The 57466-nt window shown below is 43.4% G+C and overlaps 2 protein-coding genes across 3 annotated transcripts; both read right to left on the bottom strand.

Moving 5' to 3' along the window:
- Positions 1-3636: 3636 nt before the first annotated feature.
- LOC132896283 (uncharacterized) lies at positions 3637-8572 on the bottom strand. Of its 2 annotated transcripts, XM_060937021.1 has the most exons (7): positions 8442-8572; positions 8029-8331; positions 7555-7875; positions 7335-7394; positions 4738-4846; positions 4534-4571; positions 3637-4013 (listed from the first exon to the last, which is right to left on the bottom strand). In XM_060937021.1, the coding sequence occupies exons 1-6, from the start codon at positions 8479-8481 to the stop codon at positions 4538-4540; spliced, it is 867 nt and encodes a 288-aa protein (XP_060793004.1). In that variant the 5' UTR covers positions 8482-8572; the 3' UTR covers positions 3637-4013; positions 4534-4537. The 2 variants fall into 2 exon arrangements, with proteins under 2 accessions (XP_060793004.1, XP_060793005.1); XM_060937022.1 differs by lacking the exon at positions 7555-7875.
- Positions 8573-23885: 15313 nt separating this feature from the next.
- On the bottom strand, positions 23886-30102 carry LOC132895962 (polymeric immunoglobulin receptor-like). Its single transcript, XM_060936695.1, has 7 exons — positions 30063-30102; positions 29648-29950; positions 27271-27600; positions 27018-27098; positions 26543-26669; positions 25827-25858; positions 23886-23983 (listed from the first exon to the last, which is right to left on the bottom strand). The coding sequence occupies exons 1-6, from the start codon at positions 30100-30102 to the stop codon at positions 25831-25833; spliced, it is 909 nt and encodes a 302-aa protein (XP_060792678.1). The 3' UTR covers positions 23886-23983; positions 25827-25830.
- Between the last annotated feature and the right edge of the window lie 27364 nt (positions 30103-57466).

Here is a 57466-nt window from a genome sequence, read left to right as displayed (position 1 = left end):
GCACTGGAACTACTGTAGATGTCCTTGGGGTTTGCTGAAACATGAGGGGTCGGGAATAGTTTACCATTGAGCCCACAGTTCAGCTCGGAGTCCTTTGAGAGTAAATGCTTTGGCTTTCGCAACATTCTGTTCCCAAAAGCTGATGTTGTGAAAAAGTCTTTACACAAAGAAGTTTTTCTTCCTTTTGTAGTCTTTTTTTTAACTGTTCTTCCTTGTCGGGACTCTTTGGGGAAAAAGAAGGTATATTCCAACATGTATAATGTTAGGCCACAAACCTGCACCATCCAGTAGTTTCGAGGAATTTTGTATGGATCATGACCACTAATAGACTCTAATTTCCACATATATCTATTCTTTGCTTCTTTCTGATGAAGATTATCCAAGTAATCCGGTAGTAGAGCCTTTTTAGCTGTAGTTTTCTTTGGGCAATAGATGCCAGACATCTTCGCTTGGCTTCAGTATGTGAATAGTATGTAAACAAAGTTCGCTTGTACCCCAGGCATAGGGTAGCGACGGTTGCTAAGGTAAATGTGATGTCAGTGCAAGGGTGCCCACCTGCACACTGAAGCATCATGGTACCAGTGCAGCAGCAAAGTGATTGAGGACATTTGTTGTGATTGGGGATTTCCCAGTGGCATTTCCGGTCTGCCTGAGTGCATCATGGCAGCAAACCAGCCCAAAACACTGATCTCATCTCATCTCATTATCTCTAGCCGCTTTATCCTTCTACAGGGTCGCAGGCAAGCTGGAGCCTATCGCAGCTGACTACGGGCGAAAGGCGGGGTACACCCTGGACAAGTCGCCAGGTCATCACAGGGCTGACACATAGACACAGACAACCATTCACACTCACATTCACACCTACGGTCAATTTAGAGTCACCAGTTAACCTAACTTGCATGTCTTTGGACTGTGGGGGAAACCGGAGCACCCGGAGGAAACCCACGCGGACACGGGGAGAACATGCAAACTCCGCACAGAAAGGCCCTCGCCGGCCACGGGGCTCGAACCCAGGACGTTCTTGCTGTGAGGCGACAGTGCTAACCACTACACCACTGTGCCGCCACCCAAAACACTGATTTTCCTTCAAAATATGCCCCAAACATCGCAAGGTAGAAATCTGACATGATTTTTCAGCGAGTGATGGAGCAAATAAATAGCGTGTCGGCAAATTTAAAGTGTGTCGGCATGAAATTAAAGCGTGTCAGCCCCGACACGCAAAAGCGCTCTGGGGAAAACATTGCAACACCCAGCAGCTGGGTAAGATTAGAAGTCTCATTATATTATTTTTCGAGTCACATTATAACTGTCTTTATTTTTTTATTATTATTATTTCAGCTGTCAGTAAAACAGACATGGGAATTCCACTGTTCCATCCATCTTGCAGTAATGTCAGACTCCTGAATATAGCACTCAGATAATTATTCTATGTTAGACAGTAAAACAGGCAGGAAACTGAACTTCTGGGTTTAGGAGGACAGAGTTATTTTATATTGATATAGGAAAGTTTTATTTTATTATTATTATAAGCTTTATTTAACCAGGTTTGTCTCATTGAGATCGAAGATCTCTTTTACAAGAGAGACCTGGCCAAGAATGGCAGCACAAAAAAAAAAAAGTTTCAACACATTGTCACATTAGACATAGACATAAAAAAAAATACAAATAAACAGTTGAATTTACAAAAACAGGTCAAGCTCAAATAAGACATTTCCATTCAAATAAAACATTTGCACTCATGAAGTCTTGATACAATGGGATTTATCATGGACTTAAATACATTCAGAGATACCAGATTTTGGAGTTTGAGCTCTGACTGCAAATTATTCCATGTAGTTGGAGCAGAAAACCTAAAAGCTTTCTTTTCCATTTCTGTTCTAACCCTAGGAACAGTAAAATGTAAAAAGTCCAGAGAACGAAGACTGTAGGCTCTATTATTCAGGATTAAAAGAGATGATAAATAAGATGGAATCATCTCAAGGATAGCCTTGTAGATAAAGACATACCAATGGCTGAGCCAGCACGCATATAAAGATGGCCAATTTACTTTAGTGTATAAGACACAGTGATGAGTTAGAGCTCCACAGTTTATGATAAACCTCAGAGCGCCATGATACACACTATCCAGCACGTGGAGGCATTGAGCGGAGCTGCGGAGGCATTCATATATAACACATCACCATAATCAATTTGGAAAAAAGGTCAGCTCCACCAATTTCCATTTCACCCCAGAGGAAAAACAAGACTTATTTCGAAAATAAAATCCAAGTAAAACCTTCAGCTTCTTAGCAGTATACAGAATATGTGCCTTAAAAGACAAGTGGTCATCAATCAAGAACCTCAGATATTAAGTAGATACAAGTTCAATTTGTTGACCATTACTGGTGACAATGACAAACTGATTTGACCTTGCTGATTTTGAATTAGTGAAAAACATAAGTTTTGTTTTATCAGCATTTAGAACAAGTTGCAATTGGCAGAGTTGTTCTTGTGCTCTATTAAACGCATTCTGCATATATGCAAACACTTCTAAGGCCGTGGGTGCAAAGCAATATCTGACTGTGTTGTCAGCATCAAAATGAAAGGCTGCATTTGGAATATTCACTCCAATATTGTTTATATACAAGGTAAATAACAAAGGGTCTAATACTGAGCCTTGTGGCACCCCCTTGTGGACAAACTGAACCTCAGAAGAAACACCTTCTAACTGGACAGCCTGGGTTCTGTCTTTAAGATAGTTTGCAAACCATCCAACTGCATGTACAGAAAACCCAACTGCTGTAAGACGTTCAGTCAAAATGTTATGGTCCACGGTATCAAAAGCCTTAGAAAAGTCTATAAAAAGAGAAAGACAGCACTGTTTATTATCTAAGGCTTCTGTAATATCATTTATAACCATTAAGGTTGCAGTAATGGTGCTATGTTTTTTGCGAAACCCTGACTGGGAAATCGATAAAATAGAATTAATTGCCAGGTATTCTTTTACTTGTTGACTGACAAGGAATTCAAGTACCTTAGCCAGAACAGACAGTTTAGAAATAGGCCTGTAATTGTTTAAGATAGTTCTCCTCCTTTCAAGAGGGGGATAACAAACGCAGATTTCCAGACTTTGGGAATTGCACTGGTCAACAAACTAAGATTAAAAATGTAACACAGTGGAACAGCTACAATTTCAGATGCCAATTTTAAAAAGAAAGGCTCCAAATTATCTGGTCCTGGTGATTTTTTAGGATCAAGGTCTTTTAGCGCTTTAGTGACCTCTGCTATAGAAAAAGGGGTGAAATTAAAAGCCTGAGCATTGCCAGCGGCCCTATCAACCTTTGAAGGGTCATTAGAGGACTTGTCACTAGGGGAGGGTTGTTTGAAAGGGTTTTTAGAGTTAAACAAAAACCCAGAAGAAATAAAATGTTTGTTAAAACAATTTAATATGCCTGTTTTGTCAGTTACCCTGCTACCATCAATCAGCATACTGGAAGGGAGACTAACTGAGTTAGAGGTGGAAGACAAAGATTTAATTGCTTTCCAAAATTTCTTTGGATTTTTCAAACTTTTAGTAGTCATAGACAAGTAAAACTCAGCCTTCGTATTTCGGAGAAGAGAAGTAAATTTATTTCTTAATTGTCTAAAATAAAGACAGTCAGTTTCCAAACCTGATTTACAAGAGATTTTCATTCACATACAGTATACATCTATTATCATCATTTATTCATTGTTTAGAATATAGCGCTCCTTAAAAAATTTAATAAAACAAAAAGATAATCTTGGCTGGTGGAAGTTGGAGGCAGAATCATATTGAAACTCAAAAAGCATTTCTAATAAGGAACCACATTAAAGCACAGTAGGATCATTCCATGAAGAGTAAATTGTTAAGCACTACGGCTACTACCACTACTACTATTAATAATAATAATAATAATAATAATAATAATAATAATAATAATAATAATAATAATCTGCAGCTGTTACCAGATGGGCATGGATTTATGATCACTATGGTTTTGTCGATCACACTCCTGTAAAGAAAGTGAACACAGGCACACCACAGAACTGGGAGTTACAGTAGGCCATTATGAGGCAACTCATACCACTAAAGACAACAGAGTTCAGCAGTTTAAACAGGAAGTCAAAGGATCAGAGCAGAGTGAACTTCCTCACCATGGATGAGAACTAATAAAGCATTTAGGATTCAGACAAAGGAAAGAAGAATGTGATTGGCTGCTGACATGGTGAAGTTTGACCTGGTGAAGTTTGTAAGGAGATTTTTATTCACAATTTCTGGGGTTTTATTAATGTTGATAATAATATTGGAAAATAATGACTTTAAGAGTGGTAGCAGTTACTCCATGTCAGGCAGCATTTCACCATGCCTTCACTGATTATTTTCCTATTATGGTACATCTCCTAGTGTTTTACTCCGATATTATAGAATTATATCAAATTCTAAAAACCAGCGATGTACTAAAGAAATAGTGCATACACAGTTACTTGGGCAAAATCCAAAATTCACATATTCACACAAACACAATTACTCACGTGTTTATTCTGTTTCCTCTTGAAGGAAAGTGCTGAAACTGTAATCATACACAAAAGAGACACAAAAATGAAAATGTTTGGATTTCCAGACATTACTTTTTTATGTTAGAGAAAACTGTTTGAGAGCACTAATAGAGTACTTCTTAGACAAAAATAGAGCACGTGTGCACACACACATGCAGAGAGAGAGAAAGAGAGAAGAACCTTGTACTGGCTTGTGTTCTCTTGCATCTCAGTTTGTAGATGATCAGTGCAAATCCTCCAATCAGCAGCAGAACCACACAGACACACACACTGGCGATGGCGGTGGAACCTGAATATAGAAACAGAGACAATACAAAACATGAATGGACCAAATGCAACATTTTCATATAGTTGCGGTCAGAAGTTTATATACTGTACACTCGCTATGGGCATGAATGTGAAGACAATATTGGGCTTTCAGTGATTGCTTTGAACTATTCTTTTTCCTGGGAAAGAATGATTGTCTCATCTCATCTCATTATCTGTAGCCGCTTTATCCTGTTCTACAGGGTCGCAGGCAAGCTGGAGCCTATCCCAGCTGACTACGGGCGAAAGGCGGGGTACACCCTGGACAAGTCGCCAGGTCATCACAGGGCTGACACATAGACACAGACAACCATTCACACTCACATTCACACCTACGCTCAATTTAGAGTCACCAGTTAACCTAACCTGCATGTCTTTGGACTGGACTGTGGGGGAAACCGGAGCACCCAGAGGAAACCCACGCAGACACGGGGAGAACATGCAAACTCCGCACAGAAAGGCCCTCGCCGGCCCCGGGGCTCGAACCCGGACCTTCTTGCTGTGAGGCGACAGCGCTAACCACTACACCACCGTGCCGCCCCCATCAGAAATCTTTACTAGAAAAAAAGAACCCAAGGTTTTAGTGCCCTCATGAAGAGAGCTTTCTCCACAAAGAAATAATCCACCAGAGACGCATCTTTTCTGAGTCATGAAGACTTGCATCTAGCCTAACCTAGACTTTATCAAAAGCAGTTATATATCCTGTTTGTCTGTGATGCATACACATACCAATTATTAATTCAGTGGTGCTGAAAGTTCCAAAATGTATTTTAATTTGCCAAGGCCTCTGTACTTCCTGATAGTGATCATGATTGATGACAGCTGGTAGCTCCTCTGTGCCAACATTAAAAGGGTTTGTTTGACAAGTACAAATTATTGGGAGATGTAGCCATTTTGCCAAAATCTGGAAGAAGCCCCAAACTGTCACCCTCAACTGAGAGGACATTGGTTCAAGATGGCCAGGAACTACCCAGGAACCACCAAGACACAGGCCTGCCATGAACTGGAAGCTGCTGGAACACCAGTGTCACTGTCTACAGTCAAGTAAGTCTTACATCACTATGAACTGAGTGGCTGCCATCCAAGAAAGAAGCCCCTGCTCCAAAACCAACAACATCAAGCTAACAAAAGTTTGCAGCTGACCACAAGGACAAAGAAAAGCCTTCTGGAGGAAAGTTTTATGATCAGATAAGACACAGATTGAGTTATTTGGCCACAAAGATCAGAGTTATGTTTGGAGGAATAAAGGTGAGGCATTCAGCCCCAAGAACACTGTCCCAACTGTTAAGCATGGTTAAACAAAATGGATGGAATAATGATGAAGGAGGACTACCTCAAAATTCTTCAGCAGAACCCCACACCATCAGCTACACAGCTGAAACTTGGACACAATTGAGTGTTCCAACAGGGCAATGACCCCAAACACATCAAAAGCTGGTTGTTGACTGGATAAAGTAGGCTAATATTAAGCATTTGGAAAGTCACAAAATCCTGAACTCAACCCTGTCGAAAATATGTGGACTGTGCGGAAAAAAATTCAAGATGTAAGAGAGCGTTATTGTCAGTACATCCATATGCAAGTATACAGTGCATTGAAAAGTCGGGTCCATGTCAGGAAACCAACAAATTTAATCGAACTCTACTAATTCTGCCAAGAAGAGCTGTCAAATATCCAACCAGAATTCTGCCAGAACCTTGTTGATGGCTACCAAAAGTGTCTGGTCAGGATGAAACTTGCTAAGGGACATTTAACCTCACATTAGTTTGCTGTATGCGTAATTTTGACCCTGTGTTGATTTCAGAAAACTCTCAAAAAATCAAAACTTTTGCACTGTGGGTGGTAGAAATGGGCAACTGGACTTGCTTGAAGATTCTTGAAAACATTTCACCTCTCGTCCGAAAGGCTTCCTCAGTTGAACTGAGGAAGCCTTTCGGACGAGAGGTGAAACGTTTTCAAGAATCTTCAAGCAAGTCCAGTTGCCCATTTCTACCACCCACAGTTTACTATGACCTGGATGATTGAGAATCTTCACAGACAAAACTTTTGCACCTTTTTTTTCCAATTAAAATGTATGTTGTATAATCATTCAAAGAAATCACTGAAAGACTAGTATTGATATGGCATTCATGTTCAAGTGTACTGTATGTAAACTTCTAACCTCAACTGTACATGACCATAAACATATATTTTGTAGTATGAATGTCTGTGCAGTTGAGTTACTGGTCAGTTCCTGCTATTTTTGAATGTCTTTGTGCTGGTGTTACGATGTCATGTTGTTGAAGAAGGACAGTAGATTCTGCAGCATCCTGGTTCCAAACTGAGCTAAACTGAGATCAAAGCAGGAACCTTCCAGCTCCACTTTTGCTCCAGTTATTGGTGTCGAGCCCTAACACACTGATGCCCTGCCAGTACACATTTGACATGAATACCGTGTGAAAGACTGAGTTATGTATAATGGGGGAGTTCTTACTGGAACATCCTGCACCAGATGAGATTTCACTTGGTGGTGCTGATGTTGTCATGTAGGTTCCTGTTGGGAAAACAACAACAATCCCTGACACATTACCTGTTTATAATATATGATTTTAAAAAAAAAAGTCATGATTGGGGCAAAGTTAATGCTGTCTGCGTTAGTGAAAATTCTTGAAGTAAACATTGAGTTTCAAAATGACAAAACTAAAGATTTTCACCTGTTACATGCAGCTGAATCTCTGCAAAGTAGCAGTAATACCCTAATTTGTTCCACACTCCAAATAAATAAAATATTCCATCAGTTTCTCTCACATTGCTGATGTTCACACTGATAACTTTAGCACTTCTGTCATCAAAAATGGAGAATCTGCTGTTCTCAGATGTTGTTTGAGTATCAACAATGCGTGCGACATGAGCCTCATCATCCATTGCGATGACATACTTGTTGTTTTTTTCATACTCCCCTGGATAGTTACAGGTGATAGTTAAATTCTGATCAAGGTTAGCATTCATTATTTTTGACGCCCCACAAGATGCATCTGTCAATTATACAAACAAGAAAGCAAATAAATTACAATTTGTAAGCTCAACAACTATGCAATATCTTATTACTGCCTTAATAATGCCTTTGAGCAACAAACAGACATCGTAGATTAGGTTTAACTTGTGAATGCTGTTAAATAATTCCGCACCATTACGAACTGTCAGGCTCACAGTGTAGTTCCTCTGATCCTCCACTCCAAATCTGTATGTTCCAGCATCCTGTGGCTTCAGCTTTCTGATCAACACTAAGAAAACTCCTCCTGCATTTCTATACAGCAAGAATCTTTTGTACTGAACATGTATACTTGAGCTGTGGAAACGTATTATATCATTGCAATCGCTTTGTCCCATCTTACAAATATATTTAGTATGGCTTGGATTCCATTGTATATCAGAGGTTATAATGACACTTCCTCCTGAGAATCCAGTCACATCAAAGCAGTCTACTGGACCTGTCAATCAAAAGAAAATCTTACTCATCTGTAACTTTTTTGAGCTTTTAATATTCTCATAATTCAGGATAAATAACTTTACATGCAGTTATTTAAGAAGAATATCTGACCTGAGATCAGGTAGAGAGTGACGATGAGGAGGATCTTCATCCTGGAATGAAATTCAGCTTCGCTTCACTTCTATTCCTTTACTTCTGCTGAAATTTGCTCTGTCTATGCCAGTTAGGAACGTTCTCCTGATTCTCACTTCTACTTTGTGCTCTGATGGTCTTGTTTTTTGCTTTTCTAGGTCTGTTTTATTAAATCATTTCCTCATTGGTCATGATGCATCAGCAATACAGATCTTCATGAAACCCAATTCTTTCTGACATACTGTTCATTTCATTAAAATCATGTGATTTCCAATGGTGGTGGTATTTCTCTTTCTCTTTTCTATTAACATTTCTTCCTGTGTAATAAGATATGGATAAGTGTCTGAATCCAGCTCTTGAGCTGCTGTAACACCTGAATTTCCCCTCATGGGGATCAATAAGGAATATCTTATCTATCTTATCTTGTTTAACAATTGATGTCCCCTTTTTTTGCAGTAAATTAATACTGTAGTACCTATTTCTACTTGAATCTATTTGATAACTACATAACACTATGTTTCAAACCATTAGAGAGTTTGTTTGTTTCTGTTAGAGAAAATTCATTCACTCAGTCATTCATTCTCAGTAAACAATTTATTCTGGTCAGGTTTGTGGTGGATCCTGAGCTTATCTTCTGAACACTGGGTGTGAGGCCAGAATACACTCTGGATTGGATAATAGTCCATCTCAGAACACCATGCACACTCTTCCACAGACTCATTCACGCCTAGAAGCAATTTAGGATAGCCAATCCATGTATCGGCATGATTTTGGGAAGAAAAATCCAGAGGAAATCCACATGAACACAGATGGAACTTGCATAGAAACTCCACACAAACAGTAACACATGCTCATGATTGAATCAGGAACTGTGGAGCTGTGAGACGCCAACACTACCCACCGCAAAACATCGTTCTTTCCATAACAGTTTTTAAAACACTATTTTAATATGATTTGACTGAAAGAAAAAAAAATCTCAACAGAATTTTTCAATCATAGCTCTTAAAAATAAAAAAAAATATATCAAAGCTTGGTACACTGTCAGAAATAGAGTTACAGTAGGAGTCCATTTCTGTCCCCCAAGGTACAGTTTATAGTGATGTACCACCGAGGGCTCATCATTGGACCTTTGAAGGCAAAAAAATAGGTCCATATATGTTCCCAAGCAAAAAATAAAGGGTACAAATGAATACCATAGAGGGTACTGCCCCAGTGACAAGCCATTGTACCCCTAAAGGTACAATAATTTACTTTAATTTCTGAGAATGTATATTTGACTCGTTCCTGTGGTTTTGATTTATATACTGGCATCTTATAAATAAATAATAAATAAACCTAATTTAATATTTTTGAAGATCTTTTCAGTAGTTCCTGGGATACTGTCAGTAATGGCGGAGAAAACATGAGTTCTGGACAGCATTCAAACATGGCCACTCCAGACTACAAACTCCAAGTCACAGTGCCCTCTGTCACCTGATTATTAATCACACCACCTGCATCTTGTTTAGCAGTCAGCCCCTTGTCTATATAGGTAAGCTCAGCTCTCACGCCACATACTGTAAGTGCAAAGTATTGTTTCGTGTTCTCTGCTAGCATACCAAGCCGTTTGATTTCCACCTGTCTCTCAGTGTATGACCTGTATTCCCATTTCATCTTGACCTCGCCTTATTGCTTATTCTGCATTGCTCTGTTCGCTGGTCGTTCGACCCTTGCTTGTTTCCTGACCTCGCTTCCTGCATGTTGATTTGGATTACAAAAGCATATTCAGAAAGCATATTCAGCTCTTTAGTGAACCAGTGAGTTTCAGTTCTCATCTCATCTCATTCTCATTATATCTAGCTGCTTTATCCTTCTACAGGGTCGCAGACAATCTGGAGCCTATCTCAGCTGACTACGGGCGAAAAGCAGGGTACACCCTAGACAAGTTGCCAGGTCATCACAGGGCTGACACATAGGCACAGACAACCATTCGCACTCACATTCACACCTACAGTCAATTTTAGAGTCACCAGTTAACCTAAACCTGGGCGGCACGGTGGTGTAGTGGTTAACGCTGTCGCCTCACAGCAAGAAGGTCCGGGTTCAAGCCCCGTGGCCAATGAGGGCCCTTCTGTGTGGAGTTTGCATGTTCTCCCCATGTCCGCGTGGGTTTCCTCTGGGTGCTCCGGTTTGCCCCACAGTCCAAAGACATGCAGGTTAGGTTAACTGGTGGGGTTTCAGTTCTGTAAAATAATAAATGCTGATTATTATTCTCTCGCCCATAGTCAGCTGGGATAGGCTCCAGCTTGCCTGTGACCCTGTACAGGATAAGCGGCTACAGATAATGGGGGGGTTAAAGTGTATTATCCCTTTAATAATCAGAGACTTGCAGCTGTAATTGCAGCAAAGGGTGGCTCTACAAAGTATTGATTTTGGGGGGGTGAAAACCTATGCACACTCCAGATTTCTGTTTTTTTTTTCATCTTAATTATTGTTTGACTCACAATAAAACAACCATTTTCACCTTTAAAGTGGCAGGCATGTTGTGTAAATCAAATGGTGCTAACTCCCCCCAAAAAACAAAAATCAATTTTAATTCCAGCTTGTAATGTGACAAAACAGGACAAACACAAAGGGGGATGAATACTTTTGCAAGACACTGTACACTGAAAGAGACAAAGAAGGCCATCAAGTCTCTTAAAATCAGGCAGCTGGCCTAGTTTGTGGCATTATGCCTGAAGCCCTAAAAGATGGCAGTGAAGCCATGGCTTCTATTGTCCATAGATTTTGTTGTGAGGTATATATCGAGAAGATACCCCCAGTGCAGTGGATCACTAACCTCATTGTCCCCTCACCAAAGTAGGGTGACCTTTCCCTGATGAACAACTTTTAGGGAAAAAACCTAATGTTCATCTGTGCAAGAGTCTACAATAAGATCTTGCTAGATAGAATTCAGTTCACTGTAGACCCAATTCTGAGGCATAATCAAGCCAACTTCAGACATGGGTGCAGCTGCACCCAACAGATCTATATTCTGAGGCATATTATTGAAGGCTTCCAGGCAAATCAGTTACCCTTAGTGACTAACTTCATAGATTTCTGGAAGGCCTTTGATTCCATCAATCGAGACTCCATGTTTGCCATACTTTGTCATTATGGCATTCCCTCTGAAATTGTCAGTACAATAAGAGTCCTGTATGATAAATCTAACCGCGAGCTGGCCTAGTGGTTAGTGTGTCCACCTTTCGATCGGGAGATCGCGAGTTCTACTCGCGGTCGGGTCATACCAAAGACCATCACAAAAATGGTACCTACTTCTGTCTGGCAAAGCACACTGCAATACAGATGCGAGTGGGGAGTCAAACTCATGGTTACCAGAGGACCAGTCCCCCACTGTAACCCTAGCTGTATAGATGAGAAGCCAAGGGCTATGGAAATGGACATTGGCACTGCCCTATGCGCCTTAAGGGTCTGGTTAGTACTGGGACAAGAGACTGCCTAGGAAGACCAGGTTCTGGTGTGGGAAGGACTTATGATGATAATTCTAAGAGTGCTGTGCTAATTAACGGTCAGATGTCTGATGGCTTCGAAGTAACCAAAGGAGTCCTTCACAGTGATGTTCTCTCACCATTTCTTTTCATTATTGATTTGGACTATGTTATGTGCCAGGCCACAAGTAATAATGCTAATGGCAGTTTATTGACCCATCCTAGAAGGCCAACTAGACACCCAGCAAAGTATCTAAATGACCTTGACATTGCTGACAACATCTGCCTCCTAGAATCCTCCCTCAAAAGAGCTCAGGTGCAACTGTCCCTCACTGTGGAAGCAGCAACCAGTATAGGACTCCTTATTAACACCAGCAAAACAGAGTACATGGCCCAAAATTGTCCTGTGTACAAAAATCTTACTATATGGTCAGAAACACTAAAACAGGTCAATGACTTCTGTGATCTAGGCTCCATAGTTACTAGTAGTTTCAATGACTTCAAGTGTAGGAAAGCCCTTGCATAGTCTGCATTCTGGAGCCTCAATAAGAGCTGGTACTCACAGTCAATACCTTTGGACTTGAAGCTCTGCCTCTTTAGAAAAATATGTCTATCTGTTCTATTGTATGGCTGTGAAACAAGGATAATCTTCAAGGACATGGATGCTAAGCTAAATGCTTTCACCACCTCATGTTACAGGATCATGTTGAACATCAAATGCTTTGATAAAGTCTCAAATAACAGAATTTATGATCTCACTAACACAAGCTCTTTGCTTTTGATGGTCATCCTGCACCAGCTCATGTTCCATGGCCATATTTTACACATGGAGAAAGACAAACCCATCAACATCTACACATTGTATGAGCACATTGAAAATATGTGACCTAATATTGACCTAGGTCAAAGGTCAATAGGTCAAAACTATAAGATTCAAGATTCAAGATTTTTATTTGTCATATACACAATAACAGACACGGCGGTTTATTATTGGGTAATGAAATTCTTATTTTGCAACTGCCCAACCAAACTACGCTTACCAAAATAAAAAGAAATATATATATATATATATATATATATATATATATATATATATATATATATATATATAAAATATAAAGTGCATATGGAATGCAAAATATAAAGGTAGAGTGAAAAATGAAGATAACTGTAGAGCTCTCTGAGGTGTGGGTGGAGCACAGAGGACGGCAGGACAAAGCTTCAGGTACAAATCGGCTTTTATTGCCAGACTTTTCAGTGTAACAATACCGTTTTTCTATTTAATACACATACACACACATGCTGTGTTCTTGTCCCGGGAAGAGCTCTCCTCTGCTCTCCCTCTGCCTCCTTAAATAGGGCGCGGTTACTGGGAAGACACACAAACACAGGTTAATTACCATCAGGTGTAGTGATTCTGCCACTCACCTTCCCTGGCTCCGCCCTCCTGTCACAGACCGGCGCTTGACCACGCTCCCGCTGCCACATACCCCCACCGCCCGACTCAGGCCGGGCGCCCGTCTGGCCCGCAGCTGACTCCCCCCCCCCCCTTGACGGGAGAGGAAGTCCGCCACGACCATCTGCGCCCCCGGCCTGTGGACCACCTTGAAATTGAAGGGTTGGAGTGCCAGATGCCAACGGGTGATCCGCGCGTTGGCATCCTTCATGCGGTGGAGCCACTGGAGGGGCGCATGGTCCGAACAGAGGGTGAAAGGGTGCCCCAGCAGGTAGTAATGGAGGGCGAGGACCGCCCATTTGATCGCCAGGCATTCCTTCTCAATAGTGCTGTAGCGCCCCTTACGCACCGACAGCTTCCTTCTTATGTACAGGATGGGGTGGTCTTCCCCCTCCACCTCCTGGGACAATACTGCCCCCAGCCCTCTGTCCGACGCGTCGGTCTGCAACACAAAAGGGAGAGAAAAGTCAGGGGAGTGTAATAGTGGCCCCCCACACAGTGCAGCCTTTACCTCAGAGAAAGCCCGCTGGCACTGCTCCGTCCACTGGACCAGATCTGGCGCCCCCTTTTTAGTGAGGTCAGTCAGCGGGCTGGTGACGTCCGAATAATTAGGTATAAACCTACGATAGTAGCCAGCCAGCCCCAGGAACTGTCTCACCCCCTTTTTGGTCTTGGGCCTCGGGCAGGCCACAATCGTTGCTGTCTTATTAATTTGGGGACGCACCTGCCTGTTGCCCAAGTGGAAGCCCAGATACCGTACTTCCACCCGCCCAATCGCACACTTCTTCGGGTTGGCAGTGAGTCCCGCCCGCCTCAGCGACCTAAGGACAGCTCTCAGGTGTTGCAGGTGCCGCTGCCAGTCATTACTATAAATGATAATATCGTCCAAATACGCGGCCGCATAGGTGGCATGGGGCCAGAGGACCCTGTCCATCAGCCGCTGAAACGTAGCGGGTGCCCCAAACAGCCCAAAAGGAAGTGTGACAAATTGGTGTAAGTTGAACGGTGTGGAAAAGGCCGTTTTCTCTTGGAATAATGGAGTCAAGGGGATCTGCCAATATCCCTTCGTCAAATCCAGTGTCGAGTAAAAGCGAGCCGTGCCTAGTCGATCGAGCAGCTCGTCAATACGAGGCATTGGGTACGCGTCGAATTTAGACACCGCGTTGACTTTTCTATAGTCCACACAGAACCGGACCGAGCCGTCGGCCTCGGGTACCAAGACCACCGGGCTGCTCCTGTCACTGTGGGACTCCTCGACGATGCCCATTTCGAGCATGGTCTGAAGTTCTTGCCGAACCACCTTTTTTTTGTGTTTGGGTAGCCTGTAAGGGCGGCTACGCACTACCACCCCCGGGGGCGTTTCTATGTGGTGCTCTATGAGGTTAGTGCGACCGGGCAGGGGCGAGAACACATCCGAAAACTCGGTCTGCAACTGGACGAACTCCGTGAGTTGGGTCGGGGAGAGGTGGTCTCCACAGGGGACCGGAGAGGTACGTGATGCCAATGTCCCTTTTTGAACCTCCGGCCCCAGCTCCGTCTTCTCCGGAACTACCGACACCAACGCAACGGGGACCTCCTCGTTCCAGAGTTTAAGCAGATTGAGGTGGTAGATCTGTAGCGCCCCGTCCCTGTCCGTTCGCCTTACCTCATAGTCGACGTCCCCGACTCGCCGTGTGACCTCAAAGGGTCCTTGCCACTTGGCGATTAATTTGGAGCTCGACGTGGGCAACAGTACGAGTACCTTACCTCCCGGAGTGAACTCTCTAAGGCGCATGCCCTTGTTGTACAGGCGGGCTTGCCATTCCTGGGCCTGCCGCAAATTCTCCTGAGTTAGGTGGGTGAGCGTGTGGAGTTTTGTGCGCAGGTCCATAACGTACTGAATTTCGTTTTTACTCTGTGAAGGTCCCTCCTCCCAATTTTCTCGCAGCACATCTAAAATGCCGCGCGGCTTACGCCCGTATAGCAATTCAAACAGGGAGAACCCCATGGAGGCTTGGGGGACCTCTCGCATTGCAAATAACAAGGGTTCGAGCCATTTATCCCAGTTACGTGCGTCCTCACTTACGAATTTTTTAATTATATTCTTGAGGGTGCGATTGAACCGTTCAACTAAACCGTCCATTTGTGGGTGATAAACGCTGGTGCGGATCGGCTTAATTCCTAGTAGCCCATACAGTTCGCTCAGTGTTCGTGACATAAACGAGGTTCCTTGGTCAGTCAGAATCTCTTTCGGGATTCCAACCCGGGAGATGACGTGGAAGAGGGCCTCCACAATACTGCGTGCTGAGATATTGCGAAGAGGCACCGCTTCCGGGTATTGCGTTGCATAGTCCACCAGAACCAATATAAAGCGGTACCCTCATGTTGACCAATCTAATGGCCCGACGAGATCCATCCCAATTCTTTCGAACGGGGTCTCGATTAATGGTAGGGGGCGCAAAGGCGCTTTTGGAATGGCCGCTGGATTTACTAACTGGCATTCACGGCACACCGTACACCACTTACGGACATCGCCGCGAATCCCCGGCCAATAGAATCGGGCCATTATCCGGGCTAGTGTTTTATCCTGCCCTAGGTGTCCAGCCATGGGATTAAAGTGAGCCGCCTGAAATACCAATTCCCGGTGGCTCTTTGGAATTAACAGCTGTGTGACTCGCTCTTTTGTCTGAGTGTCCTGTGTCACTCGGTATAATCTATCCTTCATAATAGAAAAATAGGGGAAGGACGGGGTGGCGTTCGGCTGGAGCGTTTGACCATTGATTACTCTCACTTGGTCAAACGCATGTCGCAGAGTCTCGTCTCGCGATTGTTCTAATGGGAAATCCGCGAGGGATTCCCCAATAGAAAGAGGAGGAGCCGGCGGCTCCTCACTCTGTCGCGGAGATGACGTAGACGGCTCTGCGACAGCAGCTCCAGCCAAAGCGACACCGGGACCTCCCCCTGTCAAATGGCAGGACCCACTCTTTACTAGGCGCGTCATTAAACCCTGAAATCCCGGCCAATCAGTCCCCAAAATTAAAGAGTGGGTAAGGCGAGGATTAACCGCCGCCTTCACTATAGATTTTTCCCCTCTGAAAAATATGTGGACTGACACCAAAGGGTAGCTGTGAACATCCCCGTGCACACACAACACCTTCACCCCCTGTGCTCCCCCCAATGCCTCGTCTTGCACCAGGCTTTGGCGGATCGAGGTCTGATTGCAACCAGAATCCACCAATGCCTGATATGTAGCCCCTTGGATACTCACCGGTATGTGATACGCTCCGGCCCGATCGAGGGCAGCTTCTGGCGTGTCGGGGATCTGTACCACCTCCATTGCTGCGCATTGTTGTTGCAGGTGGCCCGGCTCCCCACAGCGCCAGCAAACCGGCCCGGGCTTTCCCTCTGCACCTGTGCTCTGGGGCTCACTCACCTGAGGGGGGGGAGAGACAGACACAGAAGGGAGAAACAGGAGGGCACCATGGGTGCGGTGGGCCGGCTGGGGTGGAGCCGGCCCCCGCCTCCGTGGTGGGGGAATGGGGCGAGGACGGGACACAGAAGGGAGGGGAGAAAGAGAGAGAGAAGAGGAGAGAAGAGAAGACGTCGTCAGTCGTCCTGCTGCCGGAACAGCCGCCAAATGATCCTCTGCCAGTCCTACTGCCTGATCCAGCGACGCCGGGCGGTGGCACTGGACCCACTCCGCGGTTCCGGCTGGTAAGCGGCCGATGAACTGCTCCAGCACCACCTTATCGATGATTCCCTCGGCGTCGCGATCGTCGGCCCTCAGCCACCGCCAGCAGGCGTCCCGGAGTTGCTGGCCGAACGCGAACGGCCGGCCGACTTCCTCCAACCGCAGCGTGCAGAAGCGCTGGCGCTGTTGTTCTGATGTCCGCCCCACGCGCTGGAGGACAGCCCAGCGAAGGTCCGCATAGGCCAGCCGGCAGTCAGCGGGGAGCTGTAGTGCGGCCAGCTGCGCCTCTCCCATCAGGAGGGGGAGGAGGCGCACCGCACGCTGCTCCATCGGCCACCCCGAGGCTTCGGCGACCTGTTCGAACAATGTGAGGAACACCTTGGGGTCGTCCTGCAGGCCCATCTTGGTCATGGTGAGGGGAGACGGGCCCGCAGCCGGGGCGCTGGTGGACCCCGCCGACGCGAGGAGATGCCGGAACGCCTTGCGATCTTCCTGCTGGGCCAGCACCAGGGCTTCGAAGCGCAGCTCTTGCTCCTTTCGGAGCGTGACGAGCGCCTGGTGCTGGCTTTGCTGAGCCGTGGCGAGGGCGTGGACCAGGTCCGTGAATGGGGAGGATTCCATGGGGCTGCGGGGTTGGTGCTCCACCTTTCTCCTGGGTTTCGGCACCACTGTAGAGCTCTCTGAGGTGTGGGTAGAGCACAGAGGACGGCAGGACAAAGCTTCAGGTACAAATCGGCTTTTATTGCCAGACTTTTCAGTGTAACAATACCGTTTTTCTATTTAATACACATACACACACACGCTGTGTTCTTGTCCCGGGAAGAGCTCTCCTCTGCTCTCCCTCTGCCTCCTTAAATAGGGTGCAGTTACTGGGAAGACACACAAACACAGGTTAATTACCATCAGGTGTAGTGATTCTGCCACTCACCTTCCCTGGCTCCGCCCTCCTGTCACAGACCGGCGCTTGACCACGCCCCCGCTGCCACAATAACATTTAAAAAAAAAGGCAAACAAACAATGTGCAAACATAAAGGTGGATATACTGTGCAATGTCTTGTGCAAACTTGCTCATATAATCCATGGCTCAAAGCCTGATGGAAATATAGAGGTAGATGGTGATTATAATCCTTGGTTCAAAAGCCTGATGGCCTGGGGGTAAAAACTGTTTGTCAGTCTAGTAGTCCTTGCTTTCACACTCCTGTAGCGTCTGCCAGATGGTAGGAGCGTGAATAGTCTGTGTTGTGGGTGTGTTTGGTCCCTGATGATGCTCTGTGCCCTTTTTGTGACCCGGGTGTTGTAAATGTCCTGTAGTGGGGGGAGGACAGCTCCACAGATGAACTGTGCCATTTTAATGACACGCTGGAGAGCCTTTCTGTCCTGAGTTGTACAGTTCCCGTACCACACAGTGATGGAATTTGTCAGGACGCTCTCCACTGTGCACCTGTAGAAGTTGCTGAGGAGTTTGGTGGACAGTCCAAATTCCCTCAGCTTCCTCAGGAAGAAGAGTCTCTGTTGAGCCTTCTTGATGGTCTGCTGTGTGTTGTGTGTCCAGGTGAGATCCTCACTGATGTGAGTTCCAAGGAATTTAAATGTTTTCACCCTCTCCACCTGTGTCCCGTTGATGTGCAGCGAGGCGTGCTGGTCTCTCCTCCTCTTCCTCAGGTCAATAATCATCTCCTTGCTCTTCTCAGCATTCAAGGAGAGGTTATTTTCCTGGCACCAGGAGACCAGCTGAGCCACCTCCTCCCTGTAGGCGCTCTCATCACCGCCGGTGATCAGCCCAATGGCAGTGGTGTCATCGGCGAACTTGATGATGGAAGTGTTGCTCTGGGTGGGGGTGCAGTCGTAGGTGAAGAGGGTATACAGGAGTGGACTGAGCACACAGCCTTGGGGGGTCCCTGTGCTCACTGTCTTGGTGCTGGATGTTCTGGTACCGACTCTGACAGCCTGGGGTCTGTTTGTGAGAAAGTCCAGAACCCAGCAGCAGAGGGAGGATGTCAGTCCAAGGGTGGAGAGCTTCTCTGTCAGTCTGCTGGGGATGACGGTGTTGAAGGCTGAACTGTAGTCCGCAAACAGCATTCGAACATAGGTGTCCCTGTGTCCCAGGTGTGACAAGGCTGTGTGGATGGCTGCATTGACGGCATCATCAGTTGAACAGTTCTGACGATATGCGAATCGAAGGGGGTCTATTGTGTCTGGGATGCCCTTTTTGATGTATGACATGACTATCCTCTCAAAACACTTCATTACAACTGAAGTGAGTGCAATTGGTCGATAGTCATTCAGGTATGTTATATTGTTTTTCTTTGGGAGGGGCACTATGGTGGTGGTCTTGAAGCATGTGGGCACAGAAGACATGGAGAGGGACAGGTTGGAAATGTCTGTGAAGATCTCTGCTAACTGTGTGGAGCAGGCCCTCAAAGCACGGCCGGGGATGTTGTCAGGGCCGGCTGCCTTTCGGGGGTTAGTCCTCCTGAAGACCTTGCTCACCTCGGTTATGGTCACAATAGGTGAAGAGCTCTGTGCTGCCTCTGTTGGTAGAATCCCTCTGTGTTGGTTGGTGTTGAGGGTGTCGAAGCGAGCATAGAACTCGTTCAGCTCATCTGGTGATGTGTGGTGGTTGGCTGTGACCCTGCTGTTCTTCTGCTGGAAATTGGTGATGTGTTGCAGGCCCTGCCACATGCATCTGGAGTCTGAGGTGTTGTAATAACCTTCCAGCTTCAGTCTGTACTGCCTCTTGGCTTCCCTGATGGATCTGCGTAGGTCATATCTGGCCTTTTTATATCCATCTGCATCGCCAGAGGCAAAAGCGGTGGAGCGTGCATGTAGCATGGAGCGTACTTCACTGTTAATCCAAGGTTTTTGGTTAGGATATCTTTTTCAGCGCTTGGTGGGGACAATGTCATTAATACATGTACTGATGTAGCTGGTGACCACAGATGCATATTCCTCTAAATCCACAGAACAGTCTTCTCTCAAAGCAGCAGTCTTAAACACATCCCAGTTTGTAGAACTGAATCAGTCCTGGAGCACTAGATCAGTCTCTTCATTCCAGACTTTAACAGTTTTACTCACTGGGGGGGCTTACTTGAGAAGGGCCTTGTAAGCTGGGTAGAGGAACACAGAGATGTGGTCAGACTGTCCAAAGTGGGGGCGGGGCACAGCCTTGTAGCCATTTCTCACGTTGCTGTAGACACGGTCCAGGATGTTGTTGTCCCTTGTCGGAAAGCTCACATGTTGATGGTACTTTGGTAGAACAGTCCTGAGGTTGCAATGATTAAAATCCCCGGCCACGATGAACACAGCATCTGGGTGTGCGGTCTCATGTTTGCCGATGATGTCATGTAGTAGTCCTAGTGCTGTAGTGCGGTCAGCCCGCGGTGGGATGTAAACAGCCAGCATAAACACAGCACTGAACTCCCTCAGTAGATAAAAGGGTCGGCACTTCAGCATCAGCACCTCAATGTCCACACAACAGTGTTTTTCAACCACCTGTATGTCTGTACACCATCTGTTGTTAACATAAACACACACACTGCCACCTTTGTTTTTACCGGAAGCAGATGTGCGATCTCCGCGGTGCATGGAGTGGGTCTGTAGTTCAATGGCCGGGTCTGGCAGGCTTGCAGTAGTCCAGGTTTCTGTAAAAATCAGGGCACAACACTCTCTGATCTCACGTTGAGATGTTATCCTGGTTCTCAGCTCATCCATCTTATTCTCGAGCGAGCGAACGTTAGCTAGCAGAAGGCTAGGTAGTGGTGGTCTTGTAGCTCTAGCCTTTAGCCTAGCATGTAGCCCACCTCTCTTACCGCACCTCCGTTTTGGGTGTGTGGATCGTCGGCCATTTCGCCTACTCGAGTCTGGTGATGATGCGGCCTGCCAGATGGTGTCGGTATAGCTTCGGTCGGTATCAGCGATGAGAAGAAAGCTACAGTCCAGAAGGACTGGACTGGGCCTGTGGTGAATTTTACCAATGTCCAGAAGTGTGTCTTTGCTGTAGGTGATCCTAGTGTACAAGCACTGAGCATTTGTCACAATCAAAATTACTAAAATAAACAATAAAGACAATCGGTGTCGGGAGCGCGTCACAAACACAGGGGGTGCCATGATGGAAATGTGCTTTAATTAATATTAATAAATATTAATTAAAGCACATTTTTTATGGCAAAGGAGCAAGGCTAGCTCAAAGAACATGAAAAATAGACAAAACTCTGACTTTTTGCTAGTCACCTAATTGACAAGTTCAAGGTCAAGTAACTCAGTGAAAATAGGTCAATTCGCTTAACCAATGCAAAGTACTTTGAAGCCCTCCAAATAGGTTCTCCGTACCCAAGTTGGTGAAAATTCATGAAAAAATGAGGGAGGAGTAGCGATTTAATGCATAAATGACCTTTGACATAATTCTGGCAAAAGGTCAAGGTCAGAGGTCAAATAAGTGCAAAAAAGTATTAAGGTACAAGGGCCATGGAAGACGGCGTGAAAGAATTTTGTCTAGCTTGCCCTGGTACTGTACCAGGTGGTCCCATTCATAGCCATTCCTGAAAATTATATGATGTCATAAAATGACATCATTATGTCACGTGACATCATGCACGATATGGAGATCACAGTTGGTCACTGCCTACATGCACACCAAGTTTCATCCAGATAGCTTGAAAACTGAGCGAGAAATGACCCTTGTCTAACTATTACTATGATGTGTACACTAAACCTAAGCAATTTCAAGATCTCATTTACACTGAAGTGGAAGTGGGATAATAAAACACTCTACTCAAACATTAGAATGAGATATTTGACACAAGCCCCTAGACTCTCTTCGTGTATGACCTGTACAGTTTTTTTTTTTGCTGTTGTTTTTTATGAGTGTATTATTTTCTTCTTCTTTATTTATTTTTATCTTTTCCCCAGTGACATTTTTGTTTAAATAATTATTTAGTTATATTTATTGCACTTTGTAGTGAGATTGTGATGTCTTTTGTCTTCTGTCAGCAAGGAAGTGTTACACCTGAATGTAAATGTAAATGTAAACATCTTGTTCATAAAAAAAATAATAATAAATAAATGAAAATAAAAATTGCTGACACCATTACCTCACTTTGAAAGGTTCAGAAGAGACCAAATACAAGGAATGTTCCAGGTCATATTCCTGATATTGGATTTGAAAAAAAAAGTTACTGAACTCTTTGAAAGGGAAAAGAGCTGACCTTCAAAATCTGATATACTGAAAGGAACCAGAATTCTCATGATGAAGGATAATAAGAACATTTTGCAATCATTTTCCAAAAGCCTATTGTCAGCATACAGTGGTGCTTGAACCCTTTAGAATTTTCAATATTTCTGCATAAATATGACCTAAAATATCATCAGATTTTCACACAAGTCCTAAAAGTAGATAAAGAGAACCCAGTTAAACAAATGAGACAAAAATATTATACTTGGTCATTTATTTATTGAGGAAAATGATCCAATATTACATATCTGTGAGTGGCAAAAGTATGTGAACCATTCACACCTACAGTCAATTTAGAGCCACCAATTAACCTAACCTGCATGGCTTTGGGGGAAACCAGAGCAGAAACCCACACAGACACGGGGAGAACATGCAAACTCCACACAGAAAGGCCCTCGTCAGCCACTGGGCTCGAACCCAGGACCTTCTTGCTATGAGGCGACATTGCTAACCATATATATATATATATATATATATGTGTGTGTGTGTGTGTAGGCGGCACGGTGGTGTAGTGGTTAGCGCTGTCGCCTCACAGCAAGAAGGTCCTGGGTTCGAGCCCCGGGGCCGGCGAGGGCCTTTCTGTGTGGAGTTTGCATGTTCTCCCTGTGTCCGCGTGGGTTTCCTCCGGGTGCTCCGGTTTCCCCCACAGTCCAAAGACATGCAGGTTAGGTTAACTGGTGACTCTAAATTGAGCGTAGGTGTGAATGTGAGTGTGAATGGTTGTCTGTGTCTATGTGTCAGCCCTGTGATGACCTGGCGACTTGTCCAGGGTGTACCCCGCCTTTCGCCCGTAGTCAGCTGGGATAGGCTCCAGCTTGCCTGCGACCCTGTAGAAGGATAAAGCGGCTAGAGATAATGAGATGAGATGAGATGAGATGTGTGTGTGTGTGTGGGCAGGGACACTGAACCAACACAGAATGTGTGTACCACTGAGCTGGGGTTTATCACAGCCTTTTTGAGAACTGAATACATTAAAGCTCACCACTTGGCTACATGAACATAATTATAAATCTTGGTTTAAATATATGATTGTCCTTTGTTAATAAAATAAATCAGGCTAAGCATACAATCTTTCATCTTGGACACTCTTTCTGTGTGTGTGTGTGTGTGTGTGTGTGTGTGTGTGCACGCGCACGCACGTATGAGTGTTTGTTGTTTTGTTTTTTCTTTCAGTCACAGATATAAGCAGAAATTAATGGTTAATAAGAAGGGGCAATCTCTCTCACGCACACAGTGCTGAGAATCAATCATTTTATATTTGAGGCACAGTTTGAGACTTTGTTTTTATTGACAGAAAAAAAGGGAAATTACACAGAGCAGATATACAGTACATTACTTAGAGGCAGGTTAATATTGAAAATTTCATAAAGTACGTTCTACTAATAGACCACACAGTCTACAATGCACATCACATCATGACATAAACAATAACACATAACCACTCAGAGTGAAAAATGCCGTATAATAATAATAATAATAATAATAATAATAATGTTTCACATTTAGATAGAAGTTCTTTCACAGAAGATGACTTTACATTTCAAACAAGAAATGTAAGCAAAACAAAGACAAAAAAACAACAACAACAACAACAACAACAACACCACACATACAGAATAGTACAGAATAGAAGCTAAACTCCTCCTGTCATCAAACCAACACTGATTTGTGACCAACATGGTTGTGAACATCACAGTCCTGTAAAGAAAATGAACACAGAGACATTATAGCATTCCACAGCAAAAAGCAAGAGGTCAAAAGACTAGAGCAGCGTGAACATCTTGATCATCAACCTCATCAGGAGCTCGTATTCAGACAAAGGAAGGCCGATGTGATTGGCTGATGGTGGAACTGAATCTGATTGTTTTGTTTACCAATAAAGTTTTATATTGAACTCATTCTGATGATGTCATACAAATTAGCTGGATCATTCTTGTAATCATAAACAGCCTGAAATTAGAAAAATAAATGTAATTTTCTATTCTAATACTATCAAATTAATGCTTCATTCAGCAATAAGTTTCATCTTGTCCTGTGTTTTATTAGTGATGCGATTCCTGACAATGAATATGTATACATATATCCTCCACTCTGACACAGCATGGTCGGTCTCACAATCTCTCAGTCTGATTGGTCATAAGATGCTTCTTCATTTTTGATAACAATGGCTCTGACAAAAGTGCTGGCTGTAATATAATCCACAGGTTTATATTAACACATTCATTTTAATGTTACTGAACTGGGACTTGGAAGGTGGATAATCTAGAATATTACACAGACACAAGTGTTTTACTGAGAAATACATCACTTGTATTTTTCATACAAATCAAATCCGAGATGTCGAAAACCACAACTGTGACATATTTTCCAATATCCTCACTTGTGATGATATCGATGAATTGTTTTGATAAATCTGGGTACTTTGTTTGTGAATATGTCCATCCATCCATTATCCGTAAGGGTTTATCCTGTGCAGGGTCGCGGGCAAGCTGGAGCCTATCCCAGCTGACTATGGGCAAGAGGCAGGGTACACCCGGGACAAGTTGCCAGATCATCGCAGGGCTGATAAATAGAGACAAACAACCATTCATACTCACATTCACACCTACGGTCAATTTAGAGCCACCAATTAGCCTAACTTACAGGTCTTTGGACTGTGAGGGAAACCAGAGCGCCCGGAGGAAATGCACACAGACACAGGGAGAACATACAAACTTCATACAGAAAGGCCCCCGTCGGCCGCTGGGCTGGAACCCAAAACCTTCTTGTTGTGAGGTGATGGTGCTAACCACTACATCACCGTGCCACCTGTGAATATGTTGATATAATAAAAAGAACATCACACTTTGGCTTGAAGATATGAATTTTATCTTCTCGTGTTGAAAAACTCACATTTTTCATACAAAATACATCACGGACCTGAGTAACATATTTTCCAATATCGTCAATCCGATGACGTCACTCCCGGTGTTTTCTCGCTGACTTAACGCACATTGTCAAAAGGGTAACCCGTTTGAAAATTAAAATTATTTTGATTAACTTGCATACTTTTATTTGTGGATCTGCCCATATAATATAAAGAACATTACATGGTGGTGTGAAGATATGAAATTTATCTTAGCATGTTGAAAATATTTTCATGCCTTCGCTTCACTCACTCCTGAACATATTCACCACTCGAAGATAAACTTCATATCTTCGCACCACCGTGTAATGTTCTCCAGTGTCAGCGCGTTGTAACTCAGTAAGAGTTCTACCCTGGGAAAGGCTTTAAGACAGAGGAATTTGCACTTTCTGGTTTCTTGGTAACGTTATTGGAAAATAGTCACCTTCAAGGCAGTAACAGTAATTTGTCTCAGGGCATATGACACTATGCTGGGAGTGATTATTATTTTTTTATAAAACAGGGGTAAGTGGCACTCCACTTTCACATCATATCGCATCATGCCTTACATATAATATTCGAAAGAAACAGCAGTACACTTCCAAAAATGTGCATACAGATTTACTTGAGCACACTCACACAGGCACAATTACTCACGTGTTTACTCTTGACTCTTGACAGTGCTGAACCTGTAATTGTACAGAAAAGAAATAACACATTCTGCAGATATTTAGAGTGCTAAATTCTTACAGGTAATAACTGACTAAAGGCCAATTTATGCTGACAACCCAGTCCTCGCAGATAGCGTCGCAGACAGTGTCTGCATAGCCCCCCCACCTTCGCAGACGCTCTGCGCGCACCTCCCAAAAATTGTGACCACCGCAGAAGCCTCGCAGACAGCGTCGCAGACAAGAGGGCTCTGATTGGTCCACTCTACATCCGCTGTACACGCACTTCCGCTTCCCTACTTTCCCAGTTTGGTTTGTTTTCACGACCGCCATTTTTAAAAACACGAGTGAAGATGGAGCAGCACGAAGAGCAGTTGATCGAGGAAGTGAGGAAGTACGTACATCTATACGACTCCAGTTCTAGTCATTATAAGTAACCGGAGGATAAACACTCCACTAACCACACCCACCAACTACTCCTAGCGATTTCGCGACTTTGCGCCCCCTTGCATTGTGGTGGTGAATAACATCACGCACGCCTATTACTCCCCGCTCAACGATAAATTACAACTGTCTGCGAAAAGCTATCTGCGAAAGCCTTGTCGCAAGAGCATGCAGAGGCCTTTAGTCTTGATTGTGTGTGTGTGTGTGTGTGTGTGAGAGAGAGAGAATGATATTGTAAAAGAGAGAGAGAAGAAATACTACCTCGCACTAACGTGTGTTCTCTTGTGTCTCAGTTTATAGATCATCAGTGCCAATCCTCCAATCAGCAGCAGAGCCACACAGACACACACACTGATGATGATGATGATGATGATGATGACAGAGGAACCTAGAGACAGAAAGAGAAACAATTCGGAACAGGAACAGACTTATGGCAGCATCTTCGTACACAATCATAAACTTGTATTTTTTGTGTGTATGTCTCTACAGCAGAGTTCCTGCTGAGTTCTTGCTCTTTTTGTACGTCTCTGTGCTGGTGTAATGATGTCATTTTGCAGAAGAAGGACATTTAATCCTTCAGCATCCTGGTGCCAAACTGAGATCAAACCAGAAACAAAGTTCCACACCTGTTCCGGTTCCTAGTCTGAAGTCCAAACACACTGATGCCCTCACAATAACACACTGACCATTTGACTGGAATAAAAGACTTAGTTATTTTTAATGAGTGAGTTCTTACTGAAACACACTGGAGTTTCTGTCGGTGCTGCTGATGTCATCGTGTAGGTGCCTGTTACTGGTTGAACGGTTGCGCTCACTCCTGTTATTTAATATATAAAATCACAAAATCATGGACATGTTAGCTGTTGATAACTTTTAAAGGGCCATGACTGAGACAAAACTCTAATGCTGGCTATACACACAGGTTTAGTTCTCATGAAAATGATTTGTGTAAACATTTATTTTCAAAATAACAAAAATAAAAGTTTGACCTGTAACATGTAGCCACATCTCGATAAAGTAGGAGAGATATCTGACTGACCCGTCTCCAATCCACACGCCAAGTAAATAAAATACTTCATCAGTTTCTCTCACGTCGCTGATGTTCACACTGAGAACTTTTGCATTTCTGTCATCAGAAATGGAGAATCTGCCGTTCTTCAGGTTTGTGCCAGTGTACAGAATGCTTTGAACAAAACTGTCATCATCCACTGTGTCGAGAAATTTGTTGTTTCTCTCATACTCCCCTGGATAGTTACAGGTGATGGTGATATTCTGGCCAAGATAAGCGTTCATTATTTTTGGCACCCCACAAGATGCATCTGTCAATTATACAAACAAACAAAACAAATACAACCCCGATTCCAAAAAAGTTGGGACAAAGTACAAATTGTAAATAAAAACGGAATGCAATAATTTACAAATCTCAAAAACTGATATTGTATTCACAATAGAACATAGACAACATATCTAATGTCGAAAGTGAGACATTTTGAAATTTCATGCCAAATATTGGCTCATTTGAAAATTCATGACAGCAACACATCTCAAAAAAGTTGGGACAGGGGCAATAAGAGGCTGGAAAAGTTAAAGGTACAAAATAGGAACAGCTGGAGGACCAAATTGCAACTCATTAGGTCAATTAGCAATAGGTCATTAACATGACTGGGTATAAAAAGAGCATCTTGGAGTGGCAGCGGCTCTCAGAAGTAAAGATGGGAAGAGGATCACCAATCCCCCTAATTCTGTGCCGACAAATAGTGGGGCAATATCAGAAAGGAGTTCGACGGTGTAAAATTGCAAAGAGTTTGAACATATCATCATCTACAGTGCATAATATCATCAAAAGATTCAGAGAATCTGGAAGAATCTCTGTGCGTAAGGGTCAAGGCTGGAAAACCATACTGGGTGCCCGTGATCTTCGGGCCCTTAGACGGCACTGCATCACATAGAGGCACGCTTCTGTATTGGAAATCACAAAATGGGCTCAGGAATATTTCCAGAGAACATTATCTGTGAACACAATTCACCGTGCCATCCACCGTTGCCAGCGAAAACTCTATAGTTCAAAGAAGAAGCCGTATCTAAACATGATCCAGAAGCGCAGACGTCTTCTCTGGGCCAAAGCTCATTTAAAATGGACTGTGGCAAAGTGGAAAACTGTTCTGTGGTCAGACGAATCAAAATTTGAAGTTCTTTATGGAAATCAGGGACGCCGTGTCATTCGGACTAAAGAGGAGAAGGACGACCCAAGTTTTTATCAGCGTTCAGTTCAGAAGCCTGCATCTCTGATGGTATGGGGTTGCATTAGTGCGTGTGGCATGGGCAGCTTACACATCTGGAAAGACACCATCAATGCTGAAAGGTATATCCAGGTTCTAGAGCAACATATGCTCCCATCCAGACGACGTCTCTTTCAGGGAAGACCTTGCATTTTCCAACATGACAATGCCAAACCACATACTGCATCAATTACAGCATCATGGCTGCGTAGAAGAAGGGTCCGGGTACTGAACTGGCCAGCCTGCAGTCCAGATCTTTCACCCATAGAAAACATTTGGCGCATCATAAAATGGAAGATACGACAAAAAAGACCTAAGACAGTTGAGCAACTAGAATCCTACATTAGACAAGAATGGGTTAACATTCCCATCCCTAAACTTGAGCAACTTGTCTCCTCAGTCCCCAGACGTTTACAGACTGTTGTAAAGAGAAAAGGGGATGTCTCACACTGGTAAACATGGCCTTGTCCCAACTTTTTTGAGATGTGTTGTTGTCATGAAATTTAAAATCACCTAATTTTTCTCTTTAAATGATACATTTTCTCAGTTTAAACATTTGATATGTCATCTATGTTCTATTCTGAATAAAATATGGAATTTTGAAACTTCCACATCATTGCATTCCATTTTTATTTACAATTTGTACTTTGTCCCAACTTTTTTGGAATCGGGGTTGTACATTACTCAATCAATAAAAACATGTCTTCCACATAAATTTATGAAGTTTTATTCTAAGCTTTTGGACCGATGGTCCATCATCAGGGACAGAATGGAATGTGTATTTACAAAAGGTTTTTAAAGACACATTTCACACTGTCCCTGATGATGGACTGTCGGTCCAAAAGCTCCGAATAAAACTACATAATTTTATACGGAAGACACGTTTTTATTGATTTAATATGATTCCTACATACAACCTTTGGATAAAAACATTACAGTTCATAAGCTTTACAGATGTGTAATTCCCTGTGCAGAGTTTATAAAACTACTCGCTCTATAATACCTTGTTACTGCTTTGATTTTGTGTGGGTGATAAAAATATTGAATAGATTGTACTCGTCAAAAAAAGGTTGAAATATTTACTTACTATTAAGAACTTTTAGGTTCACAGTGGAGTTACTCTGATTCCCCAATCCAACTCTGTATGTTCCAGCATCCTGTGGCTTCAACTTTCTGATCAGTACTACGAAATATTTTTTTATATTTGAATACAACTTGAATCTTCCATCTTGAACTTGGTGGCGTTTGGTATCAGCACGTATTTTATCAGTGCAGTAGTTTCCTTCCATCTTACAAATATATTTACTATTGTGTGCATACCAGTTTATGTCAGAGCATATAATGACACTTCCTCCTGAGTAACCAATCACATCAGAACAGTCTACTGGACCTGTCAATCAAAAGACAATCTCACTCACGACTGTAACCTCACTGAGCTTTTAATATTCTCACAATCCAGGATAAATACTTTAACATGGAGTTACTAATGGAGAATATCTGACCTGAGATCAGGTAGAGAGTGACGATGAGGAGGATCTTCATCCTGGAATGAAATTCAGCTTCACTTCACTTCTTTATTTCTGCTGAAATGTGCTCTGTCTATTTCACTGAGGAAAGTTCTACTGATCCTCGCATCTGTTTTGTGCTGATGTTTTCTCTCCTTTTATAGTTCTGTCATTTCCTCTTTTCTCACATGCGATATTCATCAGTGATGCTGAGCTACATGAAACTCACCCAAAGTTATTTCTGACATACTGTTTGCTTCATTATTTATTTATTTGTTTGTTTGTTTGTTTATTGTGAAAACAGGAAGGCAACTCAGGCCTTTGTATTTAACATTTGGTATTCATGGAAGTTAATCTCCAGTTAATGTTCAGAGCACAGTGGCTGCACATTACGTTAAAACTCTTAAACATGTAGAACTGCATTTATCCGTTTGTTTTTGTGGTTTTTTTTTAGCTTAATAAAGAATAATACAGAAATTGAGAGGAAAGCACAAACTGAAGCTCAGTGTTGTATCTTTGCTTTCCTTTGATACTCTGGAATGCTGTCTGTTATATTCTGACTGTTTGTGGTCGTAAAATCTGGTGTTCATTGTTTCTCTCACTTGTAAAAAGGATTTAGTGTAAAATCCCTTGAAACACAATTAATATGCGGAGGAACAACTCTAAATTATGCAGTGTTTGTAAGGTGTCATGCTCCTGAAAATTATTTTAAATATTCCTTATTTTTTTAAAATGTGAATAAGAGTTTCATGTGTCATCTGTAACTGCATCTTCATGAAGAATCCTAGCAATTTTTTTTTTCATAAGATAAGATAAAGCCTCACTCACAACCCACTGTATGGGCTGCTATGGGCGGTCTACGGTAACAAAAATTGGCAAAACCGTGCTTGAGACTTGCGCAACACTTGCGTGTGTTCAGTGCTGTAGAAGGTCACAGACTGGCTGTGGAGACTTTTCGTCCTGCACATGCAAATTCTGCAGGTCTGGTGGCAAATCAAGAAAGCAGACACTACGTACGGGACCCGTACTCCTTTTGTACACCTGAACCAAGTCAGCAGTGCGGCTAGTAGGAGCTTTTTGCGATGACAGTAAGACTCATGAGTGACGCAACAGTCAATGTATGAGTGACGTGCCTCAGAAATACTACACAAGTATTCCACCCTTGCTATTTGTGCAGTGTGCAAGACAGAAGTGCATCTCACTTTCTACCCCTATGTGTGGTGTGCACGCAGACACACGCGACCTGTACACAGCACACGTGACCTGCACGTGACATGAGGAGCAAGACTCTGGGTATACGATATATATTGGGGAGGAACCAAGGAACCGATCATGTCGCATGTATGATTGTAGAAAGGAAGAAGACCACCTCATTTGCTGTTTTTATTTGAGTATATGTTTAATTTACCATGCAAACGTCAAATAATAAAACAAGTATAAGGGAATAACGCATTTTATTACACTGTAAAAAATCCCAACTAAATACCCCAACAGTTTGGGCACTGAAACACACTCTGACTCCGAGCTGCTGTCCTGCTCCTGCTGAGTGGTGGGACGGGGTGTCGGGATGTCCTTGTCCTCATCACTGAGCATGGCACAATGGCCTGACAGCGATGATGGGATCGCAATGTCCTCACTTCTGGGCATCATTAGCTGAAACATACATGAAAATCAGCATATATAATATTAATTACATAAGCATATAGATACTGAAATGAATGTTTCAAGCATGTGTATTTACCTGTGAAAATCCCTCTGGCGGGGTGCACTGCCTTCTGACGGATTGAAGGCAAACTTCTCCCTGTCCGTGCAGGGCTCGCCAGTGCTGCTACCATCATCATCAAATTCTTCCTCCTCCTCCCCCTCTGCTGTTTCAGGCTGGGTTACTTCACTTTTGCTCGCTTCTTCTTGGGTCCCATTTTCTAAACTTTAAACTGAAAATGTTTAAATTTTTCCCACAAAATATCCAATGTTCTTCAGTCGAAAGACTGATGCAGAATGCTGCAGACATGCTGGTTTTATACCCATTCCTGGTTTGCATCACACGCAAGTTATGAGTGATTGTAACGTGCTAATCACATGCATCACACACGCTTCACAAGTGTGGCCCGAACTCATAGCGCAGGAAACTGGTAAAATGCAAGTCTCACACACTCCACACTCACTGAACACACACTGATCACGTGTGTCAGATATACACTTTCCATGGGCGAACGGCACAATTTTTCCCACGCCTCGGAGGAAGTCAGGTGTGCAACCTGTACTTGACAAGTACTTTGCCCGTACTCCTCCTTTGAACTTTCCCTTGGGTTCACTGCAACCCTGTGGCACAGCTGCGAGCTACCTAACCGTGCGACCTGTGCATGTCCAAAACACTTACTTGTGAGTGAGGCTTAAGATGGAGAATTGCCCTGTTGGCAAATATTGCACAATTGTACTCGGTGAATTTATGTTCCTATGTGTAAAGTGATCAAGTCAGTAAAATAAAGTGCAGTTAAGCAAACATGGCACAGATTTTTTTTCTCTCCATGCTTTCACGGAAGGCGGTTACATTTTTCTCTGCTCTCCCTCTCCCTCCTTTTTTTCCCTGCTTGTGCTCCTTTGACTTATCTCGCCTGTCTATACTTTTGAGAGACTCTCTCTGCATTGCTCTCTAAACTAAAAAAAAATCATGCAATTGATAAACTGGTCTCCTAACGAGATTTACACAGTTTTCTCGACGAGAAGCCTGGATTCGGGGGAACCCGCCTGTCCTGCTGGAATGTTCGCGGCTGGTTACACGATGGATGCATGGGAACAGTGGCGGGTTGTGTGCCTGGTGATTCTTTCTGTGGAGGACATTGAAGACATCTACCTATTCGGAACCATGATTACAGGACTTTTGCTGATTGGATTAGGCATTGCCCTGGTTTATCGAGGAAATCAGACAATGGTGACAGCTGTTCAAAGCCCCATAAAGCTGCCCGATATGATTGAAGTGGTGGGCAGAGCTGTCGGCACTCAGACTGTGGCTATTCAGAACTTGAACCACAATATGGATGACATCATGGAGAAGCTTTCGGCTTTGCAAAGGAAAAGTATTTCGGAGACCAAATTGGACAAAATGGATAGAATTGACAGAACTGGATGAACAGAGCGGACGTGCAAAAAATGTGTCTGCTTGCCCCAAGACCAAACAATCCCAATCTTATCTACTTTCAGCTCCCTGAGACAGCACCGGCCTCGGCCAAGGCTGTTGCTGGGACAACATCTCCCCCTGAAGGTCACTGCTGTGAGACGCTCTCGCATTCCTTGCATTCCTTCCCCCACTTCCCGCGGTCGCCGCTTTCACCCCCAGTGTGACAAGCGGGTGTGTGACCAGCGCCCTCATGGCTGCAGGAGCGGATGGCTGCTTGCTTGCGCTGGGTTACCTCTACCTCCTCCCCCCCCCCCCCCCCCCCCCCCGAAAGACAATGCTGCAAGACAAGTACAGGCTCCTCTCTGGATTATATTGTTATTTCCACTCTTGCCCTACTGGTGTGGTTATCAAAGCACGCAAAGAACTGGTTCAGGGTGTCAGAAAGCATAGTGTCATGGCTGGTCAGCGGGGTGCTACTTTTGTAGTCCATTGTGGCTTTAATACCTCGCCATATGCTGCAGGGGTTGTTGTTGTTATCAAAGTGGCCCTCAGTGTGCTGCTGGTATCTGTGCTTGGCTTCTTTAATGCCCTTCTTCAGTTCTCTCCAGGCTTACAAATTCTCTCAAAATAGTAGCCCAAAGCCAGACAATATAAGAAAAGGAAGGCTTGGAGAACTCAACGAAAATGCAAAATGGCCACAGTACAAAAATTTTAATACCAACATAACAATAAACATAATGCTTAGCAACAAGGGAGCCTAATGGCAGAGCTTATATAAGGGAATTAAACAGGGGGAACACAAAACAGGTGTGTACAAAGACAGGAATTGATACATACAATATTCAATGGCGATGTAGCTTACAGCAGGTTATGGTCGCTGAACTGCTGGCTGTCCAGGTGGTGCTCTGAAAACAATGTGGGCTTTATAGATAATTGGGCTAATTTTGAGGGCACTGCTGGCCTGTTAGGGCGGGACGGTATCCATCCCACTCGGGAAGGTGCTGCTCTCATTTCCTGCAGCATAGGTCATAGTCTCAGAACAGGCCTAGTTAATTTCTGACAATCCAGAGCCAAGGCCAGGGAGCAGACGAACAGGCTAAACCGACTGTCTGCTAGCTGCACAGAGTCGTCACTCAGGGCCCACTACATCGAGACTGTGTCTGTTCCCCGAGCTCAACAAAAAGGTAGAAATTTTCAGAGAGTTTGTTCCAGTAACCTAATCAATATAAAATTAGATCAGACTGACTGTACAGCTGCTGCCAGCACCTTTGATCTAAAGGTGGGGCTATTAAATATTAGATCTCTTGCATCTAAAGCGCTAATGGTTAATGAACTCATTACTGATCAGGAGTTTAATGTACTGTGTTTAACAGAAACATGGATTAAGCCAAATGAATATATAGCATTAAATGAAGCGAGTCCTCCTGGATACAGTTATATACACCAGCCTCGTCTAACTGGCAGAGGAGGAGGCGTCGCGGTTATTTATAACGATTATCTAGGTGTAACACACAAACCTGGTTATAAATTTAATACATCTGAAGTTCTTCATACTCATATAATGTATGTAGCCTCGAAAAATAAGTCTACCCAGTTAATTCCATTGCTTATTATTTACAGGCCCCCGGGGCCATATTCTGAGTTTCTTTCTGAATTTGCAGATTTTATCTCAGATTTGGTTATTTCCTTAGACAAAGCTTTAGTTGTCGGAGATTTTAATATTCACTTTGATAACCCAGAAGACCCTTTAAAAACAGCGTTTGTGTCCATCTTAGATTCAGTCGGGATTAAGCAGAATGTCATAGGACCGACCCATAATGGTGGTCACACCCTCGATCTAATACTAACATTCAGATTAAACGTAGACAATATAGTCATACTTCCACAGTCTGAAGTTATCTCAGATCATTGTCTCATCTCATTCAAAATATGTCTGAGTAATAATATATGCACCTCACCACGCTACTGTATTAAACGTACTTTCACGTCAACTACTGCACAGAGCTTTATAAATGATCTCCCAGAGCTGTCAACTTTGATTGGGTCACTGTCAGCCCCTGCAGAACTCGATCAGGCAACTGAATGCTTAGAGTCAACATTCCGCCATACCTTAGATAATGTAGCTCCTCTAAAAAGGAAAATGGTCAGAGACAAAAAATTAGCACCCTGGTATAATGATGACACTCGCACATTAAAACAGACCACTCGAAAATTGGAACGTAAATGGCGTCAAACAAAATTGGTAGTGTTCAAATTGGCGTGGAAGGAGAGCTTCCTGAAGTATAAAAAAGCTCTTAGTGCTGCGAGATCAACATATCTCTCCTCCCTAATAGAAGATAACAAAAATAATCCTAGATTCCTATTTAATACTGTAGCAAAATTAACCAGGAATAAGTCCACTATCAACACATGCACACCTGCAGTATGTAGTAGCAACGACTTCATTAATTTTTTTAATGACAAAATTGAGAATATCCGACAAAAAATTCAAACTACTAATTTAAGGTTAGACAATGAAAGTGACCTTGTAGTTAACAATATAACTGTATCAGATCATCAGTTAGAATGTTTTACTCCCCTAAAAGAAACTGAATTACTCTCATTAATCTCTACATCAAAAGCCTCAACTTGCGTACTAGATCCCTTACCGACACATCTATTCAAACAGATAATGCCTGGAGTAATTGAACCGCTTCTAAAAATAATAAATTATTCTCTTACGATTGGCTATGTACCCAAATCCTTTAAACTAGCAGTTATCAAACCCCTGATTAAAAAACCTGACCTTGATCCCTGTCAGCTGTCCAATTATCGGCCAATATCAAACCTCCCCTTTATCTCCAAGATCCTTGAAAAAGCTGTGGTACAGCAGTTATGCTCATATTTACATAGGAATAACATCCATGAAATGTATCAGTCAGGATTTAGACCTCATCATAGCACAGAGACAGCACTGGTTAAAGTAGTAAACGACCTACTGTTGGCGTCTGATCAGGGCTGTGTCTCGCTACTTGTGTTGCTTGACCTTAGTGCAGCATTTGATACCATTGATCATTCCATTCTTCTGGATAGACTAGAAAATGTTGTGGGAGTTAAGGGAATGGCCCTCTCCTGGCTCAGGTCTTATCTAACTGATCGTTATCAGTATGTCGATATAAATGGTGATATTTCTAGACGTACCGAGGTAAAGTTTGGTGTTCCACAAGGTTCTGTCTTGGGTCCACTGCTTTTTTCTCTATATATGTTACCTCTGGGCGATATTATTCGTAAACATTGTATAAGTTTCCACTGTTATGCTGATGACACACAGTTGTATGTTTCTGCAAAACCTGATGAGAGACACCAGCTTAATAAAATTGAGGAATGTGTTAAGGACATTAGACACTGGATGCTTATAAATTTCCTTCTGCTTAACTCTGACAAGACTGAAGTACTTGTGCTAGGACCACATACAGCTAGAAGTAAGTTTTCTGATTCCACAGTAACTCTGGATGGCCTTTCTGTTTCTTCACGTGCAGCAGTAAAAGACCTCGGCGTGATTATTGACCCCAGTCTTTCATTCGAAACTCACATTGATAACATCACCCGGATAGCTTTCTTTCATCTCAGAAATATTGCAAAGATAAGAAATTTAATGTCATTGCATGATGCAGAAAAACTAGTCCATGCTTTCGTTACCTCCAGGTTGGATTATTGTAATGCCTTGCTGTCTGGATGTTCCAATAAGTGCATAAACAAGCTCCAGTTAGTTCAAAATGCCTCAGCAAGAGTCCTTACTAGAACTAGAAAATATGACCACATCACGCCTGTCTTATCCACACTGCATTGGCTCCCAATCAAATTTCGTATTGATTATAAAATACTACTATTGACCTTTAAAGCACTAAATGGTCTCGCACCACAGTACCTGAGTGAACTTCTGCTCCTCTATGACCCGCCACGCCTACTTAGATCAAAAGGTGCAGGCTATCTGCTGGTACCTCGTATAGTGAAGGCTACATCAGGGGGCAGAGCCTTTTCTTACAAAGCCCCACTGTTATGGAACAGCCTTCCAAGTAATGTTCGGGAATCAGACACAGTCTCAGCATTTAAGTCTAGGCTGAAAACATATCTGTTTAGTCAAGCCTTTTGTTAATGGTGTTTATGAGGTAAAGGAGTAGATCTGGAGGGTCCTCAGACATAGAGTGTTTTGGTAAACTGGGATGTATGGATGCTGTCAGTCCCCACTCGCTTGCTCACTCGAGTTTGTTGACGGTGCAGTGGCTGGCTGCTTTATGTCCTGGGGCTCCCTCATGCCTGTGTTACCTTCTGGCTCTCTCCTTTTAGTTATGCTGTCATAGTTAGTTGCCGGAGTCCCTGCTTGTACTCGGTGCAATATGTATACTGTTCCTACTTATTCAGGTGACATTGGGCATACCTAACCACCTGTGTTTTCTTTCTCTCCCCCCCCACCCCAAATCTGTCCCTCTGAGTTACATGGAGTCAACAGGAAATCTTTTGGTGGAGACGGTGGGGACCTCGACTGGCTATCGTAGCCTGCAGGGAATCGGCCGTCAGACATTCTGTCGCATGTCCCAGACCCGGTGAAATGTAACTGAATTGTCTTGGCCAGGCCTAACGGTCCCATCTGCATCTCATCATTGCTGAGGAGTGTGCTCCCATCACCCAATCAAGCATCCAGCCAGAGCAGGTCATGATATATTTTTTACCATATTAACATGCCATTGTGCGTCATGCCTGATGTAAAGACTCTCGTCTCTGCGAGCCTACCACACAGATTTAATACTTGTCATTTTTAGGGCATACCTAACAACGTGTTTTCTTTCTCTCTCTCTCTCCCCCCCCCACCCCCCCATCTGTCCCTCTGAGTTACATATTGATCCTGGGATTGAGATGCTGGCCTCTTCTGCCCCTCGGACCTGCTTGATCCATCCTGGTGCCCTGTGTCTGGTCGGAGTTTTATCGCCCCACTCCTGTGAAGGACGGCCCCATGAGGACAGTTGAGGGTTATACCTGTTAAAACTGTTAATATTATAGTCAGGCTGTCTGTTGTTGCCCAAATGAGGATGGGTTCCCTTTTGAGTCTGGTTCCTCTCGAGGTTTCTTCCTCATGTCGTCTGAGGGAGTTTTTCCTTGCCACCGTCGCCACAGGCTTGCTCATTGGGGATAGATTAGGGATAAAATTAGCTCATGTTTTAAGTCTTTCAAATTCTGTAAAGCTGCTTTGCGACAATGTTTATTGTTAAAAGCGCTGTACAAATAAACTTGATTTGATTTGATTTGAATATTCTAAAATAGATGTGAGATGCCCTCTGGTGGTCGAGGGGAATTGTCCATGATGAATGTGATGCAACCTGAATGAAGGATTTACTTATTAATACTTCAAGGGCACTTGGTAGAGTGCATACCTCCACCAAGCCACATGTCTGGATTTTCATCAAAATCTAATCCTTGACCCATGGCCCACCTTTCATCAATATTTTATCAAAATCTGTTCACTACTTTTTGAGTTATTTTGGGAACAGTCAAAAATAAATCCTGGATCTGCATACATATCTGGATTTGCATTAGAATCTGATCAATTGTTCCTTGGTCTATGGCCCACCGTTCCTCAAAATTTCATCAAAATCCATTCATTACAGGCATATAATTGAGTTATGTTGGGAACAGACAAACAACTAAACAAACACAGACAAAAACATAACCTCCTCCAACAAAGTTGTCAGAGCTAAAAAGTATGCTGAATACAACTTGGCTAATAAATTCCACAAATGTTCGTTGCTTCTTCTTCGGTCGTAGCCACATTATCCTGATCAGAGTCACTGTGGATCGGAAGCATCTCCCATGAACACTCAGGAATACACCCTGGATGGGATGCCAGTCCATCACAGGACAACATGCACAACATGTATTCTCACACTCGTTCACAACTAAGGTCAATTTAGAGTCACCAATCCACCTTTGTATTGGCTATTTTAATCCAAAACTTTCCGAAAGCGGGCGGCACGGTGGTGTAGTGGTTAGCGCTGTTGCCTCACAGCAAGAAGGTCCGGGTTCGAGCCCCGTGGCCGGCGAGGGCCTTTCTGTGTGGAGTTTGCATGTTCTCCCCGTGTCCGCGTGGGTTTCCTCCTGGTGCTCCGGTTTCCCCCACAGTCCAAAGACATGCAGGTTAGGTTAACTGGTGACTCTAAATTGAGCGTAGGTGTGAATGTGAGTGTGAATGGTTGTCTGTGTCTATGTGTCAGCCCTGTGATGACCTGGCGACTTGTCCAGGGTGTACCCCGCCTTTCGCCCGTAGTCAGCTGGGATAGGCTCCAGCTCGCTTGCGACCCTGTAGGACAGGATAAAGTGGCTAGAGATAATAAGATGAGATGAGACTTTCCGAAAGCCATTTGAGGTTAATGGGGAGTCTCTTGACACGCATTCCAAATAAAGCATTAACAGAGAGTTGAAGAGAAATAATAAGGCATAGATTTATTCCATCAACAATCCGGTTGACTTTCCAGAAGTGAAACAAAGGCTATAAAATACAGTGGTACTAAACAATAAAGTGAAAACTTATGAGGTCAGAAAATTGTTTCCTCTCCACCACCTAATCTGCCATACACCAGCTCAAACCAACTAATTAACACCTGCACATTCGTGCCTTAGTGACATGTGTCTGAGGAGGAGCTATGTGTTCATGTCACACATAGCAAATAAGTACAAGAGCTGCAGACTAGATCAAAGGTAAGTAAATTAACATATTTCATAACTTAAAATTATAACAATGCAATTTATTAGTAATAATAATAATAATAATAATAATAATAATAATAATAATGGTAAGAGTCTTTGTTTCCCAGGTGGGAGAGGGTATAATGCAGGGATAAATACTGGGATACACAATGAATATTTAATACATGCAATAAATGCAAATACATTCCGTCTTCCCACTTGCTTCAAGAACTTCAGTGCTGCAGTTGATTATCACTTGTTCTGCCTTTATGTTTTGCTCAGTCTTACAAAAGCAGATTGTATTTCAACTTCATTTTGTATTTCAACTTCATTTTTTAATGTTTTAATTTTTTATTTATTTATTTATTTATTTATTTATTTTTCTTGTTTCCGTTTCCAGTTGAGAGTACGTTGTGCGCGTTCTGGCTGCCGCTTCGAACCAGAGCTTTTTTATTTTATTTTATTTATTTATTTTTTATCCTGTGTGTTTGTGTAGTTTAATGTTTGTTTGAGTGTTTTGTCCACCGGTTGTGGTGTAGCTCCGGGCCCAGTTTTGGGTGTCGGTTCCCTCCAGGCCTTGGTTCGCTGTGGGTGATGCCTGCGCTCCCAGCTGTGGACTGCAGTGAGCTCGTTGCTCATTTTATATCGTGGTTGTCCAGCGCTCTGCGCTTTAACACTTGGCGTGATGTTCCGAGCAATGTTGCTCGGTGGCGTCGCGGCAGCTGTGCAGGCGGTTTGGGACACACCAGCGCTCTGCGTGGCGGAGCTTCTCTGCTCGCTTTGTGGATCCATGGCGTGGTGTTCGAGCGATGTTGCTGGCAGCGTCGGTGCTGGAGATGTGGGACTTGTTTTCATCCGCCTTTTGGTAGGACTGTGGCTGCTACACCACGGGAATTACATCCTGACCCCTACTTGGTGGAATTTTTACTTTTTATTTATTTATTTTTAATCATATTATTTATTTATTTTTTTCTTTCTTTGTCTATAATTGTAAAGCGTCCTTGGGTTTTTTGAAAGGTGCTATATAAATTTAAATTATTATTATTATTATTATTATTATTATGATGGTACGGTAGTGCAGTGGCTAACACTGTCGCCTCAGAGCAAGAAAATTCCTGTTTCCCACCTTACAGTTGCGGGGGGCCTTTCTGTGTGGTGTTTGCATGTTCTTCCCGTGTCTGCATGGGTTTTCTCCAGGTGCTCCAGTTTCTCCCACAGTTCAATGATATGCAGAATGCAAAAATACCCAGCCACTAGGCTTACACAAGCCAGTGCATATTTAGTGCCAGATCAAATATGCAGATCATTATAATCCGCTGTGGTGACCCCTAATGGGAACAGCCGAAAGAAGAAGTCTGCCAATTTCATTTTATCTTACGATCTTAAATGGATTCATTGATTTTGGGCTGAACTTCCTGCAAGAGTATTTTATGTCCCATGTCCAAGGATAAAAGTTGTAAAAAATAATAATAAAATAAAAATCACATAAAGTGACCAAGTGTAAAGTTTCCAAGTGGCAGGAGAGGGAAAGGAGGGAAAAAAAGTGAAAAGTCTGTCAAGTGACTTTTGTGATGTTTGGGACTGAAGGATGTTTAGGAGCTGCATAACCTCCAGATATATCAGTTCTTTACCTGGCTTTGTCTGTGGCTGGATGCTCTGAAAAACATCTGGTGGATCACAATTAAGAGATAAACAGTCTGCTGTGTGACTGAGGTGATTTTGTGTGCTTTCCTAATGCACCTTGACTGTAGATGTCCTCTATGGCTGGAAGTTTGTTACCTACTGAGTTCTGCTGTTCTCACCAGTCTTCTTTCTTCTTCTTCTTCTTCTTTTGGCTGCTTCCAATTAGGGGTCGCCACAAAGGATCTTTCATCTCCATTGCTCCGTCTTCCGCATCCTTCTCTACCACACCTGCCACCTTCATGTCCTCTCTCACTACATCCATGTATCTCCTCTTTGGCCTTCCTCGTTTTCGTGTGCCTGGCAGCTCCATCCTTAACATTCTCCTTCCAACATGCTCTGCATCTCTTCTCAGGATGTGCCTATACCATCTCAGTCTGATCTCTCTGAGATTAATTCCCAAGCTCTCCACATGTGCTGTGCCTCTGATGTGCTTGTTCCTTATCCTGTCCAACCTTGTCACTCCCATCGCAAACCTTAACATCCTCAACTCCGCCACCTCCAACTTTTGCCTCCTGTCTCTTCGTTAAGGGTACTGTCTCCAATCCACACATCACAGCTGGTCTCACTACTGTCTTAGGGTGCTTTCACACCAACAGCAGTTGGTGCACACTAAACAGTCCATTCGAACCAAAAGCTCTTAGTTCGGTTCGTTTTCGTTGGTGTGAAAGCATCAATCGCACTCAGGTGCACACTAAATCAAGCGGACCGAGACCTCCAAAAAGGGATGGTCTTGGTCCGCTTGAGTCCGCACCGAATGTCAACTTCTGGTGCAGTCCCTCTGGTGAGAACGTGAACCTGGACCAACTCAGGTCTAAACGAACTATTCGAAATGCATCATGGGAGGAAGGAAGGAGTAAACATGCCACACACTGCCAACTGTGGCCAAACATCAGCTAACCCAGAAGTTCAAGCCCTCATCGACATCTGGGCAGATGAACACATAAATGAACAACTATCGTCGACCCATAAGAACAGTGAAATCTTTGCTATATTTAGCAAACATCTGAGGGAAAAGGGATATGACCAGTCAACGGAGCAATGCCGGATAAAGGTGAAGAAGCTTCGCCAGAAGTACATCCAAGTCCACGACGCACTTCTCAAAACGGGAAGTAGCATGAAAGAAAAGGACAAATTCATCTAGTTTGACCAAGTCGACTGAATATTGGGAACGAAGCCAGTCGTCGATCCGGTGGATGTGGTGGAGAATGAAGACCGTCACACTGATCAGAGGCCTTTGTCACCTACCGCCTCATCGGATGTGACCCACACATGTGACCCAGATGTTGAGGATGGTGAGTCATTTTTCCCGCTTTTGTTTATTATTATTAAGGCAAGATAACACAATTTACGTCCATAAATGAATAGGTTATAGGCTAAAGCTTAATTTGCGTGCTGTGTGGATATTGTTCTGATGCAGCTGCTACTAACATAATTAGGCTATGTAATTTTTTTTTTTCTGACTGTGATCCTCATAAAAGTGATATTTTACAAATCTTCATAAAATAAACTAACAAAATTCGTTAAAGTGAGTCATTTGGTGATTCCTAAGCCACTTATACCCCTTTTCCACCAAATCAGTTCCAGGGCTGGTTCGGGGCCAGTGCTGGTGCTGGTTCACAACTCGTTCAACTTGCGAGCCAGCTGAGAACCAGTTTGCTTTTCCATAGCTCGCGGTGCTAAGGGAAGCCACGTCATTACGTCGCTGTATACATCAGTTACGTCGCTGTATACATCAGTTACATCGCTGTATACGTCAGTTACGTCACTACGTTTGCATAAACCTTGGTGCGAATATCAAAGCAAAAACAACACGGAAGAAGCAGCAGCAACAACAACAACAATAATAATAATAATAATGGATGACTTCGCGTTTGTACAGCTGCTGCTTCTCGTCACTTAAAAATGGCGATCTTTCGCGGTCTTGTTATTGTTGTTGGTCTTAACAAACCCCCCCCCCCCCCCCACTGACGTAAGCGGTTCTTTCCTCTGGCCCAGCAGAGAGTTGGTGCTAGCCTGGAACAGGTTTTTCTGGCCCCAGAGCCAGTTCTTTGTCAGTGGAAACAGAAAACCCGGTTCCAAACTAAGCACTGGCCCTGAACCAGCCCTGGAACTGCTTTGGTGGAAAAGGGGCATCAGTTAAACCAAATCTTCTCTGCACTGCTCCGCTTGCGAGGCTGCGAGTGGTTTTTTTTGTGTGTGTTTTTTTTCCATAGTGTGCTGTGTTAGTTGATCAGCTGTGTTGTGTTTTACCGGCGCACAGCTCGCGAACACACACATTTCCATGTTTTAACCTATGAAATTAGTAATCAAAATACAAAAAAAAAATGTTTTCACAAAGCAAATGACTGCAAGTAGTCAATATCAGTCACCCTGCCTTTTTTAAAGAAACACCTGATTGCAAAGTGTTAGGATGATGTTTGGCCTTTACATTTACATCCATTTTCTTTTACAGACTCTAGCAACACCCTTGACGAGTCAAATGTGGCTGAGGCACAGAGCACAGAGAATGAGGAGACAGATCCAGGTGTAGAGGGCAGTGTGAAAGGGGGGGAAGCTACCCATTCCTGGAGCACAGGCACTTAAGAGAAAAGCCAAGTCTAACAGAGTTGATGATGAGGTTGTGGAGTATTAGGCAGAGAGCAGAAGGATGATGCAGGAGACTCAGGGGTCCGAGCAGCGGTGGCTGGATCAAGAGTCTGCTGGCTTTGAGAAATTGCTGAAGGCTCAACAGGAAGCAGAGCAACGACGATTTCAGGCTATGCAGCTGCAACAACAGGCTGGTAACCAGACGATTTTGCAGCTTTTTAGCACTTTGGTAGTTTCTCAACATTACTCAATGCCCTCCTGGAACACCTCAACTCCACCAACAACCTCTAGGGTCTGGCCCTCACAACCACATCACCCATCACAGTCATATCAGCAACCACAGCCTACTGTCGAGCATCCTGTGATCCCTCCATATCCTCCCACCTCACCATATCCTCCCAGCTCCGCCTCACCATATCCTCCTGCCTCACCACATCCTCCTACCACACCATGCCCTTCCACCTCCCAACAAGAAAATGTCAGCGTTTCATCCATTCTAAGTGATATTAACACACAACTGTACCCAAAGTAGGCTGATATTAGCCATGTGAAGCACGGTTTGGAAGTGCAAGTTGGTTTTTCAGTCAAAGTTGTTTGTTGCTTGTTATTTTTGGTTGAAGTTATTTGTTTCTTAAGTTAATATTGTTAAAGAGACACATTTCAGAATTATTTTTATACTTTGTTTTACAAAGGAACAAAATGTTGTCTTGAAATGAAAACAAATATTTGTTTGTTTTTGCCATTGGCACTATGTAAAATAATATACAATTATATATTTTTTGCAAGGCAATAAACAGTGTTTTGAACAGAAAGTATTTTCATTTCATCCTTTCCTACAAATTTACCATAAACTAGTTGTACAGTCTTCAGGATATTATGTTGTATGCACATGAATAATGAATGGTAAAAACGTAACAGTCGTAACAGCTAATAACTCTGGTAACACTTAATAACAAGTTATAAAATATTCCTAAGAACACTCCACTAATTCCTCGCACTGCTTAAATGGTTTGAACATTCACATTGTAGAAAAATAGTGACACAGTGCATCTCTGATGTTATTGGGTTGCTGTTGTGCATTCACTTCTTCCTGATGATGACCAACACTCTCAGCCTCTTCTACAATATAATCTCCCTCCAGAAATTCCTCATTATGTTCCTCACAGTAATTATGAAGCACACAGCAAGCAGACACTATGTGACTGACAAATGTAATGTGGGCTTCACACTCATTCGAAAGGCAGAGCCAACGGCCTTTTAGGCGACCAAAGGTGCGCTCAACTGTCATACGGGCTTGACTTAGCCTGTGGTTAAAGTTCAGCTGCTGTGGTGTTACCGCTCCACCCTCTGGATAAGGTTTCATCAACCAGTTTAGCAGCGGATAAGCCAAATCCCCCAATAGAAAGAGTGGAACATCTACCCCCTCAAACATTTCAGTGTAATGAGGTAAAAGAGTTCCTGCACTGCCCTGCTCATATAGGGATGAGAGGGAGAAAACACGGGCATCGTGTACCTTGCCTGGTCTTCCCACATTTATATCCCAAAACCTCATTTTATGATCCACTACAGCCTGCAAAATAACTGAGTAATCCCTCTTTCTGTTAAAGTAATCAGAAGAACTGTCAGGTTGGGCTCTAATCTTTATGTGTGTGCCATCAATTGCCCCTGCCACTTGAGCGAACCTCCATCTGTCTTGAAACCCCTGTGCAATCAGCCTAAACTCAGCTTCAGAGGGATGCTTCAGATATTTGGGCTTTAAAACAACATTTATGGCAGTCACAACCTCTTGTGTAATTAGACAACAGGTTGATAACCCAACAGCAAACAGGTGTGAGATGGACCTGTACTCTAGATTAGTAGCCAATCTCCAAATACAAATTGCCACACGGACCTCTACTGTCACAGCCTGTCTGTAATTTGTGTTTTGGCGTACAAGCCATGGACGGAGAGTATCACAGAAATGATTGAAACTGTCTCTTCTCATCCGGAAGTTGGACAGCCATTCTCTGTCTGTCCAGGAGCTGTAGATATGGGGCCACCAGCCATCATTTCGTGGGTATGTCCATCTGCTCCTGTACAGAGATAAAATTGATGACAGAGTAAAGGTAACAGACAGACAGAGTAAAGAGGTTGCCATTTGTATTTGGAGATTGCCTGCTAACCTAGAGTACAGGTCCATCTCACAACTGTTTGCTGTTGGGTTATCAACCTGTTGTCTAATTACACAAGAGGTAAATGTCATTTTAAAACTAAAATATCTGATGCATTCCTCTGCAACAGCACAATAACATCAGAGATGCACTGTGTTACTATTTTTCTATAATGATGCTAACATTGTGGCCTAATAATTCAGATGGAGTATGCTTAGCTAATAAATGAAGTAGGCTAAATAATACACAGGATAGGGTAGACAATACAGCTGGATATGGATAATTTAATTTTTAATGTCTCAAACAGTCTAGGCCAGTCAAACTGATTTTCACTCCAGGCCACATGTAACTACTCATTAACATATTGAATTACAGCCTCTGCATTTGATTATTGTTATTTATCATTTATTGTACATTATTTATTATTATTATTATTATTATTATTATTATTATTATTATTATTTAACAACAAAATGTTTAAACCCATTCCTGTGTTATTACAACATAAGCTACTGTTAAAACCGGTGTATAATACACACATTTTTTCATTGAAAAGTGGGGTGTGTCTACACTGGATATAATGTAAAAGGCTGCCCACACTAAGAATAGTAACTATTTTAATAACTACACTACTGTTCAAAAGTTTGGGGTCACTTTGAAATTTCCTTAATTTTGAAAGAAAAGCACTGTTCTTTTCAATGAAGATCACTTTAAACTAATCAGAAATCCACTCTATACATTGCTAATGTGGTAAATGACTATTCTAGCTGCAAATGTCTGGTTTTTGGTGCAATATCTCCATAGGTGTATAGAGGCCCATTTCCAGCAACTCTCACTCCAGTGTTCTAATGGTACAATGTGTTTGCTCATTGCCTCAGAAGGCTAATGGATGATTAGAAAACCCTTGTACAATCATGTTAGCACAGCTGAAAACAGTTGAGCTCTTTAGAGAAGCTATAAAACTGACCTTCCTTTGAGCAGATTGAGTTTCTGGAGCATCACATTTGTGGGGTCGATTAAATGCTCAAAATGGCCAGAAAAATGTCTTGACTATATTTTCTATTCGTTTTACAACTTATGGTGGTAAATAAAAGTGTGACTTTTCATGGAAAACACAAAATTGTCTGGGTGACCCCAAACTTTTGAACGGTAGTGTATAACTATAAATATAATGATGTGAGCATCTACACAATGTGATCATTATAATGTCCTGTAAACAGCGGCATCAGGCACACACGCATGCTCCAGCTCTGTCAGCATTCTGTCAGTGGGAAATTCAGATTGCCCTGTATTAACCTACAGCATAACAGATTCTACAGTAAAAACCGGCTGGCTTGTCAGGCTAACAGACTATAGCCTACCTTGTGGGTCTTTGGAAAGGTGCCTGTCTCATCATCAGCAGGATAGCATTGGTGAAAATAACACGTCTCCTCTGCCTGAAATGATGCGCTATACACCTTCGGTGAATCCAGTATATCCGAAGATTGTTCTCCAGCTGCAGCCGCGACTCATTCCGGAACTGGATATTTTGCCAGAAATGGGTAATGTTGACGATATAAAAAGCAAGGACCAGCACAAGAAACAGTGTGCGAATGTGTCGCTCCATTGTGAAAGTCCAAATTGGCGCTTATTTCCATTGGAAGATGACGAAACTTCATTCAGACCAATTTTGGTTCGTTTGCATGTGTGAATGCGGACCACACACAGTCTGTATGCTACAATGTAACAATTTTACTGCCTGGTGCGGACCAAATAATCGAACTAGCGGTGTGAAAGTGCACTCAGTGTTTAAGTCCAGGCTGAAAACATATCTTTTTAGTTAAGTCTTTTGTTAATAGGTTTTTATTCGGTAAAGGAGTAGATCTGGTGGGGTCTTCAGGCATAGACTGTTATGGTAAACTGGGATGGATGGATGGATGGATGGATGGATGGATGGATGGATGGATGGATGGATGCTGTCACCCCCCCACTCTCACACGTTCACTCGGGTTTGTTGACGGTGGAGTGGCTGGCTGCTTTATGTCCTAGGGCTCCCTCATGTTTCTGTTACTGTCTGTCTCTCTCTTTTAGTTATGCTGTCATAGTTAGTCTTGCTGGAGTCCCTGCATGCACTCAGTGCAAAATGTATACTGTTCACTCATTAGGTGACATTGGGCATACCTACCAACCTGTGGTTTTTTTCCTCCCCTTCTGTCTCTCTCTGTCGAGTTACATGTCGATCCTTAGACACCAATCATGCTTTCTGCTCCTTGGACCTGCCTGATCTATCCCAGTGCCCTACATTTGGCTGGACTCTCATCACATTGCTCCTGTGGAGGATGGCCTCATATGGACTGTCAAAAGATTCACTTGGAAGTTGACTCTGGACACTTACAGTTTTGCTATTATGGCTGAGGCTACAATTGACATAATAACTTTAGGACTGCAGTTGTCATGAACAGTTTTGCAGTCAAGTGTCCATCAATGAACACTTGATAACTTCAACAAAACAGACTTCACGTTAAAACTATAATGAATTTCCTGGTTACACAGTTTCACTTTATGACTGCATAGGACACAGTCATGGAAACAAGTTATTTATAATCTTCTAGAGAAATTAAAATAAATTATTTACATCTACAAATATTAAAAGAATAAGATATGGGGAAGGGGGGAGGAGGGGGTGAAAGGGGGGGCAGCGGCAGGAGAGATATTGCACTTTATATTGCACTTTACCGTATATTGCACATTGTCCGGTATTGCTTATTGTTAGGCTAGGCTACTGCTCCTTCCCATCCTCTGTCCTCCTGTTACCCTTCCTCCTCCCCATAGAGGAGTTGTACAGTCTGATGGCGTGAGATCACATCACCTATGGCAGAGTTTCTCAAACTTCTTTGCTCTGGGGCCCATTAATGTTAGGCCTTGGTGCTGCATGGCCCTGCATAGGCCCACGCCTCTGTGCGCCCCCCCCCCCCCCCCCCCCACACACACACACACAGACACATACACATTATGTGCGCCTCCATAGATAGATAAATACATACATACATACATAGTTTATTTATTTATTTATTTATTTATTGTTAGTAGTACTTGTTACAAGTAGCATGCTTATACCAGCATAACAATATTTTGGCTAAATTAGACCTAACAGGAGTGCATTGGCAGAATTGTAGAAAATTGCCAAATGACCAGTAACTGTCCAAAGATATGCCATTATTATTATTATTATTATTATTATTATTATTATTAATAGTAGTAATAGTAGTAGTAGTAGTAGTAGGCGTATTATTATTATTATTATTGCTTAGGCCTAAACTATTATTAAACAAGGGAAACTAACAGAAGTGCTTTGGCTTTGAGATTATTGCCAAATTACATGAATATACTGATATGTAGGCCCAATAATTTGACTATTATTATCTCATCTCATCTCATTATCTCTAGCCGCTTTATCCTTCTACAGGGTCGCAGGCAAGCTGGAGCCTATCCCAGCTGACTACGGGCGAAAGGCGGGGTACACCCTGGACAAGTCGCCAGGTCATCACAGGGCTGACACATAGACACAGACAACCATTCACACTCACATTGACTATTATTATTATTATTATTATTATTATTATTAATAACCTATTATTACCATTTGCGTAAGAACCATTAGACCAAGATTTTTTTTTTACTTTTGTGTTTTAGATTTTTTTTTTTAATTACACCTTTCAACTTGAAGCACTGCCAAACAGTGCCTCAATAACATACACACACTTATAAAAAGGTCTACCAGAAACATTGGACCTCAAACTGAGAAACCTAAAGACCCACTGTAGCCCTAATACTGACTGATTACACAGTCCCAGTATGAAGAAGGGAGAACTGAACGTAGGCTACGTGCTGACTGTTAACCTCAAATGACAGGCCCAGTCACCCACAGAGATTTGGTAAAAGAAAAGTCAGCATTCTAATGCGAAGGATGTGCCTGCTTTCTCGCCACTAACAGGTCAAAACGAGGAAGACAGGGTGACAAGGCCACTCGGAGCGTGTTTTCTGAGTTGAGCCTGTTTTGGTATTTTGTCTTTGTGGCTGTCAAATGTGAAAATGCGGTCTCGCAGAGGTATGTTGAATGGAAAGGCATCAGTGTTTTCACTGCCATCTCATCGCAGCATGAGAGCCAGAATTCAGACAGAGAAAGTCAACCAAATCTCGACTGCAGACCAGCATCGCACAAAAGCTCCAGACGTTTATCCTGCACCACAGGTAGCAGAGCGCTCGTTTCTGGGTTGGTGAACGGATCTCTTACCCATTGCTTTTCCGTGAGATGGGATTTTGAGGGGAAATATGAATCAAAATGACGCAGTGTTTCAGTAAGGTGTTGCGCAATCACTGCCGGCACCTGCCCCAAATCCACACCTTCATCAGCCAGAGACGACAGACAGTCGAACATGTCAAACACACCTCTATTAACTCTGTTGGTCCAGACTGAGAGCTTCTTTTTGAAAGCCATGATTTTATCATTGGCGTGAAAAATGTCACACACTTGGCCTTGGATCGACAGGTTTAGCATATTGAAATGGTCCAAGATGTCAGAAAGATAAGCTACCTTTATAAACCAAGACTGATCTCGCAGGTGATTGGCAAGATTGGACTGTTTATTTGTCAAGAATGCCTCAACCTCATGCCTCAACTCATATACTCTGTTCACCACTTTACCCCGTGACAGCCAACGAACCTCAGAGTGCAAGAGCAGATGAACATGATCTGCACCCATCTCATCACACAGAGCTGTAAATAGATGGGAATTTGTCAGATTGGCCTTAATGAAGTTCACTATTTTGACCACTTGATTTAAAACTTCATGAAGCTCTGTGGACAGGCGTTTAGAGGCAAGTTCCTCTCGATGAATAACACAGTGCGTTGCCTGCACTGATGGTGAAACGGCTTTTACCTGAGCAACAACTCCGTTGTGCCTGCCCGTCATAGCCGCTGCCCCATCTGTGCAGACACCGACGCAACGCCCCCATATCAACCCATGCCCAGAGCTGTACCCATCAAGCATACGGAATATTTCTCCAGCGGTTGTGGTCCCTGGAAACACCTTACAAAACAAAAAATCCTCATGAAACCGGCCCTCATGAGCATATCTGATGTAGACCAGAAGCATAGCCAAGTTAGAGAGATCCGTGGTCTTATCCAATTGAATGGCAAACCAGTCAGATGACTTTGCCCTTTCTAAAATTTGCATTTCAATGTCTGCCGCTATATCGTCAATTCGACGACAGACCGTGTCATTTGACAGAGGAATCTCTTTAACTTTGGCTACAGCAGCCGGACCCAACACCTCACTACAAGCAGTAACAATCGAAGGCATAATTAGCTTCTCCCCAATTGTGAAGGGTGCCTGACATTTGGAAATGTGGTGTGAAATCATGTATGATGCCTTTGTTAGCTTTTCATTCTCGGTCAAATTACTTTTCAACACTTTAGTTTGGGTGGCCAATTCATCACGTTTTCTTCTGAAAAAAATCCTCTGATTTATCCTTGAGATGCGAATGTTTAGTTTCCAAATGCCAGCGTAATTTGGATGGCTTCATAGCTTCGTTGCTTAGCATGGTTTGGCAGATAACACAGATTGGTTTCGGGGGACGACTATCACTTGAAATAAAGCCAAATTGTATGTATGAAGGGTTGTAATTGCGAGTGAATGGGCAATATTTTTTTGCCTCTGGCTCATGTTGTGTATCTGCACTGTCAGATGGGCGCTTTCCAAAGAAATAGTCAAGAGTAGCTTGCTTTGAACATGCCATGATATTGCTCTCATAAAGCGTGTGTGCGTGAATGACTGGACTTGGGACAGAATGAATGAATAAGTGCAAGTTCGCAACCTCACGTGGGCGGGAACGCTTAACATTCTAGAATGGGTAGCGGGACTTACGCTACGTGGCACACAGTGACAAAAGCACTGAAAGCAGAGCCAGCCAATCGCTCTTCTACATAATCTGATTGACAGTGACCAGTAGTTTGAAATTATAATACTGACTACTAGTGCAGAGACAGGCTTGTGGACCGACGGTAATCTTCTCACGGACCAGTACCGGTCCACGGCCCATAGATTGAGAAACACCGACCTATGGTACATAATATCGCTAAATGATTCAGAGAATCCAGAGACATCTCTCTACACAAGGGACAAGGACAAAAACTTACATTAGATGTGTCTATGGTCTGAGCTGTCGTATCCAACAGATCTCCTTTCTCTCAGTGTTCCTGGTTGAGGGTTGCATGTTTTCTGCGGTGACTGATCAGTCCTATTCGGGAACAGCAGTGTCGTTGACAGTCAGGGCAGGCAAATTCGGTACTGCTTGGAGGAGTTTGGTTTTGTCTGGCATGGCGGGCTAAACGGAATTCCTGGAGCATCTTGATGCGTCGATGCTCAAATTTCTCAACACCAACATGACAGATGGATCGCCACTCTGGACGGTTTAGAGCCTGACTCTCCCAGGTTTCAGTAGATATTTCACATACTTTCAGGTTGGATTTCAAGACATCCTTGAACCTCTTGTGTTGTCCTCCTCGTGAACGCTGTCCACTGACTACCTTTCCGTAGAAAAGCGCCTTCGGTATTCTGCTATCCTCCATGCGGGTGAGATGTCCAGCCCATCGGAATTGGCCTTTGATGAGGAGTGCTTCAATACCTTCTATCTCACAGCGCTCAAGTACTGTAGTGTTTGGTACTCTGTCCTTCCAGGAGATGCCACAGATTTTGCGGAGGCATCTAAGGTGGAATTGGTCAAGTTTTTTCACATGGCAACGATACCAGGTCCAAGATTCACTTCCATACAGGAGAGTAGATAGCACAACTGTTCTATACACACCAAGCTTTGTGCTGAGGCGAATACCATGATCAGACCATAGTCTGTGCTGCAACCATCCAAAGCTGACACTTGCTTTGCTAATTCGGGAAATGATCTCATCATCTATACAGGCATTCTGTGAGAGGAAGCCACCCAAATAGCAGAACTTCTGCACAACCTTTAACTGATCATCACCGATCTTAATGACTGGGTCCACAGGTGGGCTGCCTGGTTTTGGCTGAACCATCACTTCAGTTTTTTTTTATACTGATAGTAAGACCATAGCGTGTAGCTGCTCTAGCGAAATCATTGAAAATGCTCTGTAGGTCCTCCTCTGTGTGAGCAATCAGTGCGCAGTCATCTGCAAAGAGTAATTCTCGTAGAAGTAGTAGAGACACCTTTGTCATGGCTTTCAGACGCTGGAGGTTGAAAATGCCACCGTCGCTTCTGAACCTGATCATGACTCCTTTGTTGCAGTCCTTAAAGGCATCCTGGAGCATTGCAGAAAAGATGATGCTAAACAGTAAAGGGGCCATGACACATCCCTGCTTGATTCCATTTATCACTGGGAATGCTTCTGATGTGGTCCCGAAGTCAGATACACGGGCCATCATACCTTCATGAAAAGAGCGAATGATCTTGACTACTCTTGATGGACATCCAATCTTCAGAAGTAACTTCCAGAGCCCTTTACGACTGACAGAGTCGAAGGCTTTGGTGAGATCTACAACCACCATAAACAGGTCTAGGTTTTGTTCCCTGCATTTTTCCTGGACTTGTCTGGCTGCAAATAGCATGTCTGTTGTGCCTCTACCAGATCTAAAGCCGCACTGACTCTCTGGAAGTGTACTGTCAAGATGAGTGGTGAGACGATTGACGATCACTCTGGCAAGAATCTTGCCAGCAATGCTAAGCAGTGATATGCCATGATGGTTGTCGCATATACGTCTATCGTCTTTATTCTTATAGAGGTGAATTATCAAAGCGTCTTTGAAGTCCTGTGGAACTTCACCTTCTGTCCAGAGTTCCTTGAAAAGCTGTGTTAGTTCGTATGCAAGCTTCTCTCCGCCATATTTGTACACTTCTGGAGGGATACCATCCTCACCTGGTGCTTTGCCACTAGAAAGCTGTTTAATAGCCTTGATTATTTCATCAGCAGTTGGTAATTGATCAAGCTCTTCAATCACTGGGCTTTGCGGCATTTCTGCAATCGCCTCTTCAGAGATTGTTGACTGGCGGTTAAGCAACTGATTGAAGTGCTGTGCCCATCTCTTAGTAATGAGTGAGGGTTCTTTGATCACAGTGCACCCATCAAGGTCAAATAGTGGGCTAGCTCCTCTGGATGAAGGTCCATAGACAGCCTTGAGTTCACTAAAAAACTTCTTGGCATTCTTTGTATCAGCAGCTTCCTGTAGTTTTCTTGTTCTGACTCGCTACCAGTTGTCCTTCATCTCACGTAGCTTGACTTGAGCCTTCTGCTTCACATGGTTATAACGATCTTTCTTTGCCTGTGAGTCTTTGTTGTTAGCATACTCAACATGAAGTGAGTGTAGTTCGTCAAGCAGAGCATTCACTGAGACATCATTTTCATCAAACCAGTCTTTGTGTTTCTTCTTTACATATCCAAGAGAGTCAACCGATGCCTGATATACTTTTTGGCGGAGCTCTTCCCAATGACTGGCTGCATCATTATGCTCAGTGTTTGCAAGATCCACGAGGGCAAATACAATGTTCTCTCTAAGAGTTTCTTGTGTCTCACTAGCAACAAGCTTAGCAACATCTAACTTCTTGGTTGGTTGGACACGTTGATGCTGTCGGCTCACTTTGAATGAGATGAAAACTTTGCTTTTCAGAAGAGCATGATCAGAGTGACAGGTTGAAGCTTTAGCTGCACATGTGAGTTTAACATCATGCCAATCTTTCTGCCTAATGATGATGAAGTCAATTTGGTGCCAATGACCAGAGCGTGGATGTCTCCAAGTTGTCTTAAAGCTGTCTTTCTGTGTGAAGAGAGTGTTGGTGATAACCAGCTGCCTCTCAGCACACAAGGTCAGCAATAGGGTGCCATTTGAGTTTTCCTTTCCAACTCCATGGTGACCGAGGACTTTCGACCATGCTGTATGATCTGATCCCACACGAGCGTTAAAGTCACCAAGTAGGAACAGCTTATCAGAACGTGGCACTGACTGAATGACATGGTCTAGCTGTTCATAGAATTCTTCCTTTGTCTGGTCTGAGTATGCCATGGTTGGAGCATAGGCGCTGATGAAGGTAGCAAAACCGCAGTTTACTTTCAGTCGCAAGGTAGCAAGCCTGTCGCTGATCCCCTGCGGGAGCTTGTCAAGGAACTTCAGATGTTGGTTACGTATGGCAAAGCCAACTCCCGATTGTCTGGCTTCATTTGCTGGTCGACCACTCCAAAAGAACGTATAGCCAGATCCATGTTCTTCAAGTTGTGAGGTATCTGGGAGACAAGTTTCAGAGAGCGCTGCTATATCGATGCCATAATGTCCCAGTACATTTGCTACAACAGCTGTTCTGCGCTCAAGGTTGTTTGGGTTGTCCTGAAGAGTCCGGACATTCCATGCTGCAATATTGATGTTCGTCTTGCCTTTATGTCGTATGCGAATACTATTTCTTGTTCTACCGCTAAATTGGATAATCAGCTCGCCACGGTAAACAAGCAGATTGAAGTGGAATGAGCTTTTTTTTTTTTAGGAATCCTTTTATCTTCCCCTCCCCTTCCGGGGAAAGGGGTGCTATCCCATAGGCTGCTTTGTCACTCGAGCAGGATACGAAATGAGTCGTCATTCCAAGTCGACATCAAAGCAACCATCACACCCGAGCCGCCTGCGTGGAGATTCATGGCTAGAGGCTCCCAGCAGTATCCTCCACCTGCCTCCGTCGTCATTAGTCCCTCGCCGTAGGGCTTCAGAGAGAAAAACCTGCACATAGTCTAGGAGTAACGGGGTTGTGCAAATACATCTGATACTCCTCTCTCATCCTGTGGACATCGATTACTGCAGGTGCATTGCCGCAATGTGCAGAGGATAGGCACAGGCGCAGCAACTGGCCAGGATCCACTTCTTCGTGGACTGCCCTACTCGCTGGTTGCCGCAGCTATCACAGTTCATCCGCCTTCACCCATTTGGTTCCGCCGTTGACCGCTATCCCATCCCTAGGTAACAAGGGTATGATCAGTTTTATGGCGCCAACCAACCCGCCAGTTGTAAAGTGGATACTATCGGCAACCTGTGCTCATTTTTATAGACGTTAGCTGGGACTTGCTAACCCCACACACGGCCTCTCCACTCTACCCGGATGCAGTTTAATGTCATACCCAGGACTAATTAGATGTGTACGGTCCTACTAAAATAATAGCCTCATGTTTCATTAAGGTATTTACAAATGTAAGATGATAGTGTTAGGTTGGGCATCGAACCCGGGTCACTGGTGTAGTAACCCAGCAAGCATCCACTAGGCTAAGCAGAGGAACAACCCACATGCAGAGGAGTGAGATCAAAGCTACGTTCAAAAAGTTTATTTGCCCAAGCTCAGAAGTCCAGGAAAATCCACAGCTTGTGAAAAAGCAAAAAATCCACAAAAGTTCAAACATACAGGAGATACGAGAAAAAAAAAATCCAAAAGTTTCAAGAGTCCAAAAATCCAAAACCGAGGAAGAGAAAGCAAAAAATCCAAACGCTCAGAAGATACAAAATGGCAAGGCTCTAAGTTAACAAAAAATAGTCCAAATGACCCAAGAGAGCAGTATTCCAAAAACACAAGTAAACAGGCAAAGGTACACAGAACAAAAAGAGACTAACCCTGAAACAGCACAAAGACTCAGTAACTAGAGACACAAAATGGGGTAGTATAAACACCCAAAGTAATAGAACACATGACCAGGTCAAAATTGCCAATTAAGAAATAGGCGGGACAGTTAACAAAGAACAGGTGGGGCACAAGACACATGAAAAACAAAGAAGCATATGGCTGTCAAAAACAAACATGACATGACACAGATACAATAGCAGCCTCTAGAAGCCAAGATAGTCACAATGCCTTACAGGACCCCCCCCCAAGGAGCATCTCCTGACATTCCCAGGGTGATCAGGATGGGCCAAATGGAAGTCCCGACAAAGTCCTTTGTGCAAAACGTCCCAAGAGGGGACCCAACAGCGCTCCTCAGGCCCATAGCCCTCCCAGTCAACTAGGTACTGGAGACCGCCACGGACCCGGCGGGAGTCCAGCAGGCGGCGCACAGTGAACACAGTCTGTCCACAGAGGATGTGGGGAGGCAAGGGATTCCTAGGGGCAGGGGCA

The sequence above is a fragment of the Neoarius graeffei genome, chromosome 13, assembly GCF_027579695.1.
Source record: "Neoarius graeffei isolate fNeoGra1 chromosome 13, fNeoGra1.pri, whole genome shotgun sequence".
NCBI classification, from domain to species: Eukaryota; Metazoa; Chordata; class Actinopteri; order Siluriformes; family Ariidae; genus Neoarius; species Neoarius graeffei.
The sequence above is the reverse complement of the archived record's forward strand: the minus strand, read 5'-3'. Positions and strand labels throughout refer to the sequence as shown.

Excerpts from the sequence above, each read along its gene's own strand:
- LOC132896283 (XM_060937021.1), bottom strand. The coding sequence starts at position 8,481 with ATGAAGATCCTCCTCATCGTCACTCTCTACCTGATCTCAG. Across the intron at positions 4,847-7,334 it reads ATCTGGTGCAGGATGTTCCA|GTTCCACCGCCATCGCCAGT; the intron begins GTAAGAACTCCC and ends TTCTATATTCAG. Across the intron at positions 4,572-4,737 it reads AGAACACAAGCCAGTACAAG|TTTCAGCACTTTCCTTCAAG; the intron begins GTTCTTCTCTCT and ends GTATGATTACAG.
- LOC132895962 (XM_060936695.1), bottom strand. The coding sequence starts at position 30,102 with ATGAAGATCCTCCTCATCGTCACTCTCTACCTGATCTCAG. Across the intron at positions 27,601-29,647 it reads GAACCTAAAAGTTCTTAATA|ATGCATCTTGTGGGGTGCCA; the intron begins GTAAGTAAATAT and ends TATAATTGACAG. Across the intron at positions 27,099-27,270 it reads GATGTGGCTACATGTTACAG|GAGTGAGCGCAACCGTTCAA; the intron begins GTCAAACTTTTA and ends ATTAAATAACAG.